Consider the following 72,089-nt stretch of genomic DNA (forward strand, 5'->3'; position numbering starts at 1 on the left):
ATCACACATGCTTGAATTGAAGGTAAACTTTTTATTTTCTAGCCGATCTTGCTGTGAGAACGGCTTTGGAGTTAAGCAAACGAATGGTTCAGATTTTGTATCACCCCATTCGGCTATGAATTTTATTTTGCATTCTCTTACCGATGTCATTGGATAAGATATTATACTAGCATCGGTTTTCTGAAAAGAATCTAACCTTGGCTTTAAGTTTCTGAAACAAAAATAGTTAGAACATGCATGCCTCAATTGAGGCCAAGAGTAAGCCAAGTATGAAATAACCAAAGCTACCCATGTAGATACGAACTTTAAATAAAGCAACAGGGAAAGCTTTGGCGGCAACAGTAAGTCATTATCGGTCTTTATAAATGGCGCAATGGGTTGACCGATATATTCTATAATGATTTTATTGCTAACAAGTAAATTACCCTTCTTCATTGGTCTTTCAACATTACTTCAGAGGATTTTTTTAATAGATGCATCAACAATAAAGTTTTGACCAAATCTGAAAATAGGTAAATTACTTGCTAAACATACCTCTTCAAATATGTTGGGAGAGCATGATGGTGGTGTGACTTGAACAATATCTTGATCCGCCTTTGGATCGCTCCCCAATGCCTCTTCATCATCTTTTTCTTGATTCCGTGCATCATTAGTTTGAAGATCTTTTTCAACCGAACTTTGTTCGGCTACTTGTTCTTGTCCTTGAAGCTCATCAATTTCTATGGCACGAAACTCATAGGGAAGGAAGTAGGTTCCATTAATTTCAGAAAAATCAAGCATGGTTGTTTTTCTAGGCTTTCCATGCCCTTTCTCAATAATGCTTGCCTCTTTAGATTTGATGGACTCGGAATATATACTACTTGATTCGGCTTTTCCAATAACCGATTTTTCTCTGTTACCTGAATCAATAACTTTATCTTTTTTAATTTGCAAGGCTTCTCGCTCTTGTCTAATTTTAGCCCACATCTCAGCTTGGCGAGCTTTAAACTTTTTCATCTCAATTTCCATCCACTCCTCATGAGATTGCCCCCCAATACTTTCATACTTTTCCGGCAATGAGGTGGCGAAACTTTGCAATTGTTTAGGGGGTGCATTGGATGATACAACACTGGGCGACTGAATCATTTGCACAACTCTAGCTTTTACTGCAGCAAAATCATGAGGCTTCCCGCCTTCTATTAGTTCCTTTCGAATGGAGTTGCACAAATCCCAAGAAAATGTAAGCTTTCTCTCAACTACCCAGTCTGGATATGGTTGCCCCCCGATGCTCTTAGACTCTTTCGGCAATGAGATGTTGCCGAACTTCTGTAATTGTGTAGGGGGAACATGATATGTTACAGTAGTAGGTGAACACACATGTGATCCTATAGAATTTTCACTTATTCGGTCATTAGCAAGAAGGTGCGAAGCCGAATTATGAATACCTTCAGTTGCATATGGTGCCGAAAAATTAGAAGCATGAGGTGTAGCATATGATTGTTGATGGCAATTGGCTGAATAACTAGTAGTACCATGGCCAATTCCCTTATCCACCGGCATGTTCAGATTAACATGTTGCAAATTAGTTGCCGATGAATAAAAAGGTGAAACACTTTATTGCATGCTATTTAAAGTTCCTACATGAGGTGTTTCAACTTGATTAACCAAACTCATCATGTTGGTCATCGGCATATAAATTTGTGGGGTTGCCGATGCATGAGAGTTGGGATACATATGACGCATGTTACTAGTATCATAAAAAGTTGAAGCATGTAAATTACTTTGAATCGGCCTATGCACGTAATTAGATGCATGATTGAACAAACTAGGGCTGGACGATAGAGTATACTCATTGAACGATCTAGTAACACCATATGAATTATTTGCATCTACAGTAGGGAATTAGGTATTCATATTACCCTTGTAGATTGCAAACCCTAGATGACGATCTCTTCGTAGCAAGAACGGGCTGGAGACCGTTCAAAGCTTCGATCCCCAGCGGAGTCGCCAAAAAGTGTGTTCGCACACGAACACGTCACCGTGTACCCTCGACGCCGGGGGTGATGCACCGCAGCTCACGTCGAAGGAGACCCGTCCGGAAGCGCGGTACGCAAGCAATCCGGCGGGTGCTTTTGAGGACCCGAAACCCCACACGTCCGGGAGGGACCCCGTCAGGGCGCGCGGCGGCTATGGGCTGCCCTAGGTCGGCATGTCGCCCCTAGGGCCTCGAGGTTCGCCGCCCTGCAACAAGAAGAACAGACGAAGAACGAGGAAGAAGAACTAGGGTTAGGGAGAAAAGATAAAAGATAAAACGTGGTAGATGATTTGATCGATTGTGTGTTATTTAATCGGCCATCACCCCTTGAGTATATAAGAGGCGGTTGGACTTCTCGTGCAAGGAAAAGGCTTCAATTCACGTCCAAAACCCTGGTCCAATTCGGATTTGTTTGCTCCGAACTTTCCAAAACTGTTCGGTAAAATCTGGCTGCATGTTGTGGGCCATGTTCGGGGGAGTAAACGACCACGGATGAAAACAAGCCCAAAAGCAATCTTGACCGTTTCGACGAGATGAACAACTTTCATGTTGAACGTTTTTTGATCTGAGGCCATCTTGAGGAGGGTTTCAGCTGTTTTCCGAAGTCTGCAGTAGCCAAATTCAAAACCCGGACTAACATGCCCGGAGTGTCCGGTCATGCAGAGAGAAAATCAAAACCCGGATAGTTGTCCCCGGAGTGTCCGGCCATCCAGTGCGGCAGCGCCTTGTACTGGCTGTAACTTTTGCATACGACCTTGGATTAAGACGATTTTTATATCAAAATCATCCGTTTCGACGAGACGCACAATTTTCATGTTGAAACTTTTTCCATTTGGAGTCATCTTAATTGGGTTTTAAGCCATTCTTTAATCTGGTATCACCATGAGCATCTCTGAACTTGTCATAACTTTTGCATCCGGACTCCGTTTTAGACCACTTTCATATCCATCTTGATCTTCTCAAAGAAAGCCATATCATGGTGACTTCCAATCATAAGTTTGAATTAATCTTGACAAAGATTAAAGCAACTTTTACAATTGTGCCACTTTTGAGCATCAACAGGGGGAGGGGGGCTTCTTCGGCGTGGTACTTAGATATGTAGTAGTGAAAGTCAACATGCCCTACATGATGATGTACTCGAGCACATGAGGAGGTCCACACGAGGAGTTCTTAACATGAACAAAGATTACCAATTTCTAACCTAGGACAAGTCTTATATTTACTAATTGGAGGCACCATAAGAGACACCACGTTAATCCTTAGAATTAACAATTATTAGCCATCCGATTAGTATATGATGTATCTGTAGCCGATGGATGAAAGATTTGATCTCCAGCGCAAAAAAACAAGATTTGATCTGTTATTCTATCCCAGGTACGAGAAACAAATAAAAAGAGAAAAAAATCAAGTCGTCCTGATCTTGGCCTCTCTCCTTTTCCCTCAAAAATCTGGGTGTCATCTCCTCCTATATTTCCTCCTAGAATTGACCTACTTGAGTGCTTATCCCCTTCATCTCTCTATCCCACGTACGACAAACGATATAAAAAAGAGAAAGAAGAAAATGAGTCGGCCTTTCTATGCCTACGGCTGCCGTCGGCATAGTCTGAGGTATGCCGATGGCCTTTCTATGCCTACGGCTTTCCCTAGGCCGTCGGCATAGCTCCGTCTATACCGACGGCCCCGACAAAAGGCCGTCGGCATAGAATAGGCCGTCAGGGTAGCCAATTATTCCGGTAGTGTGATGTTGGCCTCTCTCCTCCCTAAAAAAACTGGGTGCCATCTCCTCCTAGAACTGATGTACGTGAGACTATAATGTCTACGTTCAGATTTTGTGATAAGATATGAACAGATCGTAGTGTACCCTCTGCAATCCATTTCTTTTTTCATGTCACTATATTAAGAATGGAGAAGCCATAGCATGTAGTGCATAATAACCGGCTGCTAATAAGCTCCCTCCTGTCAGAGCGGTGAAGGGCTTCTTCCTAGCACGTGGATGCCCTGTCTTTGGGGAAGTCCGATTACAATTTATAATTCGAGATAATTGAGCAGCTCATACTTGAGTGAATAAACTACTACTGCAGTAATAATCTTTTTTGGATTGCAACATACAGTGTATAAATGTGAAGGTCTACAAATTTTGAGCATATAATTGTTCTCACTATCAAAATTTGATTACCTACCAAAGAGATGGCAGTTAATTCCATATGATTTTTTAACTACCAGGCTACTAAGGAGTAAGGACTCTTTATACAACCAGGATATATAAATGCGACATCAAAGCTTCTTAGAATTTTCGAATTTCACAAGAACGAATCATTTGGCAGAGAAACACCACGAGTCACCTGCCCATTGTGAACTCTAAGAGTATTGATGTATGTACTGAAGTTCATCTCTGCATCAATGCGTGTTGCTTCTTTTTTATCATCGCGATGAAGCATCCATGGTCTCTTTATTATTTTTACTTCTTTGATTACTCCCCAAATGTTCTGTTCCATGTGGTAGCAACTGCTTTTTCTTATTCACAGAAAGCACCAGATTAGAGCATCCACATATGCATGTTCCAATACTAGGTCAGTGGTCACTTACCTGTCTCTCCCTAAGCTCTACCTCACCAGCAGAATAACTCGGTACAAAACAGAAGTAAACTGCTTTTGGTGAATTCTACATTACAACAAAGCCATGTAGAAAAATACCTGAAAAGCCATGTAGAAAGTATCCTGATTCTGACTTTTGTAGTATTGAAATCTAAATTTAACAAACTGAGAAAATACCATCATTTATTTGAATTATTTAGTCTAACCGAGATCACCCAAAAAAGTTCAAATAGTAAGAACCAATCATTTCAAACTGTATGTAACCTTCAGCAAGCGCCCACCGGCTTTAGGTCCATGCAGGTAAGCTATGTGCTCACCTCTCCCTGCTAGAGTGCTAAATCGTGTCAGGTTTTTATAAGTATTTTGCATATTATCGACTGTGTGTTGCTCTGTTCTGATAAAATAAAGATACTTGGAAGTTGGAAGTTCACGAGGACCATTCTGGACGGAGCAGTTGCAAAATAATTATCATCACACAGTGTGAAACATTGCTATGCTCATTAATTTTAAAACAAATTATTTAGTAAAACTTATATGGCTAGGATAGTCTTATATGCACACCCTCAGAGATACCACTGTTGTGGTAGCATATCTGAAGGAAAAGGTTCTTCACATTTGGTCGATGAACTTGGAAGCAAATTTAATAATATCTTCCTATTCACAAAATCTTGAACTTAAGATTCATTACTGTCCAGCTTTTTCGCTATAATATGTTGTTTGATTTTGGTCCCCACATGAGAACCAATTGACCAAAGACCTATTGGATGGCAGGAAATACAAAACATAAGAATATGGAAAGCTGAAGATTGAGCTATCACATGGTCATGTACGTTGCTCCTGTTAAATTTCAGATAGTATGGTTTTGTCAGATGATTACTTTGGATATTGCACCTGAATAAATTATATGAATTTTGTAGGATAGGAAGTAGTACTCTTGGTTTCTTCTACAGTATTTCGTTGCAGAGGAAAACCAAATTATTCTACATGAGACCAAAACCATAAGTACCGGTACCATAGACATTAAGAAAACCTAGATGGTGGTAAAATGGACAGAATAAATGACAAAGTATTTATGTTACATGACAATATTTCAAAGTATCTCCACGCAACAAAAGTGTAATTTTGTTTTGGTACCAAATCTAGCAATTTGGTATTATGTGCATGCAGACTACGGTTGTTAAGTTTTAAATGATGTACACGGTTGTTTTGAACAAATGAGGCATAATGAAAAGTTCATTGTTATTAAGAACTCCATAACAAGAAATAATATAAGAGATTTTAATTAATGAAGTATTCTGAGTTTTCTTATACTCTCTTTTAAGTTGAAGACATGTGGCTTATATTTCACACAAGTTAGCGCTTTGTTTTTTTGCATATGTGCATTTCTTGCTAGAAATCACTATTTGCTAAATCAGATTATTTTTTATATCCAGCATTCATATAATTTTTTCCCACAGACAAGGGTTTAACTGATGTATTGTTCAAAAGACTAGCCCGTGCGGACGCACGGGTTGATGACTAGTTCTTCTAATGCAAGTTTTCCATGCGTGCGGATGGATACATACACATACCAAGATCAATCACCTAACACTATGCGATTAATCTGCATATATGCTACCTCGACTCACTAGTCAGCGCTGGATCGACGCATGATGCATATGAGTTTCATACGCTTGCAGTTGCAGAAAACAGCACTAGGTGAGTACTATTCTTTTCCGGTCTAGCTGCAATCTGGCACTCACTGTGTCCGACTCTTCTTAATCTGAAGCATCAATCCTTGTTACTACTTGCGGATCCCCATGAATGGGTGAATGATCGAGCTCATCGGCAAATGGGAAGGCTACACTTGTTGGATCCTGCAGCTAGCATGTCAATCAAATTTGTTATCTCTTGTCTAATCTCACTAATCAGTCATAGACCATCAAGAGTGGAATTTATGTTTAATTAAGCTCACTGGTAGCTAGCTAGCTAGCAACTAGAGAGAATAATTAATCATACGTAAGCGAGTGGCACAAACCCTTGCTCGACGATCAACATTTTTAGATAAACAATATGCAGGGATAAAGGAGAATATTTGAGACGAAAGATTGCACCGAATAATTTATTTGCATGGAAAAGACAGCTGGGTTTTAAATTTTTGAAGGATCAGAACGAATAGAATAGTTGAACAGCACGATGTGCTGAGATCTTGCACAATTCGAGTGTGTAAAGCTTTATGAGCGATCCATTAGTAATCAAATGGCCAGCATGTTTGCTCAATTTGCAGAAAGGAGATACATATGGAGAGAAAAGGCCAGCTACTGTACATGTAGCTCACATAGATCTAGCCCATCATCCAAAGCACTGAAGCTTCGCAGTACTTGCAAATTGGACTACTAAATTTGCATGACAGCAGACATGTCCAGCTACATGCATGACCTAGAAAGGCCTTGGTGGGGAATTAATAATCTACACCATGCAATGCATGCATACGCCATTCCATGCATGCATTATAAAAGATAATTCAACCTCATCTCTCTCTGTCTCTATGCACAAGCACTAAGGCTAGTAACAGATAGTTTATTTTGCTCTTTATCCCTATGTACCTAAAGTTACCTACTCATATGCATGAGACTGCCTACCTATACCATACTTGTTTAACTTTGGTAAGGTAGAGAGAAATTGGGGGGGGGGGGGGGGGGGGGGGGGAGAGAGAGAGAGAGAGAGAGAGAGAGAGAAGGGGAATTCTTCACCACCACTACTTGGCAAGACCAAGATGAGACCAAGACTAGTAAGACCAACTTTTACTGATTCATCCCTTTCATCAATATTGACATAAAGTTGCACCTGCAGCCATACATGCACCGGAACACCCCAAGACACAAGTGTTGCTCATTTTGATAACCTCCAGCCAGCCAGCTCCAATCCACTGTTTTGTTTGGTTGCTGATGAACCCCAGTTGCCAGAAATGCAAGCCTTCCAAACAGTAGAGACATACAGTGACCGTCCATGATGCAGTCCACATCAGCTCCTAGGGTTTCCAACTTTCCTCATGCATGAAACGACCCATGCATTCTCTCATCACGTCTCACTCCACCTGACCACACCTAAGGTACTAACTAAGCCAAGCTAGGCCAGCCACACCCATACATCCACCTCACACACACATTCCCTTGCAGGCTAAGGAACCCTCTCTCTTCTCTCTAAGCTTCCTTCCCCATCGCCTCTCCATATGTTTCACATCCCAAATATATAATGCAAGGACACCACCACTAAGACAAAATATAAATAAAGAAAGAACAAGGCTAGCTACCACCCTTGCCGCCCTCCTTTTTATTCCTCTCGCTTTCATTCCCCCCTGTCCCTCTCTTTCCCTTTCTTCCATCTTCCCCCTCCCCCAGCCCTCAGCTCCTCGTGAGAGGAGAGGAGAGCTCCATTCTTGTGTGCAGAGAGATCTATTGGCCCAGCTGCTAGTGGGTGGTGTTATTCTCCATCGATCCACCTTTAGCCCTCGCCATCCACCCTTGCTTGCATGATCCCCTCCCTAAAGCACCTATATACCCCTCGTCTCTCTCCCGGCCCTCTCCCGCAAAGAAGCAAGGAGGAACAAACAAACCGAAAAGGAAGAAGCAGCCACTCCAAGTAGGAAAAAGATCAAAAGAAACCAAATTCTATACCACACCACCACCACCACCACCACCATGGTCTTTTCTTCGGTTCCCCTCTACCATGATCCACCCAATTGGAACCAGAACCACAACCAGCAGCAGCAGCAGCAGCAGCAGGTGAATTGCCTTTTCTCTCTTATAGATAGATGGATGGCTTCTTTGTGAAAAAAGAGCAAAAAACCAGCTGGGGAAATGGAGAGGAGATATTCCTCTGCGCTCTTTTGCGAATTAAATCCCCTTCTTGAATATTCACACTCCTATGGCTTTTTAGTTGCTATGCTTTTGCTAGTTTTGTGTGATTGTGATTAGTTTCTCAGCTTTGATTCTCTTGCTTTTCGAGTGTGTTTTGATTGTAAACCATGGTGCTTCCAGCTCCAGCAGCAGCAGCAGCAGCAACTGAGCCACCATGGCCAGATGTTTGCAAGCGGGGGCGGCGGGGGCGGAGTGGACATGCACCACCACCAGCAACAGCAACAGCAACAGCAGCAGTATCAGCAGCAGCACCACCAGCTGCGGCCGCCCGTGCCGCCGCCCGGGGCGTTGATGGCTCCGAGGCCGGACGGCATGGGTAGTGCGGTTGCTCTGAGCGGCGCAGGTGGTGGTGGTGGTGGTGCCGGCGGAGGTCCAACGGGCGGCGCGGTGGTGCGGCCAGGGTCGATGACGGACCGAGCGCGGATGGCCAAGATCCCGCAGCCGGAGCCGGGGCTCAAGTGCCCGCGCTGCGAGTCCACCAACACCAAGTTCTGCTACTTCAACAACTACTCCCTCACGCAGCCCCGTCACTTCTGCAAGACCTGCCGACGCTACTGGACCCGCGGCGGCACGCTCCGCAACGTCCCCGTCGGGGGCGGCTGCCGCCGCAACAAGCGCACCAAGTCCTCCAAGTCCTCGTCCTCCGCCGCGTCGGCTTCCGGTGGCGGGACGTCGTCGTCCACAACATCGTCCACGACCACGGCTGGGGGTGCCAACGGCAACGGCAACGGCAACGGCAACGGCAACGGCAGCAGCGCGGCCGCGGCGGCCGGGGCCATGATGTCTTCTCAGGGCCAGGGGCACGTGCAGATGCCATTCTTTGGCTCGCTGCACCCGTTGGGCGCCGGCAGCGGGGATCACTACGGCACCGGCGCGTCGAGGCTAGGGTTTCCGGGGCTGATCAACTCGCTGGATCCGGTGGACTACCAGCTCGGTGGAGGCGGTGCCGCGGCCGCCGCCATGGGGCTGTCCGAACAGTGGCGGCTGCCGCAGATGCAGCAGTTCCCCTTCTTCGGCCGCGCCGACGGCATGCATCAACAGCAGCAGCAAATGGCTGGCCTATACCCGTTCGACGCCACTGACGCGTCCGGCTTCGCCGGAGAGATGATGGGCGGCGTCGGCGGATCCAAGCAGCTGGTGCCCGGATCGGCAGGGCTGATCACGCAGCTCGCGTCGGTGAAGATGGAGGACAACCCGCCGTCCAACAACGCTATGGCGGGCGCCGCCTCAGCCAGGGAGTTCCTCGGCCTCCCCGGCAACATCCAATTCTGGGGCGGCGGCAACAATGGCGCAGGCGGCAACGACAATGGAGGAAGTCACAGCAGCGGCACCGTGGCTCCAGGCGGCGCCGGCGGAGGAGGCGGCTGGGTGGATCAGCTCCCCGGGTTCAACTCGTCATCATCGGGCAACATCCTGTGACTGTGAGACCGGCCGCGCCACGGCCGCGCATGCATGCATGGTGGAATGGAGTCGACCTCTCTGCAAAAGGTAGCCCTATATATACAAGCTCCGAATTGAAGCTTAATTTTAGCCATGGCTTCCGATCGATCGAGAAAAAGAAAAGAAACAATGGAGTTGTGGTGGCGCATACAAGATCATTGCCGGTCGATCGAAATTAGTTTTATTCTACTCTCGAGTGAGTCCTAGCTATGTCTCCATGCATGCTGTTCTTGTACCGTCTTAATTAGGTTCTTTCTTGGTACTCCTATTGTTTAAGGTGCTGGATTTTCTATATTCTTGGGTCTCCTTAATTCTCCAATGTCATTGTAATGCACGTTAATTGGTACCAAGTTTACTAGCTTGGTGCAATTAATGTGTTCATGGTGGAAGGTTATATACTTATATAAATATATCTATGAGCTAGAATATTGAGTTGGTTTCAGTATATTGGTGCAATCTTCATACTCCATGTATGAGTAGCTTGGAATGTTTCTACTCGCTTATTTTTTATGTGCTTTGTGTATATATATATGTATGAAATTGTTTTAGTCCATAATGCATGCATGCTTGCAATTTCAATAGATGTTTATATCATGAGGTTTCATTTATCATTCAATCGAAAATATCCAATATAATGAATTTAACTTACCATTTGTGAATGATATAATTAGGTTGATTGTCATTGCTATCATCTAGTAATTTGCAATTATTCCCTAGAAATTTAGTTTATATGTGCCCATTTATCAAATCTAGTCTTGCTCATGGTACTCGAATTTTCTTATAAGAGCATGTGTAGTTGCATAGACAGGCACCCTATTGCTAAAACAGATTAATTAGTAGGCTTGTAACGAAGATATCCTCTGTTAACCATCTTCTTGTATAGTTGCATGTAGACATGTGTATATTTTCATGGATAAAACATTATATACAAATTGCAAGCACTGAATACAAGACATTAGCCACCTAGGTTGATGTGGAGGGGAAGCATGCAAAGTAACTTCTGAAAGCTACTAGAGTGGCAGCATTCCTAGCTCAATAGGCACACAATGATTGCAAATGCAAATACTTCCATCTATATTTTTGCTAATTAGGGCAAAAGAGTGAAGCAAGTGTAAATCCTTGGAAGTTCTAGCTGGTTCCATTTCTCCTCTTTTGAGGGAAAGCATCACACCCACATACACATTATTCTGATATATAAGCAGCAATAGTGCAAGTGATCATGATCAGTAGTAGAACTGTAGTAGTGTAATACTACTACTAGTACTAGTAATAGTGACCCACACCTCTTCATGCATGCATGGTCCTGATCTGCTCTCAAAATGGTGTAGGTTCCTAGGTTTCCAAGCACTAATCTCCATTCAAGGCCTTTCTCCTGCCAATGTAATCATGGCATGTCCCCACAGTGCAGGCAGAGAGAGACATGAGTGAAGCTAGCTAGGGGCCAGTGATATGGTGCAGCAGAGGGGAGGGGTGGCTAGCTAGCAATCTCCTTAGTTGTGCTCAAAGAATCTGTTTCTTACGTTTCTTTTGCCGTCTTTAACTTTAGCCAGCTTCCTCGGTTTCGAGGAAGCAACTTTTACATGTCTAGATGTTTGAAGCCAACCATTGACTGCCACATGAAAGTGTACGCGCGCATACCCTGCTGAAACTGCATGCAGGTTTCATCTTTGGTGCACTTTTGAACTGTCTGCTCCACTCTAGCTTAACTCAATTTTATATATTCTCCACCATCGTAGATTGGTAGCTACTTGATTTTTGTTGTACTCCTCCGGATCCGTTCCAAAATACTTGAAGTTCTATGGTTTTCCTAAACCAAACTTCTTTAACTTCAGGTGTGACCATGTATATAGAAAATATATTAACATCTACAATATATATATAACATATATAGTATGAAAATATATTTTATGATGAATCTAACGGAACTAATTTGGTATTGTAGATGTTTGTATGTTACAATCGGCTTAGTCAAACCTAAAAATGTCCGAGTTAGGACAAACTGAGAATTTCAAGTATTTTGGAACAGAGGGAGTATTAAGTGGTGGTACGATATTTGTCTCGTCATTGAACACAACAAGCATATCTCTCCCAGATCATCTATTGTACATACACCCTCCAGTGCACAATGCAAGTTCTTATAGCCTTTGCAACCAGAATACAAGTCCTACATTTCCAATGATCTTTTTTTCTTATGTTTCTCCTAATTAGAACTTGACTATTTTCATAAAGAATTTGGCTTATATATAATTCTAGCAATTATTATTTTTGCGAGAAAAATAGCAAATAATATTCTTGTAAAAAGAAAATTTAGAAATAAAATAAAAGGTGCAACATTGACATTTTTAGCCATTGAATCGGAGCGGGTACATGCTACCAAAGCTTGTAAAAGAAATATTGTTGTCACCATCAATAGATAAAACCTAGTATTTTAAAACAACATATCGTCGACAGAAAAAAAAATTGTGGAGTTCTCAATTTATTGACAATTTGAGGTGCTTTTCAAAATTATGTGCCATGGCTGTACTTTTTTTATGTAACTACGAGACTAGAAAAACTATGAGGTACATGCAATATTAAACTCTCTAGTTGCAAAGGAAACAATATATTAGAAGAAAATTCTTTATTTCCCACTAAATTTTAGTCTAGTTCCAGATAAGTGTGTTTGACAATTCCTTGTGCGCATGCTGAAAAAGACTATACTGTACCTAATGGTCGAAAACTCCATTTGAATATGCTACTCCCTCCTTTCATCTATATAGGGCCTAATGCGTTTTTCGAGGCTAACTTGGACCAAGGGTTAGAGCAATAATATATGACATGCAAGTTACACAAAGCATACTGTCAAATTCGTACGTAAAAGGAGCTTCCAACGATATAATTTTCACATTATACATCTTATGTGTTATTAATCTTATCAATAGTCAAAGACGGTCTTGAAGAACGCATTAGGCCCTATATCTATACCAATATAAAAAGATCCAAAAGGGCAGATCCAACTGATCTTGGCCATCAAACTAAATCAATCCAACGACCTAAACTACTCCAATGGCGAGCGTTCAACATGTTTAACATGCAATTAATATCATACCAAATATTGCACTAATCATAAAATTAACACGCAAATAATATCATACCTAATATATCCATGTGCAATTAATATATTGCCTAAATATTAACGTGCGTTGCACGTGCGCATTTACTAGTAGATGGAAGGAAGGAGTAAGTATGCTTTGCAACTTCAAAACACTAGTGGAATTACTAGAAAATACTTCTAATGGGGAGCTCAAAAATACTATGGGCCAACCACTAGGGAAATATTAATGGTATCTTCAAGTAGCGACTCTAAGTGGAGACTAAATTCGCTTGTAAATCAAGTTCATATGTATACATCAGATTTAATATTCATATTTGATATGCCGGTTCATTATCTCCCTATTGAGTACAATTACAATTGGATCTCTTCTTGATTAATGTCATCATTTTCCTACTTCGGTGATTCATGATCATCATGACTGCTGAAATACACCGAGCACCAAATGCCCTTCATGAATTTTCATGAACTAGACTCTCCTCTCTCTCCTTATTTTAAGTTGGTTCCTGAAGCATCACTGCTAGCTAGAGACAACAACGTCGGAGAAGTGCAAACATGGCTAAGAAGAGGAAAATGAGATTATCACGATATATGTGGATGAGGGCAGGGTCTCATCGGCACCACTAGCAAGTGGTGGGTGGCGACGCACGTAGGAAGGCGACAACGCCATTATCATAGCGAAGGAAAGGACAGATAAAGGAAAAAAAAGAAAAGTAGATCCAGTGAATTCTACTTTGTAAAGCGTGAACGTAAGCCTTACCAAAATCTGGAAAGGTAGGGAGTATAGTGTTAAGATAATCGTGCGTATATGCAAATGTCTGATGTCAACATTTTCTTAGCGGAACCCATGTATGATAATAGATGGCATGGGAGAGATAAAAATAGATAGAGAGAAATTGTCATTTCCTTGGAAAAGATCACTACAAGAGATATCTTCTCTTATGCTCAATTTGTAGTTTCTGAATTGTGTTGCGCGGTGCTAATTTTACAATTCCGATAAATAGCATATTTAAGTTAATACAAGCACCATGAGTACACACCCGGCTTCTGCGTGGTTAGGATGCATGCTAAAATCAACTCCAACGCAAGCGCGTGGCCCCACGCGTGCACACACACAAAAGAAAACATTTAAAAAACAGAACCTCCGAAAGTCCTGTCCAAGCAAACTTAAGCATGTAGCTCCAACCGTCAACATCCACCACCACCAAAGACAACACTTGGACTGTGAGAAACGTGCTCAGGGCTTAAAAAGGAATTAGCTAGATCGCGGGTATTTGGACACGTAGAAGTAGCATGGTTTAATTGAAGCGGAGCGCAAAGTGTGCAAAGGCGGGTCTCATGGGAGACAAAAAAAAGGCTAAAGGGGCAAACAAGAACTAAAATAGGAACTTGTTTTGCACATCATAATCCACTACATTCTGAACATAGCCTTAAACCTTTAGTCTCATGATTTCCAATTAATTATACTTAAGATGAGATTTTTGAGACACAATATTGTATTTTCCACAGTAGAAAAGTATTCTACAATGATGGATAATTTATTGTGTATATCATTTTTTTGTCATTTCTCCCGATGATGGGGAGAGAACTAGACCAGAGATTATCTTCTCATCCACTATACACTCAATAATTATAAGTATATCAATCAATTGACCCTGATATTTAGTGCACATACACACCATTGTGACTAGATCTCAGTCGACTGAGACTTAACGTAGCCTCAGTCAAGTGACAGAACATACAGAAAAGAAGAAAGAAAAAATTTACATGGATCTCCATGTAAGATCTAACGAATATAGCATCGACTCAGATTTCGTTAAGTATCAGTCAAGTGAGATTTAGCAATCCTGTTTTATTTATATACATGCATCTATAGAACTGGCCGACGGCCAACAAGAAACATGCTCATGCATATAGCCGTTCATGCACAAATACGTGGAGAGCAAAATCTTGTGGTAACTCACGTAAGAGCTCGCCAATCAGTCAGGGCAGGGATACTGGAACAGTAACGATTAGCGAATACTAGCTCGATCGGCCATACACCTCGCTATAGTTGGCTAAGGTGAAAAAATGGAGTATAATTAACAATATGGTAACCTAGCTCTGCTGTCGCCGTGGTGAGTATATGCAAGCTCAGCCCCACATCGTCTCTCTTTTACCACACCGTGCGTGCGTGTGTGTGTGTGTCTCGTTGTTTAGCTGTCGCTGTCTGAGGGAATCTGGGTTTTCGTCTGCTTTCGCCAAGCCCAATGCAGTCCACCCCCTCTTGGGGAGGGAATAAAGGAGCCTGACCTCACCTTGACCCCATATGTTTATATGTTTGGATTTCATGTCATCCAGGTCATCTTTTCATTGAGATGCAGAAATTAATTGGCACGGTCCTGTTCACGACTGACCTAACTAACTATAACTAACATGAAGGTCCAGTTCCTTAATTATTTTTACAAAAAACAATGCCATTCTTCGCAAAATGGGTTTAATTTCTATGGATTTATGTGTAAGTTTAATATTTTTCACATAAAGTTCATATGATATTTATAAATATTCAGGAACACATGTGTGTTCTTCCTGAAATTTGGATGACCACAAGAAAAATGTTCTGGTTTGACCAAAAGTGCAATCAGTAGAATATATGAGAAAACGAAATGGAGAATGTGATTCTTTCATTTTCTATCAGACAAATACAAAAAGATCTAAACTTGCGTAGACGGAATTTTTACGGGGAAGGAATGGCAACTTATGGTGGAGAAAAGAATATGCATATTCTCCGAATTTTCGATCTGATTTAGTTAGAGAGGGTGCACTTTTTGCGAGAAAAAGCAAGCATCTGATTAAAGAATATGTGTAATGAATGTATTACCAAAAACTAGTTACACCACTTATAGTGTTATTATATCCTTCATTCTTGACTTGACAGTACTCTCTTTATTGACCAGGCATCTGAATTGTATGAGAACATGCATGTTTTGGAATTTAAGAATATATTTTGTGATGCATGGATGGGAAAGTTGATATATGATATGCAACATCATTTGATTGTTTATTTACCTCAAATATATTTTTATTTATCTTGATTTGGAGTCACCATAAGTTTTATATGCTCTAAAGCTCAAACCCATCTTAATAGCTCTTTTCAGCTAACTAGCATCCCTAATGTAAGTATGGGACACAAACCCATGTAATGAAGAACATAGTTCATTGCATTTTTATTTCATGGACCTACCATTTAAAAAATGGTACGAAATAGTGTGGCTTATTAAGTGGGCATCATTAACATTTTGTGAGGTATATTCTACTTGTGCCAAACAATATGCATTTGGCTAGAATCAAAATGATTGCCTTTAACATGTAATCATATGTCTTAACTTTGACAATACAACCCTTGACGCGGCACTCTCAATCTATTGTCGAGATGATTCCTATTCGTTGTACCTCCAAGTACTTGCGTCCTCCATGTACAAATATCGAACTAATACTCCTACAGTAATAGTTGTTTCTTTCTGGGTCTTCGAAATGTCAATAATTTTTCATGTGTTGCGCAATATCGACTGCTCGTGGAAACCTTGAGATCTTCTTTACGGTTTGAGTGAAATTATATATATGTGCCACATGATTGGGCCTGTTTGGTGCACACAAAAAATGGCTTGTTTTAGGGCAATAATAATAAACCTAGACTACAATCTTCGCAGAAAAAAGAGCTAGACTTCAATCTTGATCTTGTAATTTGCTAGAAAGAAAACAATTAAGACACTGTGTGCACCCATCTATCAGATCTAATCTTGGGTGCTCGATCGCTTGCTTTTTCCATGCAGCCCATGCATATGTAGAGATCTATATCGGGATGAATGGATGATGGGCTACCTAGCCTCTCTAGCTTTCCACTGCTGTCGATCGCGGGCAGCTCTGCATGTGCCGACACTTCTCTCTCGAGAAATTCCCAGCCACCAGCACCAGAGCTTCAAAACCAGTAGGCATCCACCAACACATTCATCTCTCTTATCTCTCTCTCATCCATCCATTCATCCATGCACACACACGCACGATGGGATCTAGAGAGAGAGGGAGAAGGATTTTGGTGTGACGTTCAAATCGGAGATAGGTAGCTAGCTAGTATGCATGCACAGGACACCAGGTCAGGGGTATCAGATTCCTGTGTCAGAGCGTACTACGAATCGCACGCATAGAGAGGATCAAGCTGGGGGGGAAAAACGATACCGCATGCAGCTTTAGCTTTATACACCACCGAGTTTGTGAGCGCCTTTCTTTTTCTCTTCGTCCACGGGGCCCTGCCCTACCCTACGCTACTCACCCAGTCATGTCTATGTAATCTGTGTAGGAGCGGTACCATTTACTTGTCGTAGCATATGGTACATTCATATGCTTGCATGGCTTCTTCTGTCTTTTTATGCCCTGTAAAAAGTTGGCCACGGTGAAAGCACCAACAGTAGTTTTTATAGTTGCAATTGTGTCGCCTTGTATGCCTCTTCACATGAGTGTTGATTCTGCGGTTGGGCTCACGTTGCATCACATGAGCACAATCATGGACTACATATATGCATGGTCCAGTGCACCCCTTGCGTGCATGATGCAGCACATATTGCTGTACATAAGGATCCAATCTACCTCTCTTAACAGCTAGTACTCTCAAGTACTATACTATATGTATGCATGACAACATGAGTGTATACTGATTAATTAGTTAGTCCACGGAAGGCACCAAGGCATGTAGAGTATGCTCCATATTGTATGTTAATCAGCGTCGATCTTGCAAAGCAGAGATCCCAATGCTGGCTAGCTAGCTACACCTCAGGAAGAATCTGATTCCCTTTGGCCGCATATGTATGTATGTATGCAACAACCTATAAAATTATGCCTACATGCTTAGCTAGCTTGATTTCCATTCTTTCTGAGATTCTGGTCGTGTCGTGTGTGTATATCTAAGTACCAAAAAATCTAGATTGATTCAAAAGGCAAACAGCCATGCCATCCAAGCAAGGTAAATAATCTCAACGTAAGTAAGAGTATATAATCACGTGGTTTACCATCTCGCCCACTGCTCACATGGATCAATCTCCGACGCAAATGCTCGGACCCGATCTCATATCGTGTAGGATAACCTTCATTAACCTGTGTTGTTAGTCTTTGCACCTACTTGACTGTTGGTTCTCACTTACTTGTGTTATTTCATATAGCAAAGTGCCTCTTTACTTGTCATCAGTAACAGTTACATCATCAAGCAAAAGTGGTATGCTACTTGGTGCTACTTGGTGGATCATCTGAAACCAAGTGGATGGAGGAGGGATCCAGTAGCTAACAAATGCTCAAAGGTGATTTTCACAAACTCCCGCCTTGTGCTTTCTAATAGCAATCTTGATACACTGAAAAAGTTGGGCTGCTGAATTTCACATCCAGCATCCGTCTATATTATCCGAGTTAACAAAATCCTAATTTACAGCTAGCCTATAGAGTTTGGACAGAGGTAGGGGCAGGCTGAGTGGAGATGCCGACACTTCAGCCATATGGGCCTGAGGGCGTCACACATCCAATCTTGGCAATAAAGCATTACATTGTTATCTCGGATCACATCGCCAATAGTACGGCATAGCAAATCATGATCGAAGGAGGTGCCTGCACCAAGTTCGACAGTACCTGGTGATGGGCTGATTTTGAATTTTGGTTCGTAAATAATTCAGCCACAACTGCAATTTAGTTATTTCGGTTTCATTTCAGACAAAGGGCTAAATTTGTTTGGTTCTTCGACTGATGGTTTCATTAATGAAATAGGAGGGGGGAGCCCTCTTTTGCTCAAAAAAATCGAAGTTCAACCAAACCTTTCAGAATCTTGAATATTTTGAAATTAATTTGGATTTTTGTATAATACTAAAATGGCCGAAATACTTATTTTGTGCCGTCTAATAGCAATCTCGATCTATACACCAATGACATGGGACTGCTGAATTTCACCGTCCAACCATCCAACATAGTATGAATTAACAAGTGCCCAATTTGTAGTACGTACAAAGGTAGCATGCTGAGTTGAGGTGCCGACACTTCGTACATGTGGGGGTTAGACGTCCAATCTAGATCACATTTCACATTGACAGTAAAGCTCTCCATTGGTATCATGATCAAAGGAGGTGTGTAGACAAAATTTGATGGTGCCAAATACCCGGTGATGGCTGGTTTTGAATTTAGGTTCATAAATATTTCGGCCACAGCTGAATTCTCTGTAATGTTAAGTGTTAATCTTTGCTTCTCGCAAAAAATACTGCTGTAAGTTCCTCTCCTAACCAATTTGCCCGTAAGTTTAGGATTGCCAGTTACGTACTGTCCCTTCAGCCTGCATGCTTCGTGCAGTTGCACTGCTGCGTGAGATTCATTCGTCGACGTCAGTATTCCATTTCCTCATGCAGTCGCACTTGCATTGCACACCGTCTGTCACCTGGCTGAAGACAACAGCGTGCAATGCATGGCCCCTCCCCGTCCGCATGCGTTGAGTCACAATCTCTTGACTGGTCAGGATGAGACATTCACATGCTAGACGCGACCAAATCACAAAATTATGTACGTAGACCTAGACCTAGGTACGTGCGTCCTCCCAGGTGGATCAAGGACTCGTTTATCGGGGCACTCGGAGCGCTTGGCTGCCCAGATTATTCCCCGTACGTCAACCCCTGCATGCAGACCCGGCCGCGCGCCCGTGCCGTTCGTCGACCATGCATGCATGCCATGGGACGGAAGCAGGAAGTCCAACGTCCGTTGCTGTAGCTAGGTGCAGGATGTGCTCAACTTCAACTGAATTCCCGGCCGCCTCCAACGACTTCTGCCCGACGTACGTACGCACGCGCACATCTTCCGAAGAATACCAACGTCTGACGGACATGACTATTACGCATGCAGCGAGAGCGAGGGCCGGACCCGGCCGGCACGAACAGATCGACATGCATGCTCATGTCTACGTACGTATACGTACAAGCTAGCGTCTTTATGCATGCTGTTGTCAGATGATAATAATGGGATCGATGAGGCCGGGATAGCCGGGGGGTCGCCTAGGGTGGCACTACGTAGCTTTGGCGCCGTCCCGTCGCTGCCTCGGCCGGGCCGGCGAGCTGACACTGACAGCGGAATCTCTCTCGGACGTCGCGCGGGCGCGCACACATCATCATCGCACACACGCTCTCTCCAGTCTCGACCACATGTACGTAGGTACGAACGAGACGCTGCGTGCCCGCTTTAGTCGTGGTCGAGGATGCGTCAAGGAGAAGCCTCCCTTGCTCCGCCCCCACCAGTGGACCGGCCGCGCCCGGCCACAGATTCGGATCGTCCCTGTCCCTCGCCCCGAATCCCCATCATATCCGGCCACCGCCCGCCCGTCCGCCCGGCGATAACGGGGTCGACGTCAGGCGTGTGGCCGCCAGCCAGCCAGCAGCATCTCTGTATCATCGTCACACTTATCATGCATGCATGCGCCTTTAATCAGTCGGTCTCTCTGCGCCCCTTTTTCCATGGGGGCGTCGTCGATCGATGGACCAGCCTGTGGCCGGCCTCGTCGTCGGTCGGTGCGCCGCCACGTACGTGCGCTGGCTGCCTGCGTCGTCGCGGGTCAATCAGGTGCTCGTGCCGGGCACGAAACGGGCGACAGCAACGTGCGCGGCGCGCCTACGTACGTGCATATATGGTATGGTAGGCGCGTCATCAGGTCGAGCTATAGCTAGAGCGCGCGCCGCCGCACGCGAGACGTGCCGTTTCCCACCACGCCACGCCGTGCCCCGCTCGCGATTGTTCGGGTCGGTGTCGCACGTCGTTGCCGTGCCGTTGCGCGCGCGACGGCGCCCGCCATCCACAGTGGGTTGGTGCTGGGTGGTGGCGCTGCCGCCTACGTTGCACCTGGAATCTTTGGGCAATGCGGGCGCGTCCCGGTCGCACACCACACCGTGGTTACCATCATCGGCTTGGTACAATATTGCTAAATCTCAGTCTCAGTCGACTAAGAGTATCTACAGCTGCACGCCTCAGACGCACGGACGGACGACGGCTCATTCGGTGACCGGTAAAAAAAAACCCGACCTAGATGGGCGTCTCAAACACCCGGGCTGGCTACCCCTCATATCTAACCCAAATATGAGGCGAATATGAGAGGCCTGGGTGCGCACGGGCACCTCCGCCACGTCGGCAGGTCTACCCCACCATAAATTGCACCAAATTCACCAAATACTTTCCCCTCCTCCCGCCTCCCTCCTAACTTTTCTGCGTCCGAGCCCTCGCCGTCCACCACCCTTGCTCTCCCATCCTCACCGTCGGCCCCGATGAGGGAGAACAAGAAAGAGGTGAGGTACAAGCTCATGATGAATGTGCAAAAGAAGAGGATGGATTGGGACTGGAGGCCGGAGAAGAAACTGGAAATTGAGAGGGGGAAGATCGGGCTGGAGAAGCAAGAGGCGATGATCAAATGGGAGCTCAAGAAGGCCAGGACATTTGGAGAGATTGAGCTTGAGAAGGAGAGGCTGCAAATCGCGGGGCGCGAAGGATGTGAAGATCATGTTGGCAAACGAAAGTCTCTTGGATGAACAAGCAAAGAAGTGGATTGCGGACAAGAAGGAGATCAACAACCATAGGCAGTACGAGGCGGCGAGGGCGTCTATGGCAGCAGCGAAGCATGCGGCAAGGATGGGGGCGAAGCATGCGGCCCGGATGCAGGCGGAGCATAACGCAATGATGGTCGCGGAGCAAACGGCATGGATGGCGTCCGACGAATGATCCGGCCAGCCAACGACTGATCCATCATGCCTGGATATTGATTTTATTTTGACATGTATGAATTGTTGAACTATGATTTGTTTTGCTTTGTTTTGAATTGTTGAACTCGGACAATTTTTATCGTATGATCAACGTGCATGGATTGCGTGGATTTAAGATTCCTCTTTTGAGGTGTGTGGATGTGGCAGCCTAGGCGCTGTCTGCAGACATGCCCATGGGCGTATAGGGGACAAATTTGCCAAGTCCAGTTATAGATGCTCTAACCAGAAGTAGCTAATCTGAGCCCCTATACGCCCGCGAACGCACCCAAACGGCATCAAATCTTGGCATTTGCAACCATGGTCTCTATTTTGAAAACATCAAATCCATGCAAACGCATACACGTCGATCATTTTAGACAAACATAACTTTGGTGCACACAAATACAAATAGTTCATACTTAAAAGTACATGATCCAAACATAGTTCAAACATAAATATTGTTCATAATGCATCATTGACAAATTAGAGGCAAAGTTAACTGATTTCTAGTGTGAACCCACATATGCTCCACAAGATTATCCAGAAGTTGCATATGAACCTGTTGGTCTCACAATTATCGACGCATCTCCAAAAAGTTGGCAATGATCTCTGCCTCTTGTCCTAAGAGACGGACCTGAACACCGGGCTTCATGAAATCATGCGTGGGCTGCCCCTTCACCCTCATCCTGAGTGCAACAGTGCATTTCTACAGAGGAGAGAAAGAAAGTTTTCCGCAACAATCCTTACTCAGCTTGAAGTCGTCATCAGCCTTCTCCACGCCTTCCACTACCCGCAAGAATAAGTTTCTGCTCATCCGGCAGCATCGACGAACGAAAGTCTCATGGAATGTTGGGATAGTTGCGAAGTAGTCCTTGAACAGAAGTCATGCACCGGCAATCCTATCACGCGGAATCACTCTCTGGCCCTTGATGGAACCCTTGAAGTTTAGGACGTGCTCCTCTGCCTTCTCGAACTCCTCTTGGATGCTCATCATCATCATCATTTCGGCCTCCTCATCGTCCGAATTCGACGACGCGATGAACTCGTTGAATATGAATTAGCCATCATTCCACGCCGAATCCATTGACCAAAAAATTCAAAAATCGGCTCGGACATTTCATCAAACGCGTAGAGCACGGGGTGTAAATGTGAGGGAGTTTGATGTACCGGGACGTCGTCGGGTGGCGACAACCTTGTCCGATGACAGCCTGGTCGGCAACCGTGTGCGCTGGAGTATCCGGTGTGGAAGCCCTGAGTTGGGAATGGCGACGGAGCACGGATACCAGCAGAAGTTCGATGGCATCATTGCGGAGGAGGGCGAACAGAGAAGAGGAGAGTGCGGCTTGGGCAAGGAGAGGGGAAGCAGATTTGACCAAATTGGCATGAGCCTTATCCGTCAGTTCGACGTGGTCGGCGTGCCCGGGAGGCCGATTGGGTGCCATTTTTGCATCCGGACACTAACCGGACAGCCCGTCCGGGCATTTGGTGAGCTTTTACATTTCCATGAAAGAAAAAAATACTTTTTCCTTTTTTTCACATGTTATATATTCGCACATGACTAAGACTTGGCAAGTCGACTGAGACCTAGCGCGTACTTACGCTGCAGGGTCCGGCCGGACGGGGAGGTCATACGTACGGCGGCCGGCCTTGGTTGGGCTGGGAGGCAGGGTTTGTTTTGACACTGTGTGCAGTGCAGGCTGCGGAGGACCGGACCATGCAACGGCCTTAGCACAGCGCGCGTACGTTGCACCGTGCCGGGCGTGAGGTGAGACGCGCCGTCTTCCACCACGGCGGCGCGCGCCGAAAACGTAAGCACATCATCAGGATAGGCCGGCCGGTCGGTGTCGCGCACGTTCCCTGGCCGTTGCGCGACGGCGGGTTCATTTCGGCGGTTTCCCGACCCCCCCGCCGCCACTCACAGTGTGTGCTAGCTAGTTAGCTAGCTGGTCCTGGGCCTGGGCGGGGACCCCGGCGCGTACATTTCGTTATGCCTGGAATATTTCCGTTCGGCGTCGCCATATCACGTCGGTCGTGCGACGCACGCACGGACGCTGTGGGCGCCGTGGGTTCGGGATTTGGGGGATGCGTGTGCCTGCTCTGCTGTGTTGTGTTGCACCAGCAGGTGAACACGACTAGGGTGTTGCCATTTTCAGTCCCTCGTAGTACCTGCACAGGTTCAGTGAAACAGAAGCTCGCGCACGCACGCAGAGCTGACGCCTCTCCAGTTTCAGCAGATTTCTTGGATCTGGATCCCCCCCTTCAGAGTTTCAGTGGTTATCTTACAACTGGGTTCTCATTCTTGAGATCTGGAGACAAGGTTACGACCATCAGCATATACCAGTGAGACAACAACACGACCCGCCCTGGGGACACATACCATGCAGAAATCACCAGATCAAAACTGCTCGACGGCCACATCTTTTCTCGACATCAATCAAAGCTTACGGTTGATTCCATCATCAAATGCACAAAATCCGCTGACACGAGATGCGAGGGAACCACGCTGCAAGGATGTGCGCCGGAAGCGTCCGTCAGTAATACTTTGCTACTTCGACACTTCTCAACGATTCGAGCCGCCTCACTTCTTCCTCTCGGCGGTTCCAGCAGCTCTGCGATTTTGGGATGAAATTTTGTTAGACCGACAGTATAATTGGCCAAGGTCATGCCTCAGCGCATCCGGCATGAGTAAGTAAATGTCCAACAAGCCTCTGCACTACATATTCAGTGATATGAGTTGCCTGAACCTCTCATCAAGATATTCAATACAGATTTTCAGATTTAGCTTTTCGATTTGTCCATACCCTTCCCCACACACGAGGTACCTCTCCGGATGGTTAAGATAGCACCATCAACGTGTCGCAAGCATCCTAGTGGCTGGCTCTTATCGTGGACAAGCAGATCTAGTAGAAAGCGACGATAACTATATGCGCTCATGTCATCCTTTGAGATGATGTCAGGCACCAACACATCCCGCGGGTGGACATGGTACATGAGCTAAGCCTCCATATGTGGTGAAACGGATGACACCAGTGGACGGCAGCTGGCTAGGTAACCTCTTTATGGTCGTCAATTATCTGTCCCCAGACTGAAGCAGCGACAGGAATGATGGCATTGCGCAGATATTTCTATGAATTTCAGACGAAAGAAACATGAATTCTTTGCTTACAGTGATGGATTAAACTCTAGAAGATAGCTGGGTTATTATTTGGGTAAATTATTTCCACAGTTGCATCTATATCTTTATGGTCAGGCAACTTAAAGTCGGCCCAACAAAAAACTAAGTAGCAGAATGGCCACCAAAAACAAAATTACTCCCTCCGTTCCTAAATATAAGTCTTTTTAGAGATTTCAATATGAACTACATACAGATGTACATAGACGTTTTAGAGTGTAGATTCATTCATTTTAGACGTATTTTAGAGTGTAGATTCATTCATTTTGCTCCGTATGTAGTCCATATCAGAATCTCTAAAAAGACTTATATTTAGGAACAGAGATATTTGAAATCAAGAAATATATATACTGTCTATATCAATAATCACTTTCTTGTTCCAAAATTTTGGTGAAGCTGCAATACAAGGACAGTCTGAAAATGAAAAAGATAGGATTGCCAATACTAATGGTCCTTAGTACTACTATCCACATGCCTACTTTTTCACAAGATCTTGAAAGCATCAAGAATAACTTTCTTAATACCTATGGAACCATGAGTTGCAACTGAAGTGACCAATCTAGTGTACTCTAGCTTCTGAACAATACATACTTGAATATAGTTCAACAATAAATTAACTACTCCCTCCGTCCCAAAATTCTTCTCTTAGATTTGTCTAAATACGGATGTATCAAGTCACATTTTAGTATTAGATACATCCGTATCTAGACAAATCTAAGACAAGAATTTTGGGACGGAGGGAGTATTAGGTAACAAATGAATTACACTAACACCAGATAGCATATGGCAATAGTGACATAGATGAGCACATGGCTAATTTCAAAGATAAGCCTTGTGGATATAGATGTCTATACAGAAATGTTATTGCTAAAGGAGTATGCCGAAGGTGGATCGTACTCAACTGAGAACAACTATTAGATGATTGGTTAGAGTCACAAGACGCTTTGATGATAAACTTTATGTCCGTCAAATAAAAGTAAGTCGTCTTTAGAGGTTGGCAACATCTCCGCTACTGGAACAAAAGATAGAAACGTACCTTATCTTCCTAAGAACACCGGACATCTCCTCACACTTCTTCTTGGCTCTCTTGTGTGTGCCTAGCTTTCTTGGCTACCTTGAGTGCACGTTTATCTTTTCCAACCTTCAGAAGCTCGGTGACACGCTTTTCTTATGGCGCGAATCCAGCAACTTCCCTGATCAAGTTCCTAACAAAATGGACCCTCTTGGTAATTTTCTGAAATGAGAAAGAGTGTCAATTTTAGAATGTTAGTAGGCTGTCATTCTCAATAATCTCATCACAGAATTGCAGTAGCATTATTGACTGAAACTTCTAACATAGATGATATTGCACATAATTTACAGTGAAATCTGAGGTCTGGAGATAACACGCACAGAAGGACTAAACACAAACGGTAACATCAGACTTGAGCAAGAATATACAGTCATGCACCCAAAGAAAATAGACGCCGGTCTTGCAGGCTGGCACCTGAACATTGTGTGTAAATAAATTGTCAAGAACTGACAACTTCTGCATATGCATTAGTTCATATAGCGTACAATGGTTAAACAGAGAAGGTTATATGGTCACCATATACATCATTGCTTGTCTCATTAATTTTGACAGCATCCACCAAGAAGCAGGCAATATCGCCGCGCCTGCAGCAGCTAGACGACACATTCTCTTGTTTTTTCCAGGAAAGCTAAAAGACAGATTGGTGTGGAAATTTCCAGGAAAACCATTGCCACATGTCTATGTTCATTAAGTCACATCAAAGATAACTCCAATAATTGCATGATCCCTACACGCAATTTCACTGTTACGACATGCACATCAACAGATGCACTCTAGGATTTGACTAGCTTCAGCGTTATTCCACCCTCTCTGAAGAAAGTTTCCACCCGCGTTTCAATTCCCACACACCTAATGTAGAGAAGTAAGCAGCTTGAATATAAGAACTGATCGGATTGCGGAAGCAGAATATCACCCCTTTGCGATCGGACGGGCGGGGCTGGGAGCTCGAGCTTGGTGACAACGTGCCCCTTACTGATCCCCATGAACAGCCCTGTCTTCAGCGGTGCTGGCAGCATTTCAGCTCCCTGCACGGAGCCCAAACTGTAAACTTCCCTGATGAAGTTCTGAACAAAATGGACACTCTTGGTAGAATGTTACTAGGCTGTCATTCTCAATAATCTTATCACAGAATTGCACTCTCCCACCATAGGCTGAAACTTCTAACATATGTAATAACTGCACAGAATTTACAGTGAAATCTGAGGCCTGGAGATAACACACACACACACACACACACACACACACACACACACACACACACACAGAAGGACTAAACTCAAACGGTAACATCAGATTTGAGCAAGAATATACAGTTATGCACCCATAGAAAATAGACGTCGGTTTTGCAGGCTGGCACCTGAACATTATGTGTAAATAAACTGACAACTTCTAAGTTTGCATTACATCATATATAGCATATACAATGGTTAAACAGAGAAGGTTATATGGCCACCACACACATTGTTGCTTGTCTCACTAATTTTGACAACATCCACCAAGAAGCAGGCAAAACAAAATCGCCGTGCCTGAAGCAGCTAAATGACACATTCTCTTGTTTTTTGCTGGAAAAGTAAAATACAGATTGGTGTGGAAATTTCCAGGAAAACATTGTCACATGTCTATGTTCCTCAAGTCACATCAACAGATAACTTCAATAATTGCACGATCCCTACACACAGTTTCACCGTTACGGCATGCGCATCAACAGATGCGCTCTAGGATTTGGCTAGCTTCAGCGTTTTTCACCCTCTCTGAAGAACTGAATTTCTAGTCGCATTTCAATTTCCACACGCCTAATGTAGTACATACAGTATAACAGTAAGCAAAGTGGGCATAGGAAGTGAACAAATTCCGGAAGAATGAAACTCACCCCTTTGCGGCCGGACGGGCGGGCGGGAGCTCGCGCTTGGTGATGCCGGACCCTTGTTGATCCCCACGGACAGCCACATCTTGGGCGGCGCCGGCGCCATTCCCCTGCACTGCACGGAGCCCAAACCCCAAAGTGGATCACGTAAGAGGAAAAGAAGACGCAAGTGCAATGTCGCACGAAGCAAGTAGGGGTCGCCTTCACCTGTAGAGCTCTCAGCGAGGAGGTGGGGCAACGGCGACGGCGACGGCCTGCGGCGGCGGTGGTGTTGAGGAGAGGCCGCGAGTTCGTGGGCTGTGGAGGCACTCAGGTTCGATTTTGGCGAGGCAGACGCTTCAGGCGCGCGGCGCCTATTTATCGCCTTAAGCGAGATACAAAGTTCCCCTCGCTGGAGAATCTGCAGCTATCGGGCCGGCCCATTTTGCGATTTTTTTTAAGGAAATAGGTAAAGAAAGGGAAGTGTTCCCGCGGGGGATCAATCTGGTATACATTTGTTAAACATTTTTTCAAATACTTTGTCCAACATTTTTCAAATACTAGTTAAAATTTTTCAAATAATTGTTCAACATTTATTATATACATGATCAACATTTTCTGACATACTTTGTTCAAAATCTTTTCAAATACTTGTTCAACATTTCTCATATACTCGTTCAACATTTTTAAATACTTATTCAACATTTTTTATATACCCTTCTAACAATTTTAGTACTTATTCAACATTTTTCAAATACATGTTCAACACTTTTAATACTTATTCAACATATTTAAATACTTGTTCAATATCTTTCAAATTCTTGTTCAACATTTTTTAATCCCTATTAAACATTATTCAAATGTGTGTTTGGGAGAGTGTTCTTGTAATATATGTATTTAGAATATTTTAAAAAAATAAACAAAATTGAAAAAAAAGGAAAAGGAAAAAAGTGAAAAAAACGAAACAAGAAACAGGCAGGTGTTTACCCGCGCATGTGGGCCGGCCCATATGCTCGCTGGCTTCAGCGAGTCGAAACGCGAGAAATAGCGATGCCTCTTCAGGCGCCCCGTTACTGTGTAGCCTAAAGCGCCCCGGGCTGGGCCCGAGGTTCATTGGTATAACCACCCCGGCACGGGGCGGGATCTGCTAAGTTTCAACTCTTCCTTTTCTTATTCTTTCCTTTTCCTTTTTTCATTTTCGCTTTCAGCTTTTTTTCTTCTTCCTGGATTCTTTTTTGTCACGAGAAACTTCCAACCTATTCATCTCCAAACATTATAGTACAAAGGACACCAGAGGTAATAAAAATTACAACCAGGTCTGTGGACCATCTAGCGGCGACTACAAACACTGGAGGGAGCCGATGGCGCGCCGCCGTCATCGCGCCCTCCCTCGCTAGAGCTGAAAAAACCTTGTTATATTAAACAGTCGGTAAGTCGTCGTGCTAAGTCCCCATGGGATCAGCGCACCAGAGCAGCAACCATCGCCAATGACGAAAGTTGTAGATCGAAAGCATTAACCTGTAACATCCAAACCGAGACAAACAAAGACCGGATACAAACAGATCCACCGAAGACCAGCACCGACCGAATCCTGCAAGATCCGACGGAGACACACCTACACACGCCATCCGATGACGCTAATCGCACAATAAGGATGGGGATAGAACATGAGAGATATTGTTGCTTTTCTACTAAGGGACATCACCGCCACCACACATCCCTAAGCAAGACACTGGACCCAACAAGAACGAGAACGGGTCCCTCCCGCCGGTAGGGGGCGAGATCCTCCGCACCTCCATGGCCCAAAGGCCATCGAAGATAGGGTGGACCGGCGTCGGCGTCGATGGGAGAAAGAGAAAAGTTTGGGGTGTTTTCTTGTGGAGGAGGAAAACTTAATCGAAAAGATGCGGATTTTCGTAATTTTCTATGTATAGGAAATCCCCCCTATGTTTTCTGAATTTATTTCCCTTCCTTTTTGTTTCATTTTTTCTTTTATTTTCTTAAATGCGTGAAATTTTTCAAAATCGATGATGTTTTTTCAAATATATGTTAAACTTTCTTTTTCAAAATCAATGAACTTTTTTTATTTTTTGTGAACTATTTTTAAAAATCCATGACTTTTGTAAAATTCAATGAAATTTTTTCAATTTGACGATTTTTTTCAAAATCAATGAATGTTTTTCAAAAATTGATGAACTTTTTCAGTTTTTTGAGTTTTTTCAAAAATGTTGAACTTTTTAAAAATTGCTGAACATTTTTCCAAAATTTTGATGATTTTTTTTAAATTTGTGAACTATTTTTAGAAGTTAATGAATATTTTTTTCAAAATCATTGTTCTTTTCTTGAATAGGGCAACGTTTGTTTGCATGTTCATGAACTTTTTCAGAAGTATGTGAAGTTTCAATTTTTCTTAAAAGAAAATAATGTATGAGCGGCTATAATAGTTCTATAGTACTTGTTAGCGCTGCATTCAGTCAGTTGCAACGATATGCATTAGTGGTTAACCGAACACCTGTAGGTAGTGTAGGGCGCACGTCCGATTAGTTGCGGAAGCGCAATTCTTTGGATTCTTCTTATACATTTTACTACCATTTTCTACTGCGCCCCTTCGTGGGCCGACCTACTTGGCCGTGTAGCAACCGTCCCTTCAACTAATCGGTGCTAAAAGAGCGTTCTTTTGGGAGCCTCCACAACGATCACTTGAGATGGTCTGAGAGGGTGCGGGTGTTCAATTCGTCCTGGGAGCACAATTTTTTGGATTATTTTCGCACTTTTGGTTACCATTTTCTGCAGAGCCCCTTTGTGGGCCGACCCACTTGGCGGTGTAGCGAGAGTCACTTCAACTGATTGTTGTTGAAAGAGCGCTCCTTCGGGATTCTCCCCAACTTTGGGTGCTCAGAGAGCGCGGCGTGTTCAATTCGTTACGGGAGTGCAATTTTTTGGATTCTTTTTGCGCTTTTTATTACATTTTTCGTGGTGCCCCTTCGTGGGCTGTCCCACTTGTCCGCGTAGCGAGCGTCGCTTCAACTAATCGGCCCTGAAAGAGCGCTCGTTCGGGAGTCTCTCCAAGGGTCACTTGGGGTGGTCTGAGAGTGCGTCACTTAGTGCGCTCTCAGCCACCGTCACGTGTCGCGCTCTGGGCGCTATCTCTGAATTTTATTTTAAAAAAAAATTTGCACTCGTTTTCGTCTTTTAGATGATTTTTTCGCTTTTCGGTTTCACCAGCTTTTCTTAGGTTTTGAACAAAAAAATATGCAAAAATCACGTTCTTTTTTTCTACCGCGAGAGGCATGGATTTACTTCTCGTAAAGGTACAGATTTGTCTCCGCGAGAGCATAGTCGTGCCTCTTACAAAAGGGAAAAACGCGCTTTTTTGCGACGATGAGAGGCAAGGATTAATTCTCGTAGAGGCACGGATTTATTTCTACGAGAGGCACGGCCGTGCCTCTCGAACAGAAAAAAGAAACGCGTTCTTTTCCCTTCCGCGAGAGGTACAAATTTGCTTACGCGAGAGGCATGGCCGCGCCTTCTTGTAAAAGGGAAAAACGTGTTTTCTTTTTTCCTTCCTACTATGAGAGGAACGAATTTACTTTTCCTAGAGGCACAAATTTGCTTCTACCAGAGGCACGGCTCTCGGAAAGGAAAAAAAATCCTTCCGCGAGATATACAGGTTAACTTCTCGTGGAGGGACGAAATAGCTTACGTTAGAGGTATGGCCGTGCCTCTTGCAAAAGGAAGAAAAAAACATGTTTTTTACCACGAGAGGCACAAGTTTACTTCTTGTGGAGGCACGGATTATCTTCCGTGACGGGCACGACCGTGCCTTTCGAAAAGGGAAAACATGCTCTCGGTTCGGGTTTTTCTGTGATTTTTTTATAGAAACCTATCAATATGGAATCTAGTTATGAAGATCTTGACACGACTAAACCAACGGTGAAAACGGTTCAGGAGTTGGACGCATAACTTAAGAGATAAAATGTATTAAATAAATGAATCTACGAAAAAAGGAAACCTTGCTAATGGGGGAGACCGGGTGGGCCGGCCCAGGAGCGCGGGAGGCCACCGCCTCTTTTTTTTTAGGTTTTTCTTTACGTTTTTTGTTTTTTGTTTTATATATTGTTTATGCTTTAAATTATATATATATATATATATATATATTACAAAAAACACTCTACATAAAACATTTAGAAAATGTTGACCAAGCATTTGAAAAACATTGAATGTGCATAGAGAAAATGTTTATCATGTATACGAAAAACATATAAAGAAATATAACATGTACTATGAAATAATTTGATCATGTATTTGAAAAATATTAATCAAGCATTTGAATAAAGTTGAACAAGTGTTTGGAAAATGTTAAGCAAGCATTTGGAAAATGTTAAATTGTATAGAAAAGGTGTTGTCCATGTATTAAAAATGATGAAACAAATTTGATCATGTATATAAAAACTTTAATCAAGAACTTGAAAAAATGTTGAACAAGTATTTCAGAAATCTTAAATATGTGTTACAAAATGATGAAATTTTGATCTTGTATATAAAAATGTTAATAAATCATTTAAGAAATATTAAGCAAACATTTGAAAATGTTAAATGTGTTTAGAGAAAATGTTGACCAAGTGTTGAAAAAATGTTAATTCTCCCTCAATTCCCTTATACAAGGCCACTATGAAATATACATTTTGCATCTATACAAGACCATCAACAGAAATTGAGGCAAAAATTAATGATGTCTTCTCATACTAACAACTTGTTTGATACTTGCATGCATTTAGTCATAATGACACTCAGCTAATTCCTTCACATTCCTTCCTTGCATGCATGTGATGTACTAATGATCCCGGTTAACAAAAAGAAATTTTTTTGGCTTTCAAAGCAGTCATTAAATGTTACATTGGCACCTCTAATTTGAGTTTGAGGCCTTGTATAAGAGCATGAAGGGAGTATTACATTCAGGAAATGCTAATCAAGCATTTGAAAAATGTTAAATGTGTATAGAAAAAATATTGACCATGTATTAAAAATGTTGATCTCGTATTTAAAAAATGTTAATCTAGCATTTGAAAAAGTTTGAAAGTGTGTAAAGGAAAACTGATGATCATTTATTAAAAAATATTAATCAACCATTTAATTTTTTAAATGTATATAAAAATACTGACCATGTATTATTGAAATGTAAAATTTGTATTAAAAATATCAAACATGTATTAGAAAAATCTTGTTGACATATACAAAAAAGGTATAATGAAAACCGAAAGAAACAAAGGAAACCGAAAAATGAAAGCCGAAGAAGAAACAGAAAACCAAGGAACAAAAGAAATAAAAAACGAAAAAAATGCAACAACAATGAAAAACGGGGAAGAAAAAAGGAAAAAGAACAAAAAACGAAAAAAAACTGGAGAAAAGCGTCCCCACTAGCTTCGAGTAGACCGCGTACTTTTACATATCACGAATTGTATGCAGTTGTGTTGGTTAGTAGTGTTGGTTATCTTCATGGCGACCAGGTATGTGGATCCCTCCTACTCCCTCATTTCTTCCTTTTTTTTTTCTCATTCACTGTGTGTGAAAATGGGCCGGCCCAGTAACAACGACGAAAAACTCGAGGCGACATTTTTTACAGACTCGCTTAATGCAAGATATCGACGCCGTGGCGGCTCGCCTCGCCTGTCTGAAGAGCATGTAATGGGCCACCCAGTAGTGTTACGTTTGCTCGTTAGGTTCATTTTTCTGGCTTTTTTTTATATATTTTTATTTTAAATATATGTATTTTTAAATTACTTTATTTTTTTTTTGAAAAAACTTTCAATCTATTCATCTTCAATCATGGTAATACAACGAACACTAGAAATAATAAAGATTACATTCAGATCCATAGACCACCTAGCGACGACTACAAGCACTGAAGCGAGCCGAAGGCGCGCCGCTGTCATCGCCCCTCCCTCGCCGGAGCCGGACAAACATTGTTGTAGTAGGCAGTCGGGAATTCGTCGTGCTAAGACCCCATAGAACCAACGCACCAGAACAGCAACCGCCGCGGATGAAGAGTGTAGATCAGAAGGAACCAACCTGAAGACACATGAACGAAAACAAACGACGAACAGATCCGAGCAAATCCACCAAAGACAGATCCGCCGGAGACACACCTCCACACGCCCACCGATGATGCTCGACGCATCACCGGAACGGGGGCTAGGCGGGGAGACCTTTATTCCATCTTCAGGGAGCCGCCGCCGTCTCGTCTTCCTGAGCAGGACACAAACCCTAATAAAGCTCGAAAAAAGATCTAAAAACAGAGCCTTCCCACCGGCAAGGGCCGAGATCCACTCCGCCTCCATGGCCTTAAGGCCACCGGAGACGGAACGGACCGGCGCCAGCGCCGGCGGGAGACGGAGAACCCTGGCTTTTTGGACGGTGGCGGCCGGCTAGGTCGCGTACGTGAACAGGCCAGGCTACGTTAAATTACTTTACTTAATAGCAAAGATATATCAATGCCGCTACTTTGGGCTAGTACGCGCATGTAGGGCATGGGATGGCGACCAAACGACCGCGTTGGCTGCGTAGGAAGCTAAATTGGTCAGCGGTATAGTAAGTTAAATCGGGCTTTTTGAGGAGACTACAAGCATATCAAAAGATCTTTAAGAATTGGGCTGCGCTAGGCGTCAGCCAGCTGATTTCCTGCGTGGATCAGCCGGTTCGACTGCCGTTGATTAGCCGCATAGCACGTCAAAAATTGATGGACAGTTCCTTTCACCACGTGGGTGGAGCCAACAACTATTTGCCCTTTCTAATCAGTGGTGCCTTGCGAGCTGTAGGATCCGTCATCCTCTATTATTACAACACAGGTCATGTTGTGAAAAATTTCTACAACACGAGTCATATTATGGAAATTTTTGCAACATAGGTCAAGTTGCATATTTTTTTTTTTGCAACAGAGACCGTTGCAATTTTTTTTTTTTTTCAATATAAGCTTTGTTACAGTTTTTCCGGTAACAGAGGCCTTGTTTCAAAAAAGAAATTGCAACGGATCCGATGAATTGAGCGACTGAGCGTCATCCTTTTATCATTGTAACATAGGTCATTGCGGGAAATTTCTGCAACATGATTCATGTTGCAATTTTTTTTTGCAAGATTTCTTTTTTGCAACAGAGGTCTTGTTGCAATTTAGTTTTTGTGCAACAGAGGTCTTGTTTCATTTTTTTTTCAACAAAGGTCTTGTTGCAATTTAATTTTTTTGCAACAAAAGTCTCGCTTTAAATTTAATTTTTCTGAAACAGAAGTCTTGTTGCAGTGCAGTTTTTACCGCAACAGAGACCTTGTTGCGGAAACTCATCGTAGTGGACATTGAGCAGCGAGCAGCCGGCAGTGGCCACGTTGACCGAAAGAAAGAAAAAAGACTGCTCCCTTGGGACACATGTCGTACGGACGAGTCGGCGAATGCTCGCGTGCGATCCGCCGGTAGAAGCCAAGCGTTTTCCTAAAAAAAAAACTGAACTATAGAAGCACGTTGCAACACTAACCTATCGATTTTACTGAAGCCATATATGTAAAGACACACAGGATACACCGTTGAAAACAGCAGCTATGGTGTGCCGTACATGGCAGCAGTGCATGTAGTGTGTGCAGCAGTAAAAATCAAACACACATGGATAAGCATCAGCTAATATCCCACGAGGACCACGCACGTGCAAGGGATGGGCGTGGAGACTATGTATCGCGGGAGAAAACAGATCAGGGATCCAATGGCACAACGGGCGGCGGACGCGCGCTAAAAATCAGCCGGGTGAAACTAATCGTTTCCCTTAAGGATTCTAAGAAATATATTCTTCAATATATAAATTGGTACAAAATATAAAAATGATGCTAATATTTACTATATCTAAATAGGTGCACCCTACTACATAATTTCTCTTCACATGCAGGCTATCTACGTCAGCAACCACGTCAACAATTCTTCACCCATTCAGTTGTGGGACATATGCATCCTTCCACTGGGTATTAATCTGTTAAATTTTCACCCCAGAGGACCAATCATTTCCTCTTCAGCTTCTGCTCACAGAAGAAATGACCCGTTGTTTCCTCTTCTACGTGTAATAGATGAAATCATTTCCTCTTCAGCTTCTGCTTACAGAAGAAATGACCCGTTGTTTCCTCTTCTGCGTGTAATAGATGAAATCATTTCCTCTTCAGCTTCTGCTTACAGAAGAAATGACCCGTTGTTTCCTCTTCTGCGTGTAATAGATGAAGCGTACTAACTTCTAAACATCCCCTCTTTACCCAGATGCATGTTTTCTCATCTGTCCACACGCCTCATCTTCTCACATGATCTCACGAGGTGTTAGAGTTGTGTCGAATATTATTGTACAAGTTAGGTTATAGTTGGACTTGGAGTCGTACAGTTTGTAAACATGATGTGATGTAGTGTCCTAGTAGGACTCTTGTATTCTAGACCTCTCATATAATACGGGGTAGACACACGATGTAATATATGCCAACATAATATCACAGGCACACAGGGGAAGCCGGCGGCAAGTGCCGGCGCCTGGGCGGGCGGGTTGTGGTATTGTAGCGGTGTCATGGGGAGGAGCGCCATAGTCAGACCCCGGGGATGTAGCCATATCGGTGAACCTCGTTAACAAATCTCGGTGTCGTGGGGAACGTAGCATGCAATTTCAAAAATTTCCTACGCTCACGCAAAATCTATCTAGAAGATGCATAGCAATGAGAAGGGGAGAGTGTGTCCACGTACCCTCGTAGACCGAAAGCGGAAGCGCTAGTTTAACGCGGTTGATGTAGTCGAACGTCTTCTTGATTCAACCGATCAAGTACCGAACGTACGACACCTACGAGTTCTGCACACGTTCAGCTCGATGACGTCCCTCGAACTCTTGATCCAGCAAAGTGTCGAGGGAGAGTTCCGTCAGCACGACGGCGTGGTAATGGTGATGGTGAAGTGATCCGCGCAGGGTTTCGCCTAAGCACTACATGAATATGACTGGAGGCGTAAACTGTGGAGGGGGCGCCGCACACGGCTAACAATGTTTGTTGTGTTTTCTAGGCACCCCCTCACCACATATATATAGGTGGGAGGGGGAGGCGAACAACCATGGGGCGCCCCAAGTAGGAGGAATCCTACTTGGGGGACTCCTCCAATTCGGCATTCCCCTTTCCTTATCTTCGGAGGAGGGAGGAAAAGAGGGGAGAGGGGAAAGGAAGGGGGAATCATGTTCCCTTTATTTCCTTTCCTCCTCCCCTTTTCCTTTCTCCACTTAGGCCCGCCCATATGGGGGAGCACCAGCCCCTTAGGGGCTGGTATGTCCCTCCCTTGGCCTAATAAGGCCCATATCTTTGCGCGCGCGCGGAGGGGGGGTGCCCGGAACTGTTGAGGAATGCCGTATTTCAAAAATTTGCCTACGATCACGCAAGATCTATCTAGTAGATGCATAGCAACGAGAGGGGAGAGTGTATCCACGTACCCTCTTAGACCGAAAGCGGAAGCGTTTAGTAACGCGGTTGATGTAGTCGAACGTCCGCGATTCAACCGATCCTAGCACCAAACCTACGACACCTCCGTGTTCAGCACACATTCAGCATGATGACGTCCCTCGAGCTCTCGATCCAGTTGAGGACGAGGGAGAGTTTCGTCAGCACGACAGCGTGTTGACGGGTATGATGAAGTTACCGGCACAAGGCTTCGCCTAAGCACTACGACAATATGACCGAGGCGTGTAACTGTGGAGGGGCGCACCGCTCACGGCTAAGAGAAAACTTTGTGTGCCTTTGGGGTGCCCCCTTCCCACGTATATAAAGCAGGGGGGAGAGGAGGCCGGCCCAAGGGGGGGAGCCAAGGAGGGAGTCCTACTTGGACTCCCGGTCGAAGTAGGATTCGCCCCCCCTTTCCTATTCCAACAAGGAGAAGGAGGGAATGAGGAAGAGGGGAGAAGGAAAGAGGGGCCGCCCGCCCCGCCTAGTCCAATTCGGACCAGCCATGGGAGGGGGGGGGGGGCGGCCACCCCTTGAGGCCCTTCTCTCCTTTCCACTAAAGCTCATTAAGGCCCACTACTTCCCTAGGGGGTTCCGGTAACCTCCCAGTACTCCAAAAAATACCCGAAACACTTCGGAACCATTCCGGTGTCCGAATATAACCTTCCAATATATCGATCATTACCTCTCGACCATTTTGAGACTCCTCATCATGTCCGTGATCTCATCCAGGACTCCGAACAAACTTCGGTCATCAAATCACATAACTCAAAATACAAATCGTCATCGAGCGTTAAGCGTGCGGACCCTACGGGTTCGAGAAGTATGTAGACATCACCGAGACACATCTCCGGTCAATAACCAATAGCGGAACCTAGATGCTCATATTGGTTCCTACATATTCTACGAAGATCTTTATCGGTCAAACCACATAACAACATACGTTGTTCCCTTTGTCACCGGTATTTTACTTGCCCGAAATTCGATCATCGGTATCATCATACCTAGTTCAATCTCATCACCGGCAAGTCTCTTTACTCGTTCCGTAATGCATCATCCGTAACTAACTCATTAGTCATATTGGTTGCAAGGCTCATAGTGATGTGCATTACCGAGTGGGCCCAGAGATACCTCTCCGATACACGCAGTGACAAATCCTAATCTCGATCTATGCCAACTCAACAAACACCATCGGAGACACCTGTAGAGCATCTTTATAATAACCTAGTTACGTTGTAAAGTTTGATAGCATACAAGGTGTTCCTCCAGTATTCGGGAGTTGCATAATCTCATAGTCATAGGAACATGTATAAGTCATGAAGAAATCAATAACAATAAAACTAAATGATCATTATGCTAAGCTAATAGATGGGTCTTGTCCATCACATCATTCTCTAATTATGTGATCCCGTTCATAAAATGACAACACATGTCTATGGTTAGGAAACTTAACCATCTTTGATTAACGAGCTAATCTAGTAGAGGCATAATAGGGACACTCTGTTTTTCTATGTATTCACACATGTACTAAGTTTCCAATTAATAAAATTCTAGCATGAATAATAACCATTTATCATGGTATAAGGAAATATAAATAACAACTGTATTATTGCCTCTAGGGCATATTTCCTTCAGTCTCCCACTTGCACTAGAGTCAATAATCTAGATTACATAATAATGATTCTAACACCCATGGAGTATTGGTGCTGATCATGTTTTAATCGTGAGGGAGGCTTAGTCAACGGGTCTGCAACATTCAGATCCGTATGTATCTTGCAAATCTCTATGTCTCCCTCCTTGACTTGATCGCGGATGGAATTGAAGCGTCTCTTGATGTGTTTGGTTCTCTTGTGAAATCTGGATTCCTTCGCCAAGGCAATTGCTCCAGTATTGTCACAAAAGATTTTCACTAGACCCGATGCACAAGGTATTACACCTAGATCGGATATGTACTCCTTCATCCAGACTCCTTCATTTGCTGCTTCCGAAGCAGCTATGAACTCTGCCTCGCATGTAGATCTCGCCACGACGCTCTGCTTGGAACTGCACCAACTGATAGATCCACCATTCAATATAAATACGTATCTGGTTTGTGACTTAGAGTCATCCGGATCAGTGTCAAAGGTTGCATCGACGTAACCATTTACGACGAGCTCTTTGTCGCCTCCATAAACGAGAAACATATCCTTAGTCCTTTTCAGGTTTTTCAGGATGTTCTTGACCGCTGTCCAGTGATCCACTCCTGGATTACATTGGTACCTCCCTGCTAAACTTATAGCAAGGCACACATCAGGTCTGGTACACATCATTGCATACATGATAGATGCTATGGCTGAGGCATAGGGAATGACTTTCATTTTCTTTCTATCTTCTACAGTGGTCGGGCATTGAGTATGACTTAACTTCACACCTTGAAACACAGGCAAGAACCCTTTCTTTGACCAATCCATTTTAACTTCTTGAAAAATTTATCAAGGTATGTGCTTTGTGAAAGTCCAATTAAGCGACTTGATCTATCTCTATAGATCTTGATGCCCAATATATAAGTAGCTTCACCGAGGTCTTTCATTGAAAAATTCTTATGCAAGTATCCATTTATGCCATCCAAAAATTATGTATTATTTCCAATCAATAATATGTCATCCACATATAATATTAGAAATGCTACAGAGCTCCCACTCACTTTCTTGTAAATACAGGCTTCTCCAAAAGTCTGTATAAAACCATATGCTTTGATCAGACTATCAAAGCGTATATTCCAACTCCGAGAGGCTTGCACCAGTCTATAAATGGATCGCTGGAGCTTGCTGTGACGCCCCCGATTTAATCGTACACTAATCATACACGCAGACGTGTACGATCAAGATCAGGGACTCACGGGAAGATATCACAACATAACTCTACAAATAAAATAAGTCATACAAGCATCATATTACAAGCCAGGGGCCTCGAGGGCTCGAATACAAGAGCTCGATCATAGACGAGTCAGCGGAAGCAACAATATCTGAGTACAGACATAAGTTAAACAAGTTTGCCTTAAGAAGGCTAGCACAAACTGGGATACAGATCGAAAGAGGCGCATGCCTCCTGCCTGGGATCCTCCTAACTACTCCTGGTCGTCGTCAGCGGGCATCACGTAGTAGTAGGCACCTCCGGTGTAGTAGGAGTCGTCGTCGAAGGTGGCGTCTGGCTCCTGGGCTCCAACATCTGGTTGCGACAACCAGGTAGAAGGGATAGGGGGAAAAGAGGGAGAAAGCAACTGTGAGTACTCATCCAAAGTACTCGCAAGCAAGGAGCTATACTACATATGTATGCATTGGTATCAAATGGAATAAGGGTATCATATGTGGACTGAACTGCAGAAAGCCGGAATAAGGGGGATAGCTAGTCCTTTCGAAGACTACGCTTCTGGCAGCTTCCGTCTTGCAACATGTAGAAGAGAGTAGACTGAAGTCCTCCAAGTAGCATCGCATAGCATAATCCTAACCGATGATCCTCCCCTCGTCGCCCTGTGAGAGAGCGATCACCGGTTGTATCTGGCACTTGGAAGGGTGTGTTTTATTAAGTATCCGGTTCTAGTTGTCATAAGGTCAAGGTACAACTCCAAGTCGTCCTGTTACCGAAGATCACGGCTATTCGAATAGATTAACTTCCCTGCAGGGGTGCACCACATAACCCAACACACTCGATCCCATTTGGCCGGACACACTTTTCTGGGTCATGCCCGGCCTCGGAAGATCAACACGTCGCAGCCCTACCTAGGCACAACAGAGAGGCCAGCACGCCGGTCTAAACCTAAGCGCACAGGGGTCTGGGCCCATCGCCCATAGCACACCTGCACGTTGCGTACGCGGCCGGAGAGCAGACCTAGCAACCTCCATTACAAAGGAAGTCACGTTACGCGGTCCAACCCGGCGCGCGCCGCTCAGTCGCTGGCGTCACGAAGTGCTTCGGCTGATACCACGACGTCGAGTGCCCATAACTGTCCCCGCGTAGATGGTTAGTGCGTATAAGCCAGTGGCCAGACTCAGATCAAATACCAAGATCTCGTTAAACGTGTTAAGTATCCGCGAACGCCGACCAGGGCCAGGCCCACCTCTCTCCTAGGTGGTCTCAACCTGCCCTGTCGCTCCGCCTCAAAGTAACAGTCGGGGGCCGTCGGGAACCCAGGCCCACCACTACGTGGATGGAGCCACCTGCCCCTTCAGCCCCCATCTCCGAACAGTATCACAGGTAATGTAACTGTGTAAAGTATATCGTATATGCCCGTGATCACCTCCCGAAGTGATCACGGCCCAGTAGTATAGCATGGCAGACAGACAAGAATGTAGGGCCACTGATGGAACACTAGCATCCTATACTAAGCAGTAGGATAGCAGGTAATGGTAAAAACAGTAGTAGCAAGGACAGGCTATGCATCAGGATAGGAATAACGGAAAGCAGTAACATGCTACACTACTCTAATGCAAGCAGTATAGAGAAAATAGTAGGCGATATCTGGTGATCAAAGGGGGGGCTTGCCTGGTTGCTCTGGCAAGAGAGAGGGGTCGTCAACAGCGTAGTCGGTCGGGGCACCAGCAGCGGCGTCGGTCTCGTAGTCTACCGGAGAGAAGAGGGGGAAGAAACAATGAATATAATGCAAACAGATGCATAACGATGCATGACATGACAAAGCGTGATGCTAGGTGTGCCCTAACGCGGTACGAGGTGGTACCGGTGAAAGGGGGGGAACATCCGGGAAATTATCCCCGGTGTTTCGCGTTTTCGGGCAGAGGAGCCGGAGGGGGGAAGTTGCGAGTTGGATATGTTAGGGATGCGTGGCGGACGAACGGGCTGCGTAACCGGGTTCGTCTCGTCGTTCTGATCAACTTTCATGTACAAAGTTTTTCCATCCAAGCTACGGTTTATTTTATATTAATTTTAAAGTTTTAAATCATTTCCTAAATTAATTTTAATTCAAAAATTAAATGTTAAATTGCTATGGGTACTTAGAAGTGTACCCATAGATGGGCTTGGGTGGCTGACCAGCAGGCCTAGTTGACTTGGTCAACTGCCCAGTCAGCAGAGGCTGACTGATGGGGCCGGTCAAAGTCAACAGCCCAGTCAGCATTGACTGTTGACTGGTCAAACTAACTAGTGGGTCCCGCTTGTCATAGTCTCATAATAATTCAACAAGGTTAGTTAGTTTTAACTAAATGATTAGGTTAATCTAATCCAGATTATTTAAGTTGATTAATTAATTAACTGATTAAATTAATATTTTAATTATTATTTATTTATTTTTAATTCTTTTTTTAACAAAAAAAACGTTCTGGGGGGGGGTCCCATGTGTCTGTGGCCCAGAGGGCATTAGCGGGTTTGGGCGGCGGCTAACGGGGCGGGCGCTGGGTGCGGGCGCTCGTGCCCGAGGCCATAGTAGCAGGCCGAGCACGGCGGCAGAGGGGCACGGCGCGGGGAGGCCGCGGGCGTGGGCAAGCACGGGCGCGCGCGCGCGGCCTACATGCGCAGTAGGGATGAGGCGGCGCGGCGCAGGCAGCGAAGAGTCAGGCGGGGGGGGGGGGGGGGGGGGGGCGAGCGTCGAGCCGCGGTGCAGAGCGGGCGCGGTGGCACGGCCGGGCGAGGACGGCGCCGGAGTAGGGGCGGCCCCAGACGACGGCGGCCCTGGTGGGCGCGGCCAGGCGCCGCGGGACGGAGGCGATGGTGGCCGGGCGTAGGTGGCTCCCGGGGCAGCGCTCGCGGCCGGTGAGCGGAGCAACGGCGACGGCGGTAGTGGAGCTCGGTAGCGGTTGGCGTGGGCGGCTCCGAGGCTGCGCGGGATGGAGCCGAGCGTGAGGGGGGGAGGGCGCGGCCATGGCAGAGAGAGGAGGGAGGGGAGCTCACAGGGGAGCAGTAGGGCACGGGCAGTGGGGCTCAGGGAGGAAGACGTGGACGGCGCGCGATGGGGAGGCAGTCCGGCGAGGAGGCTCCGGCGTCGAGCAGCGGGGCGGCGTCGGGCATCGAGCAGCGGGATCGATCCGATCTAGCTCGGGTCGAGGTGGGGCGGGCGCCATGCGGGGGAAGATGGGGAGGCGGGCGCCGGCGAGGGGGGTGGCCGGAGGCACTGGGCAGCGGTGGCGGCGTCGGGGGCGAGGGCCCCGATCCTGATCTGGATCGGGGGTAGGAGGAGAGGAGCGTGGGGATCGTGGGGGGGGGGGGAACTGGGAGGTGCTGCGGTTTGGTGGGTTAGGGTTACGGGGGATAAGGGCAAGCGAGGGTGGGTCGGTCGCTGGCCTGGTTGGCCGGCCGGGCGGCCTGGAGGCCAGCTGGGCCACGGCCCAGCAGGGAGGGGTTCTCTCCTTTTCCTTTTTCCTTTTTTTGTATTGTTTTGTTTTCTGTTTTTATTATTTTTTTCTTTACTGTTTTCATTTGAAGTTTCTTTTCTTTTAGTTTCATAAAATACCAAATGAGCACCTAAATTTGTATTACTAATTAGGCCACTGCCACAATTATTTTGGCACACTATTAAATTAGTTATATTATTATAACTTTATAAAAGGCATTAAATTAATTATCTTGCCCTCTGTTTTGGTTGTTTTAGTGCATCTAAATATTATAAGAAATGTTGGTTTCTCCAACATTATTACTCATAATTTATTTGTCACAGTTAGAACATTTTAGTTTTAATGTTTGAAAACGTTCATTTGTTTGTTTGATTTTTAACTTGGACTCGAACCGGTTTCGAACTAACGCGAGATTAACAACAGTAACCGTGATGACGTGGCATCATTAACATGGGATTACTGTAGCCTAATTATCCGGGCGTCACACTTGCATACTTTGTTAGCACCTTTTGGATCGACAAAACCTTCTGGTTGCATCATATACAACTCTTGTTTAAGATATCCATTAGGGAATGCAGTTTTGACATCCATTTGCCAAATTTCATAATCATAAAATGCGGCAATTGCTAACATGATTCAGACAGACTTAAGCATCGCTACGGGTGAGAAGGTCTCATCATAGTCAACTCCTTGAACTTGTCGAAAACCTTTTGCAACAAGTCGAGCTTTGTAGAGAGTAACATTACCGTCAACATCAGTCTTCTTATTGAAGACCATTTATTCTCTATGGCTTGCCGATCATCGGGCAAGTCAACCAAAGTCCACACTTTGTTCTCATACATGGATCCCATCTCAGATTTCATGGCCTTAAGCCATTTTGCGGAATCTGGGCTCATCATCGCATCCTCATAGTTCGTAGGTTCGTCATGGTCAAGTAACATGACCTCCAGAATAGGATTACTGTACCACTCTAGTGTGGATCGTACTCTGGTTGACCTACGAGGTTCGGTAGTAACTTGATCAGAAGTTTCATGATCGTCATCATTAACTTCCTCACTGATTGGTGTAGGAATCAGTTGAACATATTTCCTGTGATGAACTACTTTACAATAAGGGAGAAGGTACAATTACCTCATCAAGTTCTACTTTCCTCCCACTCCCTTCTTTTGAGAGAAACTCCTTCTCTAGAAAGGATCTATTCTTAGCAATGAATATCTTGCCTTCGGATCTGTGATAGAAGGTGTACCCAACAGTTTCCTTTGGGTATCCTATGAAGACACATTTCTCCGATTTGGGTTCGAGCTTATCAGGTTGAAGCTTTTTCACATAATCATCGCAGCCCCAAACTTTAAGAAATGACATATTAGGTTTCTTGCCAAATCACAGTTCATACAGTGTCGTCTAAACGGATTTAGATGGTGCCCTATTTAACGTGAATGCAGCTGTCTCTAATGCATAACCCCAAAACGATAGTGGTAAATCAGTAAGGGACATCATAGATCGCACCATATCTAATAAAGTATGGTTACGACATTTGGACACACCATTATGTTGTGGTGTTCCAGGTGGCGTGTATTGTGAAACTATTCCACATTGTTTTAAATGAAGGCCAAACTCGTAACTCAAATATTCGCCTCCGCGATCAGATCGTAGAAACTTTATTTTCTTGTTACGATGATTCTCCACTTCACTCTAAAATTCTTTGAACTTTTCAAATGTTTCAGACTTGTGTTTCATCAAGTAGATATACCCATATCTGCTCAAATCATCTGTGAAGGTCAGAAAATAACGATACCCGCCGCGAGCTTCAACACTCATCAGACCGCATACATCGGTATGTTTTTATTTCCAATAAGTCATTAGCTTGCTCGATTGTTCCGGAGAACGGAGTTTTAGTCATCTTGCCCATGAGGCATGGTTCGCAAGTATCAAATGATTCACAATCAAGTGATTCCAAAAGCCCATCTGCATGGAGTTTCTTCATGCGCTTTACACCAATATGACCTAAACGGCAGTGCCACAAGTATGTTGCACTATCATTATCAACTTTGTATCTTTTGGCATCAATCTTATGAATATGTGTATCACTATGGTCCAGATTCAATAAACCATTTATTTTGAGTGTATGACCATAGAAGGTTTTATTCATGTAAACATAATAACAATTATTCCTTGACTTAAATGAATAATCGTATTGCAATAAACATGATCCAATCATATTCATGCTCAATGCAAATACCAAATAACATTTATTTAGGTCCAACACTAATCCCGAAGGTAGAGGGAGTGTGCGATGGTGATCTTATCAATCTTGGAATCACTTCCAACACACATCGTCACTTCGCCCTCAACTAGTCTCTGTTCATTTTGTAACTCCTGTTTCGAGTTACTAATCTTAGCAACTGAACCGGTATCAAATACCCAGGGGCTACTATGAACACTAGTAAAGTACACATCAATAACATGTATATCAAATATACCTTTGTTCACTTAGTCATCCTTCTTATCCGCCAAGCATTTGGGGCAGTTCCGCTTCCAGTGACCAGTCCCTTTGCAGTAGAAGCACTCAGTTTCAGGCTTTGGTCCATCTTTGGGCTTCTTCCTGGGAGTGACAACTTGTTTGCCATTCTTATTGAAGTTCCCTTTTTTCCCTTTGCCATTTTTCTTGAAACTAGTGGTCTTGTTAACCATCACCACTTGATGCTCTTTCTTGATTTCCACCTTCGCCGATTTTAGCATCGTGAAGAGCTCGTGAATCGTTTTCATTATCCCTTGTTATAGTTCACCCTGAAGTTCTAGTAACTTGGTGATAGTGACTAGAGAACTCTGTCAATCACTATCTTATCTGGACGATTAACTCCCACTTGATTCAAGCGATTGTAGTACCCAGAAATTCTGAGCACATGCTCACTAGCTGAGCTATTCTCCTCCATCTTGTAGGCAAAGTACTTGTCAGAGGTCTCACACCTCTTAACACGGGCATGAGTCTGAAATATAATTTTTAGCTCTTGGAACATCTCATATGCTCCATGGTGTTCAAAACATTTTTGAAGTCCCGGTTCTAAGACGTAAAGCATGGTGCACTAAACTATCAAGTAGTCATCATACCTGAGCTTGTCAAATGTTCATAACGTCTGCATCTGCTCCTGCAATAGGTCTATCACCTAGCGGTGCATCAAGGACATAATTCTTCTGTGCAGCAATGAGGATCATCCTCAGATCACGGACCCAGTCCGCATCATTGCTACTATCATCTTTCAATTTATTTTTCTCTAGGAATATATTACATCGCAAGCTATTGATCTACAACATAGATATGCAAATACTATCAGGACTAAGTTCATGATAAATTAATGTTCAATTAATCATATTACTTAAGAATCCCACTTAGATAGAGATCGCTTGAGTCATCTAAATGATCACGTGATCCATATCAACTAAACCATGTCCGATCATCACGTGAGATGGAGTAGTTTTCAATGGTGAACATCTCTATGTTGATCATATCTATTATATGATTCACATTCGACCTTTCGGTCTCAGTGTTCCGAAGCCATGTCTGTACATGCTAGGATCGTCAAGTTTAACCCGAGTATTCCACGCATGCAAAACTGTCTTGCACCCGTTGTATGTGAACATAGAGCTTATCACACCCGATCATCACGTGGTGTCTCGGCACGACGAATTGTTGCAATGGTGCATACTTAGGAGAACACTTATACCTTGAAATTTAGTGAGGGATTATCTTATAATGCTACCGCCGTACTAAGAAAAATAAGATGCATAAAAGATAAACATCACATGCAACCAAAACATGTGACATGATATGGCCATCATCATCTTGTGCCTTTGATCTCCATCTCCAAAGCATCTTCATGATCTCCATCGTCACCGGATTGAGACCTTGATCTCCATCGTAGCGTCGTTGTCGTCACGCCAACTATTGCTTCTACGACTATCGCTACCGCATAGAGATAAAGTAAAACAAATACATGGCGATTGCATTTCATACAATAAAGCAACAACCATAAGGCTCCTACTAGTTGCCGATAACTTTTACAAAACATGATCATCTCATACAATAACATATATCACACACTAGTGCAGAACCGTGCTATAGCACCAGTTCGTAAGGGCCTTTAGTGCCGGTTCTGTAACCGGCACTAAAGGGTGGGAACTAAAGGCCCCCCTTTAGTACCGTTTCGGCATGAACCGCCACTAAAGTGCCACCACCGTGGCACATTCCAGGGCCGGGTGCGGGGAGACCTTTAGTACCGGTTGGTACCACCAACCGGTGCTAAATGTTTGTGGTGGTTTTGGTTTTATTTTTTGTTTTTCCTTTAATTTTGTGTTTTCAATTTAATTTAGATATTGTTTTTACATTATAATGAGTTGTTAAATCATTAGGTGAAAGTACCGCAGATTAGTTTCAACTAGATGCACAACTAGCTAGCAAAGTGATCAAGTATATATATGCCATGATCAAGTATATATATGCCATATCCATATTACTTGATGGCATATATATACTTGATCACTTAGCTAGCTAGCTAGCTAGCTCTGCATCCAGTTGAAACTAATCCGCGGTACTTTCATAAATGAAATAATAACTCATCATCATCATATTAATATAAAAAGTCTTGCATCATATCATCACCACCAACAGTATACTAGCTAGCTAAAAATCATCATATATAGTCGTCATTACCACTATTTAATCATCATAGTCGTTACCGCTAGCTAATCACCACCAACACTAGCTTAAAGAAGAAACATTCACTTGTACCAGAAGCAAAGATATCATCGAGTTCAACACATGGTCATGAGATTAAGTTCAGGATCGACGAAGACGGACATGAGAGGAGAAGTACTAAGAGCATGATAATCACTCCTGCGGCTCTCTCTCTGGTAAAATAGCATAGAACATGTATAGCTCTCCTGATTCATCAGATTGGAGCATGCAGATGAACCTGTCTCCTAATTGTGGGCTGCGCTTCTGTTTGCTGCCCCCTAGTACTTCTCTGCGATCCTTCACAATTTTGCTCCAGTCTTTCACTATTAAGCATTCCTCGGTTGTAGAAATCCTGAATGCACTCATGTGCAATGTAGGAAGCTAACCATTGACATGCGACCTTTAGTCTCGATCCACTGAGGCACAACTGTCATCGGGAGTCCCTATTGAAGAACATCGCATATAGTAACATTACTTAGCAATGAAGTTTAGCTTGAAAAATAATGTATGCAAAAGATGCACTGAGGACAAATAGTAAAAATCTTACCATCTTTCCTAAATAGATGTGACCGTAGTTCAATACAATCACTATTGGTCGCACATTTTGAGTACTAAGATTTTCAAATTAAGGAAAATAATTTCTCTTCACATCATCAAGATCCTCAAGCCATGAAACATAATGACTTATCTCCTCGCAGTTTAGTTCAGCCCCGGGACAGTGGACGGTATTGTCTACCAAGTGCCAGACATGTTTGCTTGAATGGAAATAAGCTGTCAACAGAAATTAGTTGTCAACTATTTTTGAATAAACAATATCGAAGACATAAATATGGCTGAGAAACTCACATAATGGTAGTACTGGAGGCGTCTACATATCGACCCAAATGTCTCTATTACCTTCAATATCATCTTTGGGACGAATATCAAAGGTGATAAACATATCAGGCTCAAATGCATAAGCCTTGCATAGTGCTTGCCAAGTTTTGCATTCAAAATAGGTGTAGGTGTCTGCATTGTATAATTTGACGTTGAAGGTATAACATGCTCGGTCTTCAAATAAACTCTCTTTACCTCCATAGTTTTGTTAGGACTGAAACCTATCTTATCCAAGACAAAAATTCTTGCATGACAGGGGATAAGTTAGTAGAATAGTGAAAATTTAAAATTATAAGTTGAAGCAAATGAAGCATAAGTCATGCTTAATTACGAAAAAAGACTTGTCATTGTGACTTACTGTATCCACTTCGAAGGTCTCACCCAGCTTGATGCTAAAGCACCTATCATCAACTAGGAAATTTTTGTCGCACAGGCCGTGCTTGTCTTCGCAGTATTCGCACATAACGAAATTGTTTTCGTCATCAGACGACATTTCCTATGTTCATAGTTGAAACATTAATTGATAAACACTTACTAGCTAGCTAGCTAGTTCTATATTAATTCAACTAAGCACTTACTAAAAATAAACTAGTTCAGTTAATTTTCTTACTAAAAATAAAGTAGCTAGTTCTATATATATGATATTTAATATATCTAACATTTGACATTAATATATCTAACATTTGACATTAATATATCTAATTCATCTATAACTATAAAAGTATTAAAAACTAACTCATCTAACATTAATATCTAACATTTGACATTAATATCTAACATATATTTCTATCTAATTCATCTAACATTTGACATTAATCTAACATTTATATAAACTAAAAGTATATATAAAAAACTAAAAACAGAAAAATCATTAACAAAAAAAAGAAAAAATCGTGTGTGTGTGTGTGTGTGTGAGGCCGCCGACGCGTGGTCGATCTCTTACAGCGGGGCGACAACGGGGACGGGCTTGGGGCACGACGACGGGGGCGGGGGCGGGGCGTCAACGACGGGGACGGCCGGGCTGGCGCGGCGCGCGACGGGGGCGGCCGGCGACGACGGCGACGGGGACAGGCTGGGGTGGCGATGGGGACGGGCCGGGCCGGGGTGGCGACGTATGGCCGGGGACGGGCGGGCGCAACGGGGGCGGCGAATGGCGTGCGCGACGACGGCGACGGGGACGGGCGGGCGCAACGGGGGTGGCGAATGGCACGCGCGACGAAGAAGAAGACGAACTAACTAAATTTTTCGTAAGTGTTGCATATATAGGATCGGCCTTTAGTAACGGTTGGAGCCAGCAACCAGTACTAAATGTCAAATTTGGCCAGACTAAGCGGCGGTAAGCGACCCCCTTTAGTACCGGTTCGTGGCTTCAACCGGTACTAAAGACCCCCCTTTAGTACCGATTGGAGCCACAAACCGGTACTAAAGGGGGTGGGAGCGGTGCATAAAGTTTAGTCCCACCTCGCCGGGCGAAGGGCAGCCGCACTAGTTTATAAACCCAGCCGCGGCTGCTCCATCGAACTCCTTTGTAAAGCAAGCTTCTGGGCCTAACTATGGTGCGTTGTCCTGTGAGCCTGGTGGGCCGGAATTTCCATGCCCAAGGCCTAGCAGGCCCACTGGACAGCGCCCCAATAATTTTTTATATAGTTTTTTATTTTCTGCTTTATTTATTTTCTTCTATTTATTTCTGAGTAGTTTTTTTATTTTTTTATTTTTTGTTTTATTTATTTTCTTCTATTTATTTCTGAGTAGTTTTTTATATAGTTTTTTTCTGAATGGTGCATAATGAACGCACAAAAAGTCTGGAGTTGTAATAAGTTATTAAAATTTAGAATAGCCGGTGTAACAGATGAGTTTTCGTCCGAAACCCTGATACTTTGAAAGAGAGTGTCCAGTTTGTACACGAAGTGCATCCAGTTTTTGCCGTAACCATCTCTACTTTTTTGCACATGCCATGTGGGTGAAATGATGATATCATGCCAAGTTTCAACCTTTTCAGAGTTCATTTGTAGTGGTTTTCAATTTTAGGGTCATTTAGCTCAAAACTAATCAGTAAATGCATCAAAAATATCAAATTATGTCAGAAATGGTTGAAAGTTGACGACGTGACTTTGAATGGTGCATAATGAACACACAAAAAGCCTGGAGTTGTAATAAGTTGTTAAAATTTTGAATAGACGGTGTAACTGATGAGTTTTCGTCCGAAACCCTGATACTTCGAAAGAGAGTGTCCAGTTTGTGCACGAAGTGCATCCAGTTTCTGCCATAACCATCTCTACTTTTTTGCACCGGTTCGTAAAGAAATATAAGAGCATTTAGATTACTAAAATAGTGATCTAAATGCTCTTATATTTCTTTATAGAGAAATACATCAAAAATACATTGATCATCAATGATATTTTTGTGTACAATCTGAATTGACAATATGAGTCCTCACTAGTTTAGAAATCGGAGAAAACTCATATTGTGCCCACAAATTCTACACATAGAGTTCAATAAAGACCAAGTGGTTGTGATAGTTTGAGAAGTAACATATTTAAGGTTGTAAAAACCCTGTTAGCGGAGCGAGGTGGGACTAAAAAACCGGTGCAACTAAAAACCTCTAGTACCGGTTTGTGGTAAGAACCGATACTAAAGGTGCTGGTGGGGCCCAATCTGGACCACAGCGTGCCACAACCTCTTTAGTACCGGTTAGTGGCACAAACCAGTACTATAGGTTCGCCACGAACCGGTACTAATTAGCTCCACCCGCCTAGTCGTCCGAACCGGCACTAATGGCAACATTAGTGCCGATTTTGTTACAAACTGGTACTAATGTGCTTCACATTAGGCCGTTTTTCTATTAGTGACATCATGTCTTGACCATATCACATCACAACATGCCCTGCAAAAACAAGTTAGATGTCCTCTACTTTGTTGTTGCAAGTTTTACGTGGCTGTTACGGGCTTCTAGCAAGAACTGTTCTTTCCTACGCATCAAAACCACAATGATTTTTCGTCAAGTGTGTTGTTTTAACCTTCAACAAGGATCGGCCGTAGTCAAACTCGATTCAACTAAAGTTGGAGAAACAGACACCCGCCAGCCACCTGTGTGCAAAGCACGTCGGTAGAACGAGTCTCATGAACGGTAATGTTGGTCCGGGCCACTTCATCCAACAATACCGCCGAATCAAAGTAAGACGTTGGTGGTAAGCAGTATGACTATTATCGCCCACAACTCTTTGTGTTCTACTTGTGCATATCATCTACGCATAGACCTGGATCGGATGCCACTGTTGGGGAACGTAGCATGTAATTTCAAAAATTTCCTACGCTCACGCAAGATCTATCTAGGAGATGCATAGCAACGAGAGGGGCATAGTGTGTCCACGTACCCTCGTATACCGAAAGCGGAAGCGTTAGTTTAACACGGTTGATGTAGTCGAACGTCTTCTCGATGCAACCGATCAAGTACCAAACATACGGCACCTCCAAGTTCTGCACACGTTTAGCTCGATGACGTCCATCAGACTCTTGATCCAACAAAGTGTCGAGGGAGAGTTCCATCAACATGACGGCATGGTGACAGTGATGGTGAAGTGATCTGTGCAGGGCTTCGCCTAAGCACTACATGAATATGACCGGAGGCATAAACTGTGGAGGGGGCTCCGCACACGGCTAACAATGTTTGTTGTGTGTTCTAGGCGCCCCCTCCCCACATATATATAGGTGGGAGGGGGAGGGGAATAGCCATGGGGCGCCCCAAGTTGGAGGAATCCTACTTGGGGGCCTCCTCCAATTCGACCTCCCCCTTTACTTATCTCCGGAGGGGGGAAGGAAAGAGGGGAGAGGGGAAAGGAAGGGGGAATCCTATTCCCTCTATTTCCTTTCCTCCTCCCATTTTCCTTTCTCCACTTAGTCCGGCCCATATGGGGGCGCACCAGCCCCTTCGGGGCTGGTCTGTCCCGCCCTTGGCCCAATAAGGCCCATATCTTTGCCGGGGGGGTACCTCTCGACCATTTAGAGACACCTTGTCATGTCCGCGATCTTATCTGGGACTCCAAACAACATTCGGTCACCAAATCACATGACTCATATAATACAAAATCATCATCGAACGTTAAGCGTGCGGACCCTACGGGTTCGAGAACTATGTAGACATGACCGAGACACCTCTCCAGTCTATAACCAACAGCGGAACATCGGTGCTCGTATTGGTTCCTACATATTCTACGAAGATCTTTATCCGTCAAACCGTAATGAAAACATACGTTATTCCCTTTGTCCTCGGTCTGTTACTTGCCCGAGATTCGATCGTCGGTATCTTCATACCTAGTACAATATCGTTAACGACAATTCTCTTTACTCGTTCCATAATGCATCATCCCGCAACTAACTCATTACTTCATTAGTCATGTTGCTTGCAAGGCTTATTATGATGTGCATTACCGAGAGGGCCCAGAGATACCTCTCCGACACAGAGTGACAAATCCTAATCTCGATCTATGCCAACCCAACAAACACCTTCGGAGATACCTATAGAGCATCTTTACAATCACCCAGTTACGTTGTGACGTTTGATAGCACACAAGGTATTCCTCCGGTATCCGGGAGTTGCATAATCTCATAGTCAAAGGAATATGTATATGACATGAAGAAAGCAATGGCAATAAAACTTAACGATCATTATGCTAAGCTAACGGATGGGTCTTGTCCATCACATCATTCTCCTAATGATGTGATCCCGTTCATCAAATGACAACTCATGTCTACGGTTAGGAAACTTAACCATCTTTGATTAACGAGCTAGTCTAGTAGAGGCTTTACTAGGGACACTGTGGATTGTCAATGTATCCAAACATGTATCTGTTGGGGAACGTAGTAATTTCAAAAAAAAATCCTACGCACACGCAAGATCTATCTAGGTGATGCATAGCAACGAGAGGGAAGAGTGTTGTCCACGTACCCTCGTAGATCATAAGCGGAAGCGTTATGACAACGCAGTTGATGTAGTCGTACGTCTTCACGATCCGAAAAATCCTAGCATCGAAGGTACGGCACCTCCGCGATCTGCACATGTTTAGCTTGGTGATGTCCCGCGAACTCTAGATCCAGCTGAGTGTCGAGGGAGAGTTTCGTCAGCACGATGGCGTGATGATGATGATGGAGCTACCGGTGCAGGGCTTCGCCTAAGCACTGCAACAATATGACCGAGGTGGAAATCTGTGGAGGGGGGAACCGCACACGGCTAAACAATGAACTTGTGTGTCTATGGGGTGCCCCCTCCCCCGTATATAAAGGAGTGGAGGAAGGGGAGGGCCGACCCCTTTGTGGCGCGCCCAAGAGGAGTCCTACTCCTACTGGGAGTAGGATTCCCACCTTCCGTAGTTGGATTAGGAGAGGAAGGAAGGGGGGGGGGGGAGAGGGGGAAGGAAAAGGGGGGCCACCCCCACCCAATTCGGATTGGGCTTGGGGGGGGGGGCGCCCCCTCCTAGGCTCCCTTCTCCTCTCTCCCACTATGGCCCAATAAGGTCCATATACTTCCCGGGGGGTTCCGGTAACCTCCCGGTACTCCGGTATATGCCCGAACTCACCCGGAACCATTCCGATGTCCAAACATAGGCTTCCAATATATCGATCTTTATGTCTTGACCATTCCGAGACTCCTCATCATGTTTGTGATCATATCCGGGACTCCGAACTACCTTCGGTACATCAAAACACATAAACTCATAATACCGATCGTCGCCGAACGTTAAGCGTGCGGACCCTACGGGTTCGAGAACTATGTAGACATGACCAAGACTCATCTCCGGTCAATAACAAATAGCAGAACCTGGATGCTCATATTGGTTCCTACATATTCTACAAAGATCTTTATCGGTCAAACCGCATAACAACATATGTTGTTCCCTTTGTCATCGTTATGTTACTTGCCTGAGATTCGATCGTCGGTACCTCAATACCTAGTTCAATCTCGTTACCGAAAAGTCTCTTTACTCACTCCGTAATGCAACATTTCGCAACTAACTCATCAGTTACATTGCTTGCAAGGCTTATAGTGATGTACATTACCGAGAGGCCCCAGAGATACTTCTCCGATACACGGAGTGACAAATCCTAATCTTGATCTATGCCAACTCAACAAACACCATCGGAGACACCTGCAGAGCATCTTTATAGTCACCCAGTTACGTTGTGACATTTGATCGCACACTAAGTGTTCCTCCAGTATTCAGGAGGTGCATAATCTCATAGTCATAGGAACATGTATAAGCTATGGAGAAAGCAATAGCAGTAAACTAAACGATCATCGTGCTAAGATAATGGATGGGTCAAGTCAATCACATAATTCTCTAATGATGTGATCCCGTTCATCAAATGACAACTATTTGTCCATGGCTAGGAAACTTAACCATCTTTGATTAACGAGCTAGTCAAGTAGAGGCATACTAGTGACACTTAGTTTGTCTATGTATTCACACATGTACTAAGTTTCCGGTTAATACAATTCTAGCATGAATAATAAACATTTATCATGATATAAGGAAATATAAATAACAACTTTATTATTGCCTGTAGGGCATATTTCCTTCAGTCTCCCACTTGCAGTAGAGTCAATAATCTAGATTACATTATAATGATTCTAACACCCGTGGAATCTTGGTGCTGATCATGTTTTGCTAATGAGAGAGGCTTAGTCAACGGGTCTGCAACATTCAGATCCGCATGTATCTTGCAAATCTCTATGTCTCCCTCCTTGACTTGATCACGGATGGAATTGAAGCATCTCATGATGTGCTTGGTTCTCTTGTGAAATCTGGATTCCTTTGCCTAGGCAATTGCACCAGTATTGTCACAAAAGATATTTCATTGGACCCAATGCACTAGGTATGACACCTAGATCGGATATGAACTCCTTCATCCAAACTCCTTCATTTGCTGCTTCCGAAGCAGCTATGTACTCCGCTTCACACGTAGATCCCGCCACGATGCTCTGCTTGGAACTGCACCAACTGACAGCTCCACCATTTAATAAAAATACATATCTGGTTTGTGACTTAGAGTCATCCGTATCAGTGGCAAAGCTTGCATCGACGTAACCATTTACGACGAGCTCTTTGTCACCTCCATAAACAAGAAACATATCCTTAGTCCTTTTCAGGTATTTCAGGATATTCTTGACTGCTGTCCAATGATCCACTCCTGGATTACTTTGGTACCTACCTGCTAAACTAATAGCAAGGCACACATCAGGTCTGGTACACAACATTGCATACATGATAGAACCTATGGCTAAAGCATAGGGCATGACTTTATTTTCTCTCTATCTTCTGCAGTGGTCGGGCATTAAGTCTGACTCAACTTCACACCTTGTAACACAGGCAAGAACCCTTTCTTTGCTTGATCCATTTTGAACTTCTTCAAAACTTTATCAATGTATGGGCTTTGTGAAAGTCCAATTAAGCGTCTTGATCTATCTCTATAGATCTTGATGCCCAATATATAAACAGCTTCAACGAGGTCTTTCATTGAAAAATTCTTATTCAAGTATCCTTTTATGCTATTCAGAAATTCAGTATCATTTCCGATGAGCAATATGTCATCCACATAATATCAGAAATGCTATAGAGCTCCCACTCACTTTCTTGTAAATAGAGGCTTCTCCAAAAGTCTGTATAAAACCATATGCTTTGATCACACTATCAAAGCGTATATTCCAACTCCGAGAGGCTTGCACCAGTCCATAAATGGATCACTTGAGCTTGCACACTTTGTTAGCACCTTTGGATCGACAAAACCTTCTGGTTGCATCATATACAACTCTTCTTTAAGAAATCCATTAAGGAATGCAATTTTGACATCCATTTGCCAAATTTCATAATCATAAAATGCGGCAATTGCTAACATGATTCAGACGCACTTAAGCATTGCTACGGGTGAGAAGGTCTCATCGTAGTCAACTCCTTGAACTTGTCGAAAACCTTTTGCAACAAGTCGAGCTTTGCAGAAAGTAACATTACCGTCAACGTCAGTCTTCTTCTTAAAGATCCATTTATTCTCTATGGCTTGCCAATCGTCGGGCAAGTCAAACCAAATTCCACACTTTGTTCTCATACATGGACCCCATCTCAGATTTCATGGCCTCAATTCATTTTGCGGAATCTGGGATCATCATCGCTTCCTCATAGTTCGTAGGTTCGTCATGATCAAGTAACATGACCTCCAGAACAGGATTATCGTACCACTCTGGTGCGGATCTTACTCTAGTTGACCTACGAGGTTCGGTAGTAACTTGATCGGACGTTTCATGATCATCATCATTAGCTTCCTCACTTACTGGTGTAGGAATCACTGGAACTGATTTCTATGATGAACTACTTTCCAATAAGGGAATAGGTACAATTACCTCGTCAAGTTCTACTTTCCTTCCACTCACTTCTTTCGAGAGAAACTCCTTCTCTAGAAAGGATCCATTATTAGCAACGAATATCTTGCCTTCGGATCTATGATAGAAGGTGTACCCAATAGTCTCCTTTGTGTATCCTATGAAGACACATTTCTCCAATTTGGGTTCGAGTTTATCAGGTTGAAGCTTATTCACATAAGCATCGTAGCCCCAAACTTTAAGAAATGACAACTTGGGTTTCTTGCCAAACTACAGTTCATAAGGTGTCGTCTCAACGGATTTTGATGGTGCCCTATTTAATGTGAATGCCCGTCTCTAAAGCAAAACCCCAAAACGATAGTGGTAAATCAGTGAGAGACATCATAGATCGCACCATATCTAATAAAGTGCGGTTACGACGTTCGGACACACCATTTCGCTGTGCTGTTCCAGGTGGCGTGAGTTGTGAAACTATTCCGCATTGTTTCAAATGAAGACCAAACTCGTAACTCAAATATTCTCCTCCACGATCATATCGTAGAAACTTTATTTTCTTGTTATGATGATTTTCCACTTCACTCTGAAATTCTATGAACTTTTCAAATGTTTCAGACTTATGTTTCATCAAGTAGATATACCCATATCTGCTCAAATCATCTGTGAAGGTAAGAAAATAACGATACCCACCGCGAGCATCAATACTCATCGGGCCGCATACATCAGTATGTATTGTTTCCAACAAGTCTGTTGCTTGCTCCATTGTTCCGGAGAATGGAGTCTTAGTCATCTTGCCAATGGGGCATGGTTTGCAAGCATCAAGTGATTCATAATCAAGTGATTCCAAAAGTCCATTAGCATGGAGTTTCTTCATGTGCTTTACACCAATATGACCTAAACGGTAGTGCCACAAATAAGTTGCACTATCATTATTAAACTTATATCTTTTGGCTTCAATACTATGAACATGTGTATCACTACTATCAAGACTTAGTAAAAATTGACCACTCATCAAGGGTGCATGACCATAAAAGATATTATTCATATAAATAGAACAACCATTATTCTCTGATTTAAATGAATAACCGTCTCACATCAAACAAGATCCAGATATAATGTTCATGCTCAACGCTGTCACCAAATAATAATTATTTAGGTCTATAACTAATCCCAAAGGTAGAGGTAGCGTGCTGACGGCGATCACATCGACTTTGGAACCATTTCCCACGCGCATCGTCACCTCGTCCTTAGCCAATCTTCGCTTAATCCGTAGCCCCCTGTTTCGAGTTGCAAATATTAGCAACAGAACCAGTATCAAATACCCAGGCGCTACTGCGAGCATTAGTAAAGTACACATCAATAACATGTATATAAAATATACCTTTCACTTTGCCATCCTTCTTCTCCGCCAAATACTTGGGGCAGTTCCGCTTCCAGTGACCAGTCCCTTTGTAGTAGAAGCACTCAGTCTCAGGCTTAGGTCCAGACTTGGGTTTCTTCACTTGAGCAGCAGCTTGCTTGCCGTTCTTCTTGAAGTTCCCTTTCTTCCCTTTACCCTTTTTCTTGAAACTGGTGGTCTTGTTGACCATCAACACTTGATGCCCCTTCTTGATTTCTACCTCCGCAGCCTTTAGCATTGCGAAGAGGTCGGGAATCGTCTTATCCATCCCTTGCATATTATAGTTCATCACGAAGCTCTTGTAGCTTGGTGGCAGTGATTGAAGAACTCTGTCAATGACACTATCATTAGGAAGATTAACTCCCAGCTGAGTCAAGTGGTTGTGGTACACAGACATTCTGAGTATATGTTCACTGATAGAACTATTCTCCTCCATTTTGCAGTTGTAGAACTTATTGGAGACTTCATATATCTCAATCCGGGCATTTGCTTGAAATATTAACTTCAACTCCCGGAACATCTCATATGCTCCATGATGTTCAAAACATCGTTGGAGTCCCGTTTATAAGCCGTAAAGCATGGCACACTGAACTATCGAGTAGTCATTAGCTTTGCTCTGCCAGGTGTTCACAACATCTGGCGTTCCTCCTGTAGCGGGTTTGTCACCTAGCGGTGCTTCCAGGACGTAATTCTTCTGTGCAGCAATGAGGATAATCCTCAAGTTACGGACCTAGTCCGTGTAGTTGCTACCATCATCTTTCAACTTAGCTTTCTCTAGGAACACATTAAAATTCAACAGAACAACATCACGAGACATCTATCTACAACAACATAGATATGCAAAATACTATCAGGTACTAAGTTCATGATAAATTAAAGTTCAATTAATCAAATTACTTAAGAACTCCCACTTATATTGACATCCCTCTAATCATCTAAGTGATCACGTGATCCATATCAACTAAACCATGTCCGGTCATCACGTGAGATGGAGTAGTTTTCAATGGTGAACATCACTATGTTGATCGTATCTGAAGGAAATATGCCCTGGAGGCAATAATAAAGTTGTTATTTATATTTTCTTATATCATGATAAATGTTTATTATTCATGCTAGAATTGTATTAACCGGAATCTTAGTACATGTGTGAATACATAGACAAACTAAGTGTCACTAGTATGCCTCTACTTAACTAGCTCCTTGAATCATAGATGGTTAAGTTTCCTGGCCATAGACATGAGTTGTCATTTGATTAACGGGATCACATCATTAGAGAATGATGTGATTGACTTGACCCATTCCGTTAGCTTAGCATTCGACCGTTTAGTATATTGCTATTGCTTTTCATGACTAATACATGTTCCTATGACTATGAGATTATGCAACTCCCGAATACCGGAGGGACACTTTGTGTGCTACCAAACATCACAACGTAACTGGGTGATTATAAAGGTGCTCTACAGGTGTCTCCGATGGTACTTGTTTAGTTGGAATAGATCGAGATTAGGATTTGTCACTTTGATTGTCTGAGAGGTATCTCTGGGCCCTCTCGGTAATGCACATCACTATAAGCCTTGCAAGCAATGCAACTAATGAGTTAGTTGCGGGATGATGTATTACAGAACGAGTAAAGAGACTCTCTGGTAACGAGATTGAACTAGGTACTGAGATACCAATGGTCAAATCTCGGGAAAGTAACATACCGATGACAAAGGGAACAACGTATGTTGTTATGGGTTTGACCGATAAAGATCTTCGTATAATATGTAGGAGCCAATATGATCATCCAGGTTCCGCTATTGGTTATTGGCCGGAAACGAGTCTCAGTCATGTCTAAATAGTTCTCGAACCCGTAGGGTCCGCACGCTTAACGTTCGGTGACGATCGATAATATGAGTTTATATGTTTTGATGTATCGAAGGTAGTTCGGAGTCCCGGATATGATCACAGACATGACGAGGAGTCTCGAAATAGTCGAGACATAAAGATTGATATATTGGAAGCCTACATTTGGACATCGGAATAGTTTCGGGCGAAATTGGGATTTTACTGGAGTGCCGGAGGGGTTACTGGAACCCCCCGGGGGTTAATGGGCCTTGTTGGGCCCTAGTGGAGAGAGAGAGGGACCGGCCAGGGCAGTCCACGCGCCCCTCCCCTTGAGTCCAAATAGGAAAAGGAAGGGGGGGGGCGGCGCCCCCCTTGCCTTCCCCCTCTCCCACTCCTTCCTTCCCCTCCTAGTTGGACTAGAAAGGGGAGTCCTACTCCCACTAGGAGGAGGACTCCTCCTCCTGGCGCGCCCTACTAGGGCCGGCCGGCCTCCCCCTTGCTCCTTTATATACGGGGGCAGGGGGCACCCCAAGACACACAAGTTTATCAGTTGATCTTTCAACCATGTGCGGTGCCCCCCTCCACCATAATCCACCTCGGTCATATCGTAGCGGTGGTTAGGCGAAGGCCTGCGTCGTTAGCATCATCATCACCATCATCACGCCGTCGTGCTGGCGGAACTCTCCCGCGAAGCCCTGCTGGATCGTGAGTTCGTGGGACATCACCGAGCTGAGCGTGTGCTGAACTCGAAGGTGCCGTGCGTTCGGTACTTGGATCGGTCGGATCGTGAAGACGTACTGTCGGTGTCAAAACCGGTGGATCTCGGGTAGGGGGTCCCAAACTGTGTGTCTAAGTCGGATGGTAACAGGAGGCAGGGGACACGATGTTTTACCCAGGTTCGGGCCCTCTTGATGGAGGTAAAACCCTATGTCCTGCTTGATTTATTCTTGATGATATGAGTATTACAAGAGTTGATCTAGCACGAGATTGGAGAGGCTAAACCCTAGAAGCTAGCCTATGGTATGATTGTATGTTGTCCTACGGACTAAAACCCTCCGGTTTATATAGACACCGGAGAGGGTTAGGGTTACACAAGGTCGGTTAGAAAGGAGGAGATATCCATATCCGTATTGCCTAGCTTGCCTTCCACGCCAAGTAGAGTCCCATCCGGACACGAGACGAAGTCTTCAATCTTGCATCTTCATAGTCCAACAGTACGACCAGAGGATATAGTCCGGCCGTCCGGATCCCCCTAATCCAGGACTCCCTCACTAGCCCTTGAACCAGGCTTCAATGACGATGAGTCCGACGCTCAGTGTTGTCTTCAGCATTGCAAGGCAGGTTCCTCCTCCGAATACACCACGGAAGAATTTGAATACAAGGATAGTGTCCGACCCTGCAAAATAAGTTCCACATACCACCATAGAGAGAATAATATTTCCACAAATCTAATCTGCTGACACGTTTTGGCAACATGACATTACGCCATGGCCCGGTGATTATTCGAACCGTTTCCTTTAACTAGCCCCGCACATAACGCGAGGCAGTTTTTTTGGCACGTCTTGTCAAAGCAGAGATCGTGTCCCCTTATTACGTGATTCTCATCAATACGGGCGTGGGTAACCCAACCGTGCCTAGGACTCCTAGATTTTAGGCGAGCCCAAAACGGCTACGGGGAGGACGCTTGATATTCACCCTCTTTATAAAGGGACAAGGCTTTTACTTTTTTCCTCCCATGCTCAATCGAATCCTTCCCCCGCCTCGAGTTCTAACACCCAAAGCCTAGGTCAGGTGCTTCGGATCTTCAATCATGTCCGGATCCAGCCTCCAGGGCCGGTGGATGCCCTCCTCCGTCACAGAAGAGGATATCAAGAAGTTGAGGGAGGCAAGATACCTGACCGCCGAAGTCTCACATCGGCTGCCCGCCCGAGGGCAGGTCGTCCCTACTCCCGAACCCAACGAAGATGTCATGTTCATCTCCCACTTCCTCCGAGGACTAGGCCTCACTCTGGATCCCTTCGTAAGGGGTTTGATGTTCTATTACGGGCTTGATTTCCACGATCTAGCCCCGGATTCCTTTCTCCACATCTTGGCATTTATTGTCGTATGTGAGGCCTTCCTCCGCATTACCCCCCACTTCGGCTTGTGGCTCAAGACCTTTGATGTGAAGCCGAAGACGGTCAAAGGGCAGTATGCAGCGTGCGGAGGCGCATCAATAAGCAAGATTGCAGGAGCTCCGTGGCCAAAAGGGTCCTTTCCAGAGGTGTTCGGAGTATGGCAACGGGAGTGGTTCTACATCACCGCCCCTAGAAGTGCCAAGTGGGTAGCTTCCCCCGCCTTTCGCTCGGGCCCTCCACCACAACTGATGTCATGGATCAGCAGGGGGCTGAGCTAGGGTCCAGCCAAGGATGTGCCCATATTGCAGAGCCGCATCCGAGATCTCTTCAAGGGAGATTTTAGTTTGGTTATGGTAGTGCAAGTCATGCTGGTTCGTCGAGTCGAGCCATGCAAACGTCGGCCCCTCCGCTTGTGGGAATTCAACCCAGAAGGACCACGCGCTATTTAGAATTTCCTCGGCCTGACGCACGAGGAGATGTATAAATCATTCTTCGGACCTCAAATAGAGTGTCCGGATACTACCGAGGACGTGGGCCTGAGCAGCAACCGCACCGTCGACCAAGTAAGTAATCCTCTAGCCGAACACATCGTCTTTCATTTATTATGACGTCATTCTAAGAAATCGCCCTTTGACCAGGATTGGCTAACAAAGGCGAAGATGATTCGGTGTTCGGCCCCCCTTCCTGAGGGTTTGGACAATCCGGTACTGGAAAAGATGCTCGAGGTAGCACCTTGCCCGAAGCCCTCAAAGGAAGATAAAGGGGGGAATAATGAGGGCGAGAGCGGGCCCCATCGCTACCACTTCCAACCGAGGGAATGAGCGCCTCCGTGAAGGAGGATAACCAAGGGGAAGATTCTGACCTTCTCTCGCTCCGGGGAAGGAAGAGGACTGCCTCTGAGGATCCGGAAACCGAGGCTTCCAAACGGGAGAAGAAGTCTCCAACAGAGGGTCCTGCCTTGGGGGGTGCTCTTGCCGCACAAAGTCCGTGTGAGGATCAGCCCTCTAACGAGCCGTAAGCGATCAAAAAATACTTAATAGTAAAGATATTCTACCTTACTTCTGAGGAAAATAACCGAAGCGTTTATCTTGCAGTTTAGATCTTAGCCCTTCTCAATGGAGCTCGTCTTCAGTGGACCTTCTTCCGGAGATGATGGAGAGCGAAACGCCTCCTCTGGACTCCCCCGCTCAAGAAGCGAGCGACCTTGAAGTGTCGTCACGGAGGGCCTCTCCGGATCTGGTGAGGCCAGAAGATAATCCTATAGTCACCCGAAGTCCCCAGTGTCCGGCTCTTGAAGAGAGCCAACAAAGGAGTCCGGCGCCGTCTGGTATGCGGTCGGACGCACTGAGGGATCTGCTAAAGCGAGCGACGATCTTGGAAGAACACTGTACGTTGATGGAAAGGATTTCATCCGCCGAAAGCGGGTTGCATGACGCCTCTATGACTCTACTAACAGGCTTTGAGGTACATAAAATGATATACATTTGTGATAGTACCGCAAATTTTTAAGTGTGTCCTATGTAGATAGTAGCCCCTGAGACTCTGGTTGTTGCCGAGAGCGGCGGAAAACAGAGTATCGTAGTCCAATGTAATAACCAGACTGCATTTATGTGAAGGTGGTGGAAGCTCCGGTGGCTAGCCGGACTGATGAGTTTGCCGAACTAAAGCGGCAGCTGGATGCGGCGGATGCCGACATCGATCTTCTTAACAAGCGGCTTGACGAGGCACAGGGTAAGTAATGTTTTCTGGTGAATGTCACATAGTAAGAGCAGCGAGATGCTAGTATCTTTAATATGTGTTGACTGCAGATGGAGCCGCCACCGTGGAGACCCTTCGGGCGGAACTTGCCCGAGCCAAAGAACAAGCAAGGAGTAGTAATGCGTCTGCTGTGAAGGCGGTCGAAGCGTTAAGAGCCGAGAAGGCCGCGAATTGCGAGAGCAAAGAGAAGATGGCCAAGATGGCTGTAAAGTTAAAAGACACTGCCGACCGTTGCCAGTTCCTTGAAGAAGAGAACCGAGCGAAGGCGACTGACCTCGAAAAGGCCACGATGGCGGCCAAAGACACCCGCTCTACCATGAGGGCGAAGAAGGAAGAGCTATGTGAAGCCACTGATATTGTGGCTGGGAAGCCCTTTTTGCTGCGGAGGAAGTTCGGAGATCCACGGTATGCCCCTATGGATCGGCTATGGAGTTTGGCAGACGCATATCTGGATTTGACGACGAGTGCTGTCGATGCAGCCGAATACTTCCGAGATCAAACAGATCGTGAAGTGGACAAGTTATTCTGGTCGCAGTTTAACGTTCCAGAGCGTCCGCTTCCACTAACTGATTAGCTTGCTGAATGGGCCGAATTCAATAGATTGTCCGGACTCGCCATGAGGTCCGTCGTAGATCATATGTGGCCGGAAAAGCCGAAGCCGAACAACTATTTCAGCTTAGTGCAGCAGTTTCTTGGTGCGGTGCCATGCATCAATGCGATGAAGAGGTCGGCGTGCATAGAAGGCTCGCGGATGGCCTTTGCCCATGTCAAAGCATACTGGGCGGAGATGGATGCTACCACTGTTGCGGCGCAGGGTTCGGCCATAGGCTGAGTGGCTGCCGAGCACTATTTTGAAGAAGTTCTTGAGGGTGCTCGTTTGATAGAGGCCCAGTGCTCGAAGAATATTATGTTTGAGTGACATGTATTCCCATTGTAAAACAATGTTTTATTGAATTTATCAAGGCTGTATTTATACTTGTGCCCCAAAAGTATTGTGATGCCTCCTGTGCGGCCGTTTATGTATACATGTATATAACCTAAAAGATTGCAGTCGTCGGCTTCAGCCCCCACGCACATAATGCGGGGGTGTTCGCAGAAGATGTGTATTCACACTTAATCCAACGTATTGGTCCTAATAAGGAGGTGATAGCGCAGCGAACTAGGCAACCGGACTATAATGCTTTAACACTTTCACTTAGCCATAGGAGTTTGACAGTGGGGCTACTATATAGCCCCTGGTGGCTCCGCACTCGCCCGAATTCAGGGTGCGTACATGCCCGGCCGGGAAACGGCCCTTCGTTAAGGTGGAGGAATTCTAAGATTCTGATAGGTCATCGAGTGGTTGACCAGTCTCGCACTATATCATGACAGTCAGTTTTCGGCTTTCTCTACTGAGGTGCTCGTCCGGATGAACCAGGGCACAATCGCAGTAGTTCTCCTGGTGCCGCCTTCGCCGATAGAGCGGAACGTAAGGCAGCAAAACACAAGAGCCGGGCAAACCCAACATTTGACCAAAGACATGATTTGGAGCTGATGCATATAAGGCCAAACTCGCGACGCCGAACACTCCCTAAGGTATTCAGTCTTTATGGTGTAAACCGGGCCTAAACAGTGCCCTTTGTAAGAAGCCCCTGGTGTCCAGGTACCTGCATTGTTCTGGCGTGGCCACATGCCAAGACGTCAGCATCCTTCTCAATTGTACTGAGAATCCGATGGATTTGTATCAACAAGAGACAATAAAACAGGTTGACACAGGGCCTTAATCTAAAAGAATCCTTTGAACGGGTCCCTGCTGCACGTCTGCGCCTGTGTCTCTGTTGTGCCGTATCCTGGACGGGTGTAGCACGATGGTCATCTGTAAAAGAGAGGAACTTAGGTGAAAAGTTGTCATGCAAAAAGGTAGGTTTTAAAGAAACCATGTACAGTTCAAGATGAGTAAAAATTTCCACTTGTCTGCGCGCGTTGAGCCCCTTGTGTTTGTAATAGGGGTGTGGTCATCAAACCTGTATGAATTACATATAGCTGCGCCGGACTCATCTAACCGTGTCTGTGGTCTTGACGACCTATCGAATGCTTTATTTGATGAGGCCGTTTTAGTGTGCGGCTGCCAAGGCAGCCGCACTCTCTTCGGCGCGCAGGGATCGCTCAATATTTCCATGTACTGTAATGATGCCACGTGGGCCGGGCATCTTAAGCATGAGGGAAGCGTAATGCGGTATTGCGTTAAAGCGAGCGAAAGCTTCGCGTCCAAGTAGTGCTTGATAGCCACTTTGGAATGGCGCAATGTGGAAGGTTAAATTTTCGCTACGGAAGTTGTCGGGGAAGCTGAATATAACCTCTAGTAGCAGGGAGCCCGTCAATGAGCCCTTGGGCCTGACGTTACTCCTCTAAAGGTAGTATTGCTGTGGCAAACTTTCGTTGGGTCTATCCCCATTTTGCAGATTGTGTCCTGATATATCAGCTTTAAGCTGCTGCCGCCGTCCACCAGGACTCGTGTGAAGTGGTATCCGTTAATTATTGGATCTAATACCAAAGCAGCCCATCCTACGCTCCGGATACTTGCTGAGTAATCCTGATGGTCGAAGGTGATTGGTTGATACGGCCAGTGGCAGAACTCCGTAGTGATAGGCCCTTGGGCATGTTTATCTGGGAGGGCCGCTTTGCTTCTCCCCTTTATCATGTGTAACATGTTTACTGTTTTGACTTCTGGTGGAAATTTCTTCTGTTCCCTAGTGTTTTGCTGGCGAGGCTCATCCTCGTCTCCGCTTGGTGTATCCTGCCCCTTATATTCGGCGTTGAGCTTGCCGGACTGCTTGAAGACCCAACATTCTCTGTGGGTATGATTTGCAGGTTTGTCGGGGGTGCTATGGATCTGACATATTTGGTCCAGAATTTTGTCTAGGCTGGACAGTTCATCTCTGGCGCCTTTAGGGGGCGGCTTTTGCTGACCTGACCGAGAGCTTTTGAATCCGACGTTTACTGCCGTGCACTTCGGGCTGTCTTCTTTATTCCGGCGCTTATTATTTTTGCTGCGTCGTGATTTCCCATTTCTGTCTCTAACTTCGGATGTACTTGGGTCGCTGGTGCTGCATCGGCTTAGCCAGCTGTCCTCGCCCGCGCAAAACCGGGTCATGAGGCTTGTTAATGCTGCCATTGTTCTCGGCTTTTCTTGGCCGAGGTGTCTGGCAAGCCATTCGTCTCGGACGCTGTGCTTAAAGGCTGCCAAGGCTTCGGCGTCCAGACAGTCAACTATTCGGTTCTTTTCAGTAAGAAACCTATTCCAAAGCTTTCGGGCTGACTCTCCGGGCTATTGAGTTATATGACTCAAATCGTTCGCATCCGGAGGTCGGACGTAAGTCCCTTGAAAATTTTCCCAAAAAGCGTCTTCGAGCTCTTCCCAGCTTCCAATGGAGCTTTCGGGGAGGCTTTTAAGCCAGTGCCGAGCTGGCCCTTTGAGCTTGAGGGGTAAGTACTTGATGGCGTGGAGATCATCTCCTCGAGCCATATGGATATGGAGGATATAGTCCTCAATCCAGACCCCAGGGTCTGTTGTTTCGTCGTATGCCTCTAAGTTTACGGGTTTGAATCCCTCTGGAAATTCATGGCCCTGCACCTCATCGGTGAAACATAGGGGGTGTGCGGCACCCCTATATCTGGGTGTACCGTGGTGTTCGGATGTTTGTTGTGTTGCATCGTATGCCGGAGCGTGCTTGCGTGGTCCATAAATGGATCTGGTTGCGCCGTCCTTTGGATGCGAGCCCTCGCGTGGATCGCGTATTGGCTCATGTGCGGCGTCGTTCGCCGCTCTATGTTGGCCGTGAGGTCGTCTATCCGGCCAGATGGACATTTTAATTTTTGGTTGCGGGGGATCTAAGGCATCCTCATCGAATTCAGGTAGCAACTTCCGCTTCGGGTAGCTCTTGGTGTGGCGGTTACCGCCGTACTTCACCGCTATGTTGAGTACTTTACTCCATCTGATTCTGAGTGTGTCCTGCGCAGCCTTGAGCCCGTGCTTATACTTTTTTAGACTTCGCGGTGGCGAAAAGCCTTTGATGGGCATTCTGTTGCCCCGGGTGTCTGTCCGGTGTGATGTCGTCCGAATTATTATCTTTGATAGAGTCGGGTTGTTTCGTTTGATTCTTCGTGTTGCCATGGTCCGGCGATTGTTCACCCTGCTCTAATGCTGGCTCTATACGATCGTTGTTTCTGCCGAGGCGGGATTTGGGGCGGCGCTTACGCTGCCGCTTTGACTGCTTCTCGAGGGGACAACCCTTTGTTGCGTCCTTCCGTTCCTCGCCGTCATTTTCTTTTGGTGTGTCCACCATGTATACGTCATGTGATGAAGTGGCTGTCCGGTGCCTTGTGGGCAGTGATTCCTCTTCGTCTCCCGCATCGTCGTCCATACCGTCGATGTCTTCGGAGTCAAAGTCAAGCATGTCGGTTAAGTCGTCGAAAGTGGCTACTAAGTGGGTGGTGGGTGGGCAGCGAATTTCTTCGTCATCCGCAGCCCAATCCTGCCGGACATAGTTCAACCAGGGTCCTTCTGACAAGGAGAGAGACCTTAATGAGTTCAGTATGTCGCCAAAGGGCGAGTGCTGAAAAATATCCGCGGAGGTAAACTCCATGATCGGCGCCCAATCGGATTCGATAGGAACGGGCGCAGGCGGTTCGGAGTCCGTGGCCGGAGAAGGATCCAGCAGTTTGACAACACGGCTCTCGTGAAGGGTAAGGTCGATATTCGGCTCTATTGCCGCTGAGGATAAGGCCTCCGTGACGGGGTCTATCCACCCGTCCATGGATGGCGCAACTAGCTCCGAATTGAGGCTCGGAGCGGCTGCCAGTGCGACCTCCTGAATTCGGTCCAATGGCAGAGCTAAATCGTACCCATCGTGACCGCGTGGCGCACAAGGCCGGGGCTCGAATCCGTCGAAGATCAAGTCTCCGCGGGCATGGGCCGTGTAATTTAAGCTTCCAAACCTGACCTGGTGTCCAGGGGCGTAACTTTCGATCTGCTCCAGATGGCCAAGTGAGTTGGCCCGCAGTGCGAAGCTGCCGAACACAAAGATCTATCCGGGGAGAAAAGTCTCACCCTGGACTGCATCGCTATCGATGATCGTAGGAGCCATCGAGCCTAACGGCGACGACACAGAGGAACTCTCAATGAAAGCACCAATGTTGGTGTCAAAACCGGCGGATCTTGGGTAGGGGGCCCGAAATGTGCGTCTAAGGCGGAGGTAATAGGAGGCAAGGGACATGATGTTTTACCCAGGTTCAGGCCCTCTTGATGGAGGTAAAACCCTATGTCCTGCTTGATTTATTCTTGATGATATGAGTATTACAAGAGTTGATCTACCACGAGATCGGAGAGGCTAAACCCTAGAAGCTAGCCTATGGTATGATTGTATGTTGTCCTATGGACTAAAACCCTCCGGTTTATATAGACACCGGAGAGGGTTAGGTTTACACAAGGTCGGTTACAAAGGAGGAGATATCCATATCCGTATTTCCTAGCTTGCCTTCCACGCCAAGTAGAGTCCCATCCGGACACAAGATGAAGTCTTCAATCTTGCATCTTTATAGTCCAACAGTCCGGCCAAAGGATATAGTCCGGCCGTCCGGATACCCCCTAATCTAGGACTCCCTCATGTACGACTACATCAACCACGTTCTCATAATGCTTCCAATTACGGTCTACGAGGGCACATGGATGACACTCTCCCCTCTCATTGCTATGCATCACCATGATCTTGTGTGTGCGTAGGATTTTTTTTTTTGAAATTACTACGTTCCCCAACAGTGGTATCAGAGCCAGGTTTATGCGTAGATGTTATATGCATGAGTAGAACACAAGTGAGTTGTGGGTGATACAAGTCATACTGCTTACCAGCATGTCATACTTTGATTCGGCGGTATTGTTGGATGAAGCGGCCCGGACCGACATTACGCGTACGCTTACGCGAGACTGGTTGGCGGGTGTCAGTTTCTCCAACTTTAGTTGAATCGAGTGTGGCTACGCCATCCTTGTGAAGGTTAAAACAACACATACTTGACGAAATATCGTTGTGGTTTTGATGCGTAGGTAAGAACGGTTCTTGCTCAGCTCGTAGCAGCTGTCGTGGTTCTAAGTCTGACAGTGATGTAGGGGGGTAAGTATGGAGAGGCAAGATCTGAGCTATAGAGGAGTTGTAGGAACGCAAGATTTACGAGTTCAGGCCCTTCTCGGAGGAAGTAATAGCCCTACGTCTTGGAGCCCGGAGGCAGTCGACTGGATTATGCGTGTGTGAATTACAGGCGTGCGAACCCCTGTCTCAGAGGAGGGGGGCGGCTTATATAGAGTGCGCCCAGACCCCAGCCAGCCCACGATACAAAGGGTTCAATGTACATTAAGGCATGGTGTTACTGGTAACGCTAGTAATAAAGTGCTATGATGACCATAAAAGCTACTTAATAACCGACCGTTAGCATGCGGAGCGCCTTTAGGTCACCTGACCGTCGAGTGGCTTGGTCTTGGTCGAGTGATTGCTTCTTGGTCGAGTATCTTCAAGTCTGTCGAGTGAGACACCTTCAAGTCGATTGAAAGATGATTTCTTCTGGAGATGTCCTTGGGTAGGTTAGTTTGGACAGGTCCATGACCCTACCCTAGGTACATAGCTTCATCATTAGCCCCCGAATGGATCGAGGTTTGAGTGGGACAGGGTTTGAGCATTTTTCCGACTCGTTTTTCATGCCGCGAGCATACCTTGTTTCGGATCAATGAACCCGAGTGTTGACAGCGACTTCCTTTCCAGTCGCCTTGATCCATTCTTAATTCTTCGTCGAGTGAGTTTCTTTACTCGAAAGGCTCCGAGTGACAGTGCGGAGGAGATCTTTGGTTTGACAAGTTGTTCTGCTGTCCGCAGATTTCGTGGGATCCGAATTTTGGGAAGCACGCGGGACGGGGGAGGCCGCAGTAATCGGATGGGATAGAGTGGAGCCGCCTCGATCCCCATGCCACCTTTTTCGCTACGTATCGCGCGCGCGATTGTTACGGGATTTGACAGAGCCGCCTGGGCCTACTCGTCAGCCACTCGGAAGCGGCCTCATATAAGGCGTTGGACCGGAGTCTCCCGAACAGTGCGTTCCCATTACCTCTTCTCCTCTTCACGCCCCTCCGCTGCGCTTGCTCTCGCCCCAGCGCCACCGCTCCGTACGCGTCTCGCCGGCGACAATGGGGAAGGAGAAGATGGCGGCTCTGGAGCGGGCAAAGAAGGCAACGACGAGGTCGAAGGGGAAGGCGACCAGCCGGGGCGGATCTTCCTCGCAAACCGGCC

At 45.0% G+C, this 72,089-nt stretch overlaps 1 protein-coding gene and 1 pseudogene across 1 annotated transcript; one reads left to right on the plus strand and one right to left on the minus strand.

Moving 5' to 3' along the window:
• Positions 1-7,931: 7,931 nt before the first annotated feature.
• On the plus strand, positions 7,932-10,389 carry LOC125511151 (dof zinc finger protein DOF2.4-like). Its single transcript, XM_048676450.1, has 2 exons — positions 7,932-8,372; positions 8,628-10,389. The coding sequence occupies exons 1-2, from the start codon at positions 8,289-8,291 to the stop codon at positions 9,924-9,926; spliced, it is 1,383 nt and encodes a 460-aa protein (XP_048532407.1). The 5' UTR covers positions 7,932-8,288; the 3' UTR covers positions 9,927-10,389.
• A 13,682-nt stretch (positions 10,390-24,071) lies between these two features.
• On the minus strand, positions 24,072-28,243 carry LOC125506265 (annotated as a pseudogene).
• Positions 28,244-72,089: the final 43,846 nt, after the last annotated feature.

This window comes from Triticum urartu, chromosome 5 (assembly GCF_003073215.2).
Source record: "Triticum urartu cultivar G1812 chromosome 5, Tu2.1, whole genome shotgun sequence".
Lineage (NCBI taxonomy): Eukaryota > Viridiplantae > Streptophyta > Magnoliopsida > Poales > Poaceae > Triticum > Triticum urartu.

What these genes read in the sequence shown, in the direction of transcription:
- LOC125511151 (XM_048676450.1), top strand. Translation starts at nt 8,289, where the DNA reads ATGGTCTTTTCTTCGGTTCCCCTCTACCATGATCCACCCAATTGGAAC. An exon ending in AGCAGCAGCAGCAGCAGCAG is followed by an intron (nt 8,373 to 8,627) that starts GTGAATTGCCTT and finishes TGGTGCTTCCAG; the next exon opens with CTCCAGCAGCAGCAGCAGCA.